Source organism: Pongo pygmaeus, chromosome 14 (genome assembly GCF_028885625.2).
Source record: "Pongo pygmaeus isolate AG05252 chromosome 14, NHGRI_mPonPyg2-v2.0_pri, whole genome shotgun sequence".
NCBI lineage: Eukaryota > Metazoa > Chordata > Mammalia > Primates > Hominidae > Pongo > Pongo pygmaeus.
Window position 1 is genome coordinate 18,581,788 of NC_072387.2, and position 72,089 is coordinate 18,653,876.

Below are 72,089 nucleotides of genomic sequence, written 5' to 3' on the forward strand. Positions count from 1 at the left end.
ATATCGTGGCATCTACAAAATATTTCCTTCTTTCCTTCCTTTTCCTTCCTCTTTCCTTCCTTCCTTCTCTCTCTCTTTCTTTCCTTCCCTCTTTCTCTTTCCTTCATTCCTTTCTTTCCCCTCTCCCTTCTCTTCCTTACCCTTCCTTTCCTTCCCTCTCTTTCTTTCCTTTCTCTTTATTTTTCCTTCCTCTCCTTTCTTTCTTTCTTTTTCTTTCTTTTTTTGTCTTTCTCTCTTTCTTTTCTTTCTTCCTTTCTTTCCCTTCTCCCTTCTCTTCCCTACCCTTCCTTTCCTTCCCTCTTTGTTTTTTCTTTCTTTCCTTTGTTTCTCTTTCTTTCTCTCTTTTTCCTTCCTCTCCTTCCCTCCTTTTCTTTTTCTTTCTTTCTTTCATTCTTTCTTTCTTTCCTTTTTGTCTTTTTTTCTTCCTTCCTTCCTTTCTTTCTTTTCTTTCCTCACTCTTTCACCCAGGCTGGAGTGCAGTGGCACAATCTCAGCTCACTGCAGCCTCCGGCTCCTGGATTCAAGTAATTCTCCTGCCCCAGCTTCCCAAGTAGCTGAGATTACAGGCCCAGCTAATTTCTGTATTTTTAGTAGAGACGGGGTTTTACCATATTGGCCAGGCTGGTTTCAAACCCTTGACCTCAGATAATGCACCCGCCTCACCCTCCCAAAGTGCTGGGATTACAGGCTTGAGCCACCATGCCCAGCCTTACATTTTTATGTTTTATACATAAAACATAATTGCCAACTAAAGAATCCCTAAAGCCCACCTATGACTCATAGGAACCCGCTTTGAGATGTTTCATTTTTAGGGCCAAAACAAGGTATACCTTCTATGTATTGATTTATGATTTTACCTACAATTCCTGTCTCCCTGAAATATATACAATAGAACTGTAGGTCGGGTGCAGTGGCTCACACCTGTAATCCCAGCACTTTGGGAGGCCGAGGCTGGCAAATCAACTGAGTTCAGTTCAAGACCAGCCTGACCGTTTCTAGTAAATATAAAAATGCCCAGATGTGGTGGCGGGGGCCTGTAATCCCATCTACTCAGTAGGCTGTGGCAGGGGAATCGCTTGAACCCTGGAGGCAGACGTTGCAGTGAGCCGAGATCATGCCATTGCACTCCAGCCTGGATGACAGAGTGAGACTCCATCTCAATTAAAAAATAAGTAAATAAATAAATAAAAATGGAACTGTAACAAGACCTCCTCAACATACCTTCTCAGGATCTCTTGAGACCATGTAACCCTGGAGAACAGGTGCTCATATAGGTTCAGAATAAGCCTCTTTAAATATCTTGGCATAATTTGTTTTATTCTGTCATCAGTAGCAAATGCTGACGATTACATACACTCACTTTTTCTAGCTAAGACTCCTGGTGTTGGAAACAGCTACGTTGTCTGTGGTATAAAACCTGGAGTTCATTGTCTTATACTGAGAAAGAATTGAGGACAGGGACAGATGACAGATGTGGATGGGTTAAAGAGTGAAAAGTTTAATGGACAGAAGAAAGGAGAGAGGAGAGCAGCTCCTTGTGAGAGAGACAGAGACAGACAGATAGAGAGAGACAGAGACAGAGAGAGACCGTCAGACAGACAGAGATAGAGAGACAGACAACACACACACAGAAGTCCGAACAGGAGAAAAGAGAGGACAGCAGCTCCTTGTGAGGGAAAGAGAGAGAGAGGGAGACAGAGACAGACAGAGACAGAGAGACAGACACACACACACACAGAAATACAGAGAGAGACACAGAGAGAGAAACAGAGAGACAGACACACACAGGGACAGAGAGAGAGACACACACACACACACACAGACACACACACAGAGGTCCGAACAGATGAAAGGAGAGAGAACAGCAGCTCCTTGAGAGAGAGAGAGAGAGGAAGACACACATACACATAGACACACACAAGCAGAGAGGTCCAAACAAAAGAAGAGAGGAGAGAAGCTCCTTGTGATAGAAAAAGAGAGAGACAGAGAGAGAGACAGATGGACAGAGAGAGACAGAGAGACAGACAGAAACACACACACAGGTCTGAACAGAAAAAAGGAGAGAGGAGAGCAGCTCCTTGCGAGAGAGAGAGAGAGAGACAGAGACAGAGAGAGAGAGAGAGAGAGAGACAGAAAGGGAGACAGACCGAGAGATATACAGAGAGACAGAGGGACAGAGAGACACAGAGAGACAGACAGACAGACACACACACACACACACGTCCAAACAGAAGAAAGGAGAGAGGAGACCAGCTCTTTGTGACAGAGAGAGACAGAGAGAGAGAAACAGACAGAGAGAGAGACAGACAGAGAGGGAGAGAGAGACAGACCGAGAGACACAGAGAGACACAGAGAGAGAGACAGAGAGACAGAGAGAGAGACAGAGGGACAGAGAGAGACAGAAAGACAGTCAGACACACAAGTCCCAACAGAAGAAAGGAGGAGAGCAGCTCCTTGCAAGAGAGAGAGACAGAGAGACAGACAGAGAGAGACAGAGACAGAGAGAGAAAGGGGGAGGGGGAGAGGAAGGGAGGGAGAGGAAGGGAGGGAGAGGAAGGGAGGGAAGGAGGAAGGGAGGGAGAGGAAGGGAGGGAGAGGAAGGGAGGGAAGGAGGAAGGGAGGGAGAGGGAGGGAAGGAAGGAGGGAAGGGGAGGGAAAGAGAGAGAGAGACAGAGAGAGAAAGAGAGCCAAAAAGGGGGGAGGCACCTGACCTTTGCAGACTTTATAGGCAGGCTGGTGAAGGCCGTGTTTAATTTACGTAGAGCTCAAAGATTGGTTCCATCAGGTATGACATCCACAGAGTGCGTGGGGAAAGCCGGTCGCCCCACCCTCATCTTAATCAAATGGCATTTCCAGTTGATCAGTGCCATCTTGTCGGCTTTTCTTACTGTACATGTGGTTGACAAAGAGGAAGGAAGATGGAGCCGCCATCTTGAACGTGTCTAGACACTAGTTCCTGCTGGGAAGATGAAGCCACCATCTTGAAGGTGTCTAGCCCCTTGTTCCTGCTGGGAAGATGGAGCCGCCATCTTGAAGGTGTGTAGTCCCTAGTTCCTGCCGGGAAGATGGAGCCGCCGTCTTGAAGGTGTCTAGTCCGTAGTTCCTGCCGGGAAGATGGGGCCGCCATCTTGAACGTGTCTAGTCCCTAGGTTTTGCCGGCATTCACCCGTACAAGCTCCCAGCTGGCTTGTCTATGTCAGCAGCTCGAATGCAGCTCAATTTTACAGACTGCTCTTTGTTAGAAAATGATTTGGGGCTGCTTTTCATTAAAGAGAAAAGCCTTACTAAGGACTTCCATATCCTTACCATCTGCCTAAGTGATTTCTTCTTAACTCCTATATAAATGTCTTTATTTCAATTCTCATAATGCCAAAAAAAAAGATGAGGCTGTGTTCTTGCTGTAAAATGCATGCAAAATAATTTGAACTCTGTCAACTTCAAGTTCAATAAAATTTATACATCCTCAGCAACGGCTATACAAGCTGAGTCCTACTTAGTGGATTTAGCCACAGTGAATTAATTAATTTACTCACTATCTTTGCCTACATTTTCAATAAACCTGTTTTCTGAGTGATATCTCCTACATATTATATTATAATATACTATATTATATTATTTATATTATTTTAACAAAATATGTATACTAGCCTGGTATGGTGGCACATGCCTATAATCCCAGCATTTTGGGAGGCCAAGGCAGGAGGACCACTTGAGACTAGGAATTTGAGACCAGCCTGGGAAACATAAAGAGACTTCATCTCTACAAAAGAAAAAGACATATATGTATACTATTTTTAAACGTAGCTTAAATCTGCTAATATGCAAATATAGAAATATGCAACTAAGGAAGATAAACAAGATCAGAATCCAAATATAAACTGGTTTTTTTTAAAACTCTATAGTTGATTAAAGACTATAATTACTGCAATTTTATAAATCCCACCCAATGAGTTATAAATTAATAATTTGATATATTTATTTGCGTGCTGTCTGTGGAATGGAATGGAATGGAACGTGGAATGGAACGTGGAATGGAAGGTGGAATGCAATGGAATACAACATGGAATGTAATGTGGAAGGAATGTAGAATGGAATGAAATGGAATGTTGGAAGGAGTGTAATCGGATGTGGAATGGAATGTGGAATGGAATGGACTGGAATGTGGAATGGAATGTGGAATGGAATGTAGAATGGAATGAAAATGAATCAGGAAATCAGTGGAATGGAATGTGCAATGAAATCTAAAAGAATTGAATATGCAATGCAATGTAGAAAGGAATGGAATGGAATGGAATGGAATGGAATTGAATGTGGAATGGAATGGAATGGAATGTGGAATGGAATGTGGAATGGAATGGAATGTGGAATGGAACGGAATGGAATGTGGAAAGGAATAGAGTGGAATTTGGAAAGGAATGGAAAAGAATGTGGAATGGAATGTGGAATTGAATGGACTGGAATGTGGAATGGAATGCAAAGGAATGTTATGGAATGTGGAAAGGAATGGAATGGAATCTGTAATGGAATATGGAATGGAAAGTAGAATGGAAAGTGGAAAGGAACATGGAATGGAACGTGGAGGGGAAAGTGGAATGGAATGGAAAGCGATGAGGAATGGAATGTGGAATGCAGTGGAATGGAATGTGGAAAGGAAAGTAATGGAATGTGGAAAGGAATGGAATGCTATGAAATGCTGAATTTAATGGAATGGAATGAAATGGAATGTGGAATGGAATGGAATGGAATTTGGAATGGAATGGAATGAAATGTGGAATGGAATGAAATTCAATATGGACTAGAATGGAATGGAATGGAATGTGGAATGAAATGGAATGGAATGGAATGGAAAGCGGAATTGAATGGAATGAAATGTGGAATGCACTGGAATGGAATGGAACGTGGAATGGAATGGAATGGAATATGGAATAGAATGGAATGGAATGTGGATTGGAATGGGTAATGCAAAGGAATGGAATATGGAATGGAAAGTGGAATGCAATGGAATGGAGTGGAATGGAATGTGGAATGGAATGTGGAATGGAATGAAATGTGGATTTGAATGTGGAATGCAAAGGAATGGAATGTGAAATGTAATGTGGAATGCAATGGAATGGAATGTGGAAAGGAATGTGTAATAGAATGTGGAATGGAATGGAATGGAATGTGGAGTGGAATGTGGAATACAATCTGGAATGGACCGGAATGTAAAGTGGAATGGAATGCGGAATGGAAAGTGTAATGGAATGGAATAGAATGTGGAATGGAATGTGTAATGGAATGGAAAGGAACGTGGAATGGAACCTGGAGTGGAAATTGGAACGGAAAGTGGAATGGAAAGGAACGGAATGGAATGGAATGTACAAAGGAAGGGAAAGGAATGTGGAATGGAATGTGGAATGGAATGCAATGGAATGTGAAATGAAATGGAGTGGAAAGTGGAATGGAAAGAATGGAATGCAGAATGGAATGGATTGGTGTGGAATGGGGAATGGAATGGAATGGAATGGAATGGAATGTGGAATGGAATGGAAAGGAATGGAATGGAAAGGAACGGAAAGTGAAATGGAATGTGGAATGAAAGGTGAAATGGAATGTGGAAAGGAATGTGAAACAGAATGAAAAGGAACGTGGAAAGGAATGGAATAGAATGAAATGTGGAATGGAATGGAATGGAATGTGGAATGGAATGTGGAATGTAATGTAATAGAATAGGGACCGGAATGAGGAATGGAATGTGGAATGGAATGTGGAATGGAAAGTGGAATGGAATGTGGAATGGAATGGAATGGATTGCGGAATGCAAGGGAATACAATGTGGAATGGAATGTGGAATGGAATGGAATGGAATGTGGAATGGAATGGAATGGAATGTGGAATGGAATGGAATGGAATGTGGAATGGAAGGGAATAGAATGTGGAATTGAATGTGGAATGGAATAGAATACGCAATGGAATGGAACGGAACGTGAAATGGAAGTGAATGCAATGTTGAATGAAATGCAATTGAATGTTTCATGGAACGGTATGCAATATGGAATGGAATGGAATGTTATGGAATATGGAATGAAAAGGAATGGAGTGCAAGGCAATGTGGAATGGAACAGAATGGAATCTGGAATGGAATGGAATGAAAAGTGGAATGGAATTGAATAGAATGAAATGCGGAATGGTATGGAATGGAATTTGGAATGGAATGTAATTGAATGGAATGGAATGTGGAATTTAATGGAACAGGATGTGTAATGGAAGACAATGGAAAGTGAAATGGAATGGAATGGAATGTGGAATGGAATGTGGAATGTAATGAAAGGAATGGGGACGGGAATGTGGAATGGAATATGGAATGGAATGTGGAATGTAACGGAATGGAATGTGGAGTGGAATGTGGAATGGAATGTGGAATGGAATGGAAAATGGAATGGAATGTGGATTGGAATGGAATAGAACGTGGAAGCAATGGAATGGAATGTGAAATGGAATGCGGAATGGAATATGAAATGGAATGAAATTGAACGTGGGATGGAATGAAATGGAACGTGGAATAGAATAGAATGGAACATTGATAGGAATGTACTGTGAAGTGGAAAGGTGCGTGGAAAGTAACGTGGAATGGAATAGAATGGAATGTGGAATGGCATGGAATGCAATGTGGACCGGAATGGAATCGAATGGAATGCAATGCAATTTTTAATGGAAGGTGGAATGGAACGTGGAATGGAATGGAATAGAACGTGGAATGGAATGTGGAATGGAAGGTGGAATGGAACGTGGAATGGAAGGTGGAATGGAACGTGGAATGGAATGGAATGGAATGTGGAATGGAACGTGGAATGGAACGTGGAATGGAACATTGAATGCAACGTGGAATGGAATGGAACAGAACTTGGAATGCAATGTGGAAGGAATGTGGAATGGAACGCAATGGAATTTGGAAAGGAGTGTAATCGAATGTGGAATGGAAAGTGGAATGGAAAGGAATGGAATGTGGAATGGAACGTGGAATGGAATGGAATGGAATGTGGAATCAATGTGGAAAGGAATGGAATGGAATGTGGAATGGAATGTGGAATGCAATGGATTGGAATGTGGAAAGGAATCCGGAATGGAATGGAATGGAATGTGGAAGGGAATGTGGAATATAATGTGGAATGGAATGGGATGCAATGTGGAATGGAATCTAGAATGGATTGGAAAGGAAAGTGTACTGGAATGTGGAATGGAATGTGCAATGGAATGTGGAGTGGCATGAGGAATTGAACAGAATGCAATGTGGAATGCAATGTGGAATGGAATGTGGAATGGAACTTGCTATGGAACGGAATGGAAGGTGTAATGGAACGTGGAATGGAATGTGGAATGGATCATGGGATGGAGTGGAATGGAATGTGGAATGCAACGTGGAATGGAATGTGGAATGGATCGTGAAATGGAGTGGAATGGAATGTGGAAAGGAACGTAGAATGGAATGGAATGGATTGTGGAATGGAAAGTGGAATGGAATGTGGAATGGCTCATGGAATGGAACGGAATATAATGTGTAATGGAAAGTGGAATGGAATGGAAGGGAACGTAGAATGGAACGTGGAATGGAACCTGGAATGGAAAGTGGAATGGAATGTGCAATGGAATATGAAATGGAACGTGGAATGGATTGGAATGGAAAGCAGGGTGGATCATGGAATGGAACGGAAAGCAAAGTGGAATGGAATCTGGAAAGAAATGTGGAATGAAACTTGGAATGGAATGGAAAGGAACGTGGCTGGAACGTGGAATGGAACGTGGAATGGACTGGAATGGAATGTGGAATGGAATATGGAATGGAATAAGGAATGGAATGTGGAAAGGAAAGGAATGGAATGGAATCTATAATGGAATGTGGAAAGGAATGTGGAATGGAATGTGCAATACAACGGAATGGAAAGTGGAATGGAATGTGGAATGGAAAATAGAATGGAATGTCATGGAATGTGGAATGAAATGTGACATGGAATATGGAAAGGAATGTGGAATGGAACGTAATTGAATGTGGAATGGAATGTGGAAAGGACTGTGGAATTGAATGGAATTGAATGTCTAATGGAATGTGAAATGGAATGAAATGGATTGTGAAATGCAATGTGGAATAGAATGTGGAATTGAATGGAATGGAATTTTGAATGGAATGTGGAATGGAATGGAATGGAATGTGAAATGGAAAGTGGAATTCAAGGTGGAATGGAATGGAATGGAAAGTGGAATGGAATGTTGAATGTAATGGAATGTAATGCGGACTGGAATGTGGAACAGACTGTGTAATGGAATGTGGAGTGCCATGTGGAATAGAATGGAATGAAACGTTGAATGGAATGGGGAATGGTTCATGGAATGGGATGGAATGGAATGTGGAATGGAACGTGGAATGGAAAGGAATGGAAACTGGAAAGGAACATACAATGGAACGTGGAATGAAATGTGGAATGCAACGTGGAATGGAATGTGCAATGGTATGTGGAATGGATCGTTGAATGGAATGGAACGGAAAGTGGAATGGAACATGGAATGGGATGTAAAGGAACGTGGAATAGAATGTGGAATGGAATGTGGAAAGGAACATGGAATGGAATGGAAAGGAACTTGGAATGGAATGTGGAATGAAACGAAGAATGGAATGGAATGGATTATGGAATGGAATGTGGAATGGAATTTGGAATGGAATGTGGAATGGAATGTGGAACTGAATGGAGTGGAAAGGAATGTGTAATAAAATGTTTAAAGGAATGTGGAATGGAATGGAAGGGAAAGTGGAATGGAAAGTGGAATTGAAATGAATGGAATGTGCAATGGAATGAAATGGAATGTGAAACGGAATGGAATGGAATGTGGAATGGAATGTGGAACTGAATGGAGTGGAAAGGAATGTGTAATAAAATGTGGAAAGGAATGTGGAATGGAATGGAAGGGAAAGTGGAATGGAAAGTGGAATTGAAATGAATGGAATCTGCAATGGAATGAAATGGAATGTGAAACGGAATGGAATGGAATGTGGAATTGAAAGTGGAATGGAATGGAATGGAATCTGGAATAGAATACGGAATGGAATGGAATGGAATGCAGAATGTAATGGAATGGAATGGTATGGAATGTGGAATGGAATGGAATTCAATGTGGAATGGAATGGAATGGAATGTGGAATGTAATGCAATGGAAAGTGGAATGGAACATGGAATGGAATGTGTAAAGGAAAGGAATGGCATGTGGAATGGAATGCGGAATGGACAGGAATGGAATGGAAAGGAATGTAATGGAATGTGTGATGGAATGGAATAGAAAGCAGAATGGAATGCAAAATGGAATGTGGAATGAAATGCGGAATGGTATGCAATGCAATGTGAAATGGAATGTGGAATGGAATGGATTGGAAAGTGGAAAGCAGTGTGGATTGGAATGTGGAAAGCAGTGTTGAATGGAATATGGAATGCCTTGGAATGGAATGCGGAATGGAATGTGGAATGAAATGGAATGGAATGTGGAAAGGAACGTGGAATGTAATGGATTGGAAAGTGGAATGGAATGTGAAATGGAAAGTGGAAAGGAACGCGATGAAATGTGGAATGGAATGCAGAATGGAATGTGGAATGAAACGTGGAATGCATCGTGGAATTGAATTGAATAGAAATTTTAATAGAATGTGGAATGTAATGGAAGGGAATGGGGAATAGAATGTTGAGTGGAATGGAATGGAATGTGGAACGGAATAGAATGTAATGAGGAATGGGAAGTGGAATGGAACAGAATGAAATGCATAATGGAATGTGGAATGGAATGTGGTATGGACAGTTGAATGGAATGGAATGGAAAGTGGAATGGAAAGGAAAGGAATGTGGAATGAAATGTGGAATGGAATGTTTAACGGAACATGGAATGGAAAGGAAAGGAACATGGAATTAAATGTGGAATGGAATGTGGAATGGAACGTGGAATGGAATGGAATGGAATGTGGAATGGAATGTGGAATGGAAGATGGAATAGAAAGGAATGGAATGTGGAATGGAAAATAGAATAGAATGGAATGGAATGTAGAATGGAATGTGAAATGGAATGTGGAATAGAATGTGTAATGGAACGTAATGCACTGTAGAAGGGAATGTGAAGTGGAATGTGGAATGGAAAGTGTAATGGAATGGAATGGAATGTGTAATGGAACGTGGAAAGGAATGGAAAGGAACGAGGAATATAACATGGAATGGAATGGAATGGAACGTGGAATGGATTGCCTAACGGATGGTGGAATGCAAAGTGGAATGGAATGGAATGGTACATGGGTTTGAATGTGGAATGGAATGTGGAATAGAAAGTGGAATGGAAAGTGGAAAGGAATGTTGAATGGAAAGGAGTGGAATGTGGAATGGAATGGAATGGAATGTGGACTGGAATGGTATTGAATGCAATGGAATGTGGAATGGAAGTTGGAATGGTATGGAAAGGAAAGTCGAATGGAAAGTGGAATGGAACCTGGAATGGAAGGTGGAATGAAACGTGGAATGGAATGGAACAGAAGGTGAAATGGAATGTGGAAAGGAAAGTCTAATGGAATGGAAAGGAATCTGGAAAGGAATGTAATCAAATGTGCAATGGAAAGTGGAATGGAATGGATTGGGATGTGGAATGGAATGTGGAAAGGAATGGAATGGAAAGGAATGTGGGAGGGAATGTGGAATGGAATGTGGAAGGCAAAGTGGAATGGATTGGAATGGAACGTGGAATGGAATTTGGAATGGAAAGGAATGCAATGTCTAACGGAATGTGGAATGGAATGGAATGCATTGTGGAATGCAAAGTGGAATAGAATGGGGAATTCAAAGGAATGGAATTTTGAATGGAATGTGGAATGGAATGGAATGGAATGTGGAAGAGAATGTGGAATAGAATGTGGAATGGAATGTGGAAAGGAATGAGGAATTCAATGTGGAATGGAATAGAATGGAATGTGGAATGGAATGTGGAATTGAATAGAATGGAATGTAGACTGGAATGTGGAATAGAATGTGGAATTGAATGTGCAATGGAAAGTAGAGTGGCATGTGGAATAAAACGGAATGGAATGGGGAATGGAATGTGGAATGGAATGTGGAATGGAACGTGTTATGGAACAGAATGGAATGTGGAATGGAATGTGGAATGGAAATGAATGGGATGTGCACTGGAATGGCATGGAATGTGGAATGGAATGGAATGAAATGTGGAATGGAATGGAATAGAATGCGGAATGGAATGGAATGCAGTGGTACGGAATATGGAATGGAATGGAATGGAACACGGAATGGAACGTGGAATGGAATGCGGAATGCAATGTGGAATGGAAGGTGGAATGGAATGGAATGGAAAGTGGAGTTGAACGTGGAATGGAATATGGAATGGAACGTGGAATCGAATATGGAATGGACTGTGGAATGGAAATGAATGGAATATGCAACGGAATGGAATGGAATGTGGAAGGAATGGAATGGAATGTGGAATGGAATGGAATGCAATGTGGAATTGAATGTGAAATGGAATGGAATGGAATGAGGAATAGAATGTGGAATGCAATGGAATGGAAGGCAGAATGGAATGGAATGGAAAGGAATGTGGAATGGAATGGAAAGGAATGTGGAATGGAATGGAATGGAATGTGGATTTGAAAGTGCAATGGAATGGAATTGAATCTGGAATGGAATATGTAATGGAATGGAATGGAATGCGGAATGGAATGGACTGGAATGTGGAATGGAATGGAATGCAATGTGGAGTGGAATGGAATGGAACGTGGAATGGAACGTGGAATGGTATGTGGAATGGAAAGGAAACGAAGGTGGAATGGAATGTGGAATGGAATGTGGAATGGACAGGAATGGAATGGAATGGAATGGAATGTGGAATGAAATGTGGAATGGAATGGAATGGAATGTGTATTGGAATGAGGAATGGAATGGATTGGAATGTGGAATGCAGTGTGGAATGGAATGTGGAATGGAATGCAATGGTATGGAATGCAGAATGGAATGTGGAATGAAATGGAATGGCATGTGGAATGAAATGTGGAATGGAATGTGGAATGAAATGTGGAATGGAATGAAATGGAATTTGGAAAGGAATGTGGAGTGTAATGGATTGGGATGTAGAATAGAATATGGAATGGAGTGTAGAATGGAAAGCAATGGAATGTGGAATGCAGTGTATAATGGAATGTGGAATTGAGCGTGGAATGGAATGGAATTGAATGTGGAATGGAACGTGGAATGGAATGTGGAGTAGAATGTGGAATGTAATGGAATGTAATGCGTAAAGAAATCGAATGCAATGGTTAGGAATATAGAATGGAATGGAATGGAATGTGAAATAGAACGTGGAATGGAACGTGGAAAGGAAGCTGGAATGGAAAGTGGAATGGAAAGGAATGGAACGTGGAATGGAATGTGGAATGGAATGTGGAATGGAATGGAATAGAATGTGGAATGGAATGGAATGGAATGAGGAAAGGAATGTAATCGAATATGGAATGGAAAGTGGAATGCAATGGACTGAAATTTGGAATGGAATGTGGAATGGAATGGAATGGAATGTGGAATGGCATGGATGGAATGTGGAAAGGAATCTGGAATGGAATGGAATGGAATGTTTAAAGGAATGTGGAATAGAATGCGGAATGGAATGGGATGGAATGTGGAATGCAATGTGATGGAATATGGAATGGAATGTGGAACGGAACTTGAACTGCAATGTGGAACGGAATGTTGAATGGAATGGAGAGTGGCATGTGGAATTGAACGGAATGGATCGTGGAATACAATGTGGAAAGGAATGTGGAATTGAACGTGAAGTGGAGTGGAATGGAATGTGGAATGGAACGTGGAATTGTATGTCATGGAAAGTGGAATGGATCTTGGAAAGAATGGAATGGAACTTGGATTGGAATGTGGAATGGAATGTGGAATGGAACGTGGAATTTTATGGAATGGAAAGTGGAATGGATCTTGGAAAGGATGGAATGCAACTTGGATTTTAATGTGGAATGGAATGTGGAATGGAACGTGGAATGGAACGTCGAATGGAGTGGAATGGAATGTGGAAGGGAATGGAATGGAACTTGGAATGCAATGTGGAATGGAATGTGGAATGGAAGGTGGAATTGAAAGTGGAATGAAAGGGAATGGATTGTGCAATGGAACATGGAATGGAACGAAATGGAAATTGGAATGGAATGGAATGGAATGTGGAATGGAAAGGAATGGAACATGGAAAGGGACGTGAAATGGAACATGGTATGCAACGTGTAGTGGAATGTGGAATGGAATGAGGAATGCAAATGTATGGAATGTGGAACGGAATGGAATGGAATGTTGAAGGAAAAGGAATACAACGTGGAATGGGACGTGGAATGGTACATGGAACGGCATGGATTGGAACGTGGATGGGAATGTGGAATGGAATGGAACGTGGATTGGAATTTGGAATGGAATGGAATGGAACTCGGAATGCAATGTGGAATGGAATGTGGAAAGGAACTTGGAATGGAATGTTGAATGGAATGGAATGCAACGTTGAATGGAAAGGAATGGAGTGTGGAATGGAATGTGGAATGGAATGAAATGGATTGTGGAATGAACTGGAATAGAATGTGGAATGGAAAGGAGTGGAACGTGGAATGGGAGGTGGAATGAAATATGGAATGTGATGTGGAATGGAAAGTGGAATGGAATGTGGAATGGAATGGAATGGAATGTGGAATGGAATGGAAAGGGATGTGGATTGGAATGGAATGGAATGGAATGTGGAATGCAATGGAATGGAGTGGAATGTGGAATGGAATGGAATGGAATGGAATGGAATGCGGAATGGAATGTGACAGGGAAGGTGAAATGGAATGTGGAATGGAATGCAAAGGAAAGTTGAATGGAATGAGAAATTGAATGTGGAAGGGGACATGGAATAGAATGGAATGGAATGAAATAGAATGTGGAATGGAAGGGAATGGAAGGCGAAATGGAATGGAATGCAAAGGTATGGAGTGTGGAATGGAATTGAATGCAATGTGGAATGTAATGGAATGGAACGTGGAATGGAACGTGGAATGGAATGGGGAATGTGGAATTTAATGTGGAATGGAGAGGAATGAAATGGAATGGAAAGTGGAAAGGAATGTGGAATGGAATTTGGAATGGAATGGAATGGAATGTGGAATGGAATGGAAAGGAATGCAATGAGGAATGGAATGGAATGGAATGGAATATGGAATGGAATGTGGAATGGACTGTGGAATGGAATGTGGAATGAAATGTGGAAAGCAATTGAATGGAATGCGGAATGGACTGCGGAATGGAATGTGGAATGGAAAGTGAAATGAAATGTGGAATGGAATGGAATGGAATGTGGAATGGAATGTGGAATGGAATTGATAGGAATGTTGAATGGAATGTTTAATGGAATGTTTAATGGAACAGAATGGAAGGTGGAATGGTATGTTGAGTGGAATATGGAATAGAAAGTGGAATGGAATGGAATGGAATGTGAAATGCAACACGGAATGAAATAGAATGGAACGCGGAATGGAAAGTGGAATGGAATATGGAATGGAATGTGGAATGGAATGTGGAATGGAATGCAATGGAATGTGGAATTGAATGTGGAATGGAGTGTGGAATGGAATGGAATGGAATGTGCAATGGAATGTGGAATGGACTTTAATGGAATGTGGAAGTGAAAGTGGAATGGAATATGGAATGGATTATGGAGTGCAATGTGGAATGGAATGAAATGGAATGTGGAATGTAATGTGGAATGGAGTGTGGAATAGAATTTGGAAAGGAATGCAGTGGAATGTCGAATGGAACGTGGAATGGAAAGGAATGGTAGGTGGAATGGAATGTTGAATGGAATGGAATGGAAGGTGTAAAGGAATGTGCAACGGATTGTGGAATGAAAAGTAGAATGGAACGTGGAATGGAAAGTGGAATGGAAAGTGGAATGGAGTGTGGAATAGAATGTGGAATTGAATGTGGAATTGAACGTGGAATGGAATGGAATGGAAGGTGGAATGGAACGTGGAATGGAATGGAATGGAAGGTAGAAAGGAATGTGCAACGGATTGTTTAAAGAAAAGTAGAATGGAACGTGGAATGGAAAGTGGAATGGAATGTGGAATGGAAAGTGGAATGTAATGTGGAAAGTAATGTGGAATGGAAAGGAATGGAACGTGGAATAGAATGTGAAATGGAATGGAATGGAATCCGGAATGGATTGGAATGTGGAATGGAAACAAATGGAATGCGGAATGGAATGGAATTTTATGAAATATGCAATGGAATGGAATGGAATGGAACGTGGAATGGAAAAGAAAGGAAAGTGGAATTGAATGGAATGGAATGGATTGGAACGTGGAATGGTATGGAGCGGAAAGTGGAATGGAAGGTAATGGAATGGAACGGAATGTGGAATGGAAGGAGAAATCGAATGGAATGGAATGTGGAATGGAATGTGGAATGGAATGTGGAATGGAATGTGGAATGGAATGGAATGGAATGTGGAAAGGAATGTAATCGAATGTGGAATGGAATGTGGAATGGATTGGATTGTAATGTGTAATGGAATGGAATAGAATGTGGAAGGGAATGAGGAATGGAATGTGGAATGTAAGGTGGAATGGAATGGAATGGAATGTGTAATGGAATATGTAATGGAATGGAATGGAAAGTAGAATGGAATATGGAAGGGAATGTGGAAGGGAATTTGGAATGGAAAGGGGAATGGAATGTGGAATGGAATGTGGATTGGAATACAATGGAATGTGGAAAGGGATGTGGAATGGAACGGAATGGAATGTGGAAAGGAATGTGGAATGGAATCTGGAATGGAATGCAATGGAATGTGCAATGAAATGTGGAAAGGAATGGAAAGGAATGTGGAAAGGAATCTGGAAATGAATAGAATGGAATATGGAAAGGAATGTGGAATTGAATGTGGAATTGAATGGAATGGAATGTGGAATGGAATGTGGAATGGAATGGAATGGAATGTTGACTGAAATGTGGAATGGAATGTGGAGTGGCATGTGGAATTGAACATAATGGAAGGTGGAATTGAATGTGGAATGGAATGTGCAATGGAACATACTATGGAACGGAATGAAATGTGGAATGGAATGTGAAATTGAATGTGGAATTGATGTTGGAATGGAGTGGAATGGAATGTGGAATGGAACGTGGTATGGAATGTGGAATGGATCGCGGAATCGAATGAAATGGAATGTGGAACGGAATGTAGAATGCAATGGAATAGAATGTGGAAGGGAACGTGGAATGGAATGTGGAATGGATCGTGGAATGGAATGGAATCTGTAAGAGACCATGGAATTGAATAGAATGGAACGTGTAATGGAACGTGGAATGGAATGTGAAGTGGAAAGTGGAATGGAATGTGCAATGGAATGTGCAATGGAATGTGGAATGGAAAGTGGAATGGAATGGAATGGAAAGTGCGGTGGAACGTGGAATGCAACGAAAGGAATGTGGAATGGAATGTGGAATGGAATGTGTAACGGAACGTGGAATGGAAAGGAAAGGAACGTGGAATGGAACGTGGAATGGAATGTGGAATGGAACGTGGAATGGAATGTGGAATGGAACGTGGAATGGAATGGAATGGAATATGGAATGGAACGTGGAATGGAATGGAATGGAATGTCGAATGGAATGTGGAATTTAATGGAATGGAATGTGGAAGGGAATGTGGAATGGAATGTGGGATTGAATGTGGAGTGGAATGAAATGGAATTTGGAATGGAAAGTGGAATGGAATGGAAGGGAATGTGGAAAGGATTCTGGAACGGAATGGAATGGAAAGTGGAACGGAATGTGGAAGAGAATGTCGAATGGAATATAATAGAATGTGGAATGGAATGTGGAATGGAAAGGAATGGAATGTGGACTGGAATGTGGAATGGAATGTGGAATGGAATGTGGAGTGGCATGTGGAAGTGAACGGAATGGAAGGTGGAATGGAATGTGGAGAGGAACGTACTATGGAACAGAATGGAAGGTGGAATTAACGTGGAATGGAATGTGGAATGGAATGTTGATTACAACGGAATGGAAGGTGGAATGGAATGTGGAATGGATCATGGAATGGTTAGTGGAATGGAATGGAATGGAACATGGATTTGAATGTGGAACGGAATGTAGAATAGGAAATGGAATGGAATGTGGGATGGAAGGTTCAATGGAAAGGAATGGAATGTGGAAAGGAATGGAATGGAATGTGGAATGGAATGGAATGGAATGTGGACTGGAATTGTATGGAAAGTTATGGAATGTCGAAGGGATTGGAATGGAACATGGAATAGAATAGGGAATGGAATGGAATGGAATGCAAAATTTAATGCAAAGGAATGGTATGGAATTTGGCATGGAATGGTATGCAATGTGGCATGGAATGGAATGGAACGTGGAATGAGACGTGGAAACGAATGTGGAATGGAATGCGGACTGCAGAGGAATGGAATGGAATGGAATGTGGAATGGAACGTGGAATGGAATGGAATGGAAAGTGAAATGGTATGCGCAATGAAATGTGGAATGAAATGTGGAATAAAATTGAATGGAATGTGGAATGGAATGTTGAATGGAATCTGGAATGGAAAGTGGAATGGAATGGCACAGAATGTGGAATGGAATGAAATGGAATGTGGAATGGAATGTGGATTGGAATGGCACGGAATTTGGAAAGGAATGGAATGGAATGTGGAATGGAATGCGGATTGGAATTGAATGGAATGTGGTGTGGAATATGGAATGGAATGGGATGGAATGGAATGTGGAATGGAATGAAATGGAACGTGGAATGGAATGGAATCTAATAGAATGTGGAATGGAATGGAATGGAATTTGGAATTCAATGAACGGAGTGGAATGTGGAATGCAATGGAATGGAATTTGGAATGGAATGCAATGGAATAGAATGTGGAATGGTATGGAATGGAATGTGGAATGGAATGGAATGGAATGTGGAATTCAATGTGTAATTGAATGTGGAATGAAATGGAATGCAATGTCGAATGGAATGTGGTATGGAAAGGAAAGAAGTGTGGAATGGAATGTGGAATGGAATGGGCTGGAATATGGAATGGAATGTGGAATGGAAAGGAACGGAAAGTAGAATGGAATGGAACGGAATGTGGAATGCAAAGGAATATAATGCGGAATGGAATGGAATGTAACTTGGAATGGAAAGGAAAGGAATGTGGAATGAAATTGAATGGAATGAAATGGAACATAGAATGAAATGTGGAACGGAAAGTGGATTGGAAAGAGGAATGGAAAGTGGAATGGAATGTAACGGATTCTGGAATGGAATGGGGAATGAAATTGAATGGATCATGGCATAGAAAGTGGCATGGAGTTAAATTGAATGGCTTATGGAATGGAAAGTGGAATGGAATGGAATGGAATGTGCAATGGAATGTGGAAGAGAATGTGGAATAGATTGTAGAATGGAATGGAATGGAATGTGGCATGGAATATGGAATTGAATGTGGAAAAGGATGAGGAATGGAATGGAATGGAATGTGGCATGGAAAGTGGATTGAAATGTGGAATAGAATCTGGAAAGGAATGGAATGGAATGTGGAATGGAATGGAATGTAATGTGGAATGGAATGGAATGGAATGGAATGTGCAATGGAATGTGGAATGGAAAGGAATGGAATGTGGCATGGACTTTGGAATCGAATGAGGAATGGGATGGATGGTGAAATGGAATGGAATTGAATGTGGAATGGAATGGAATGGAATGGAATGTGGAAAGGAATGGAATGGAAAGTGGAATGGAATGTGGAATGCAAAGTTGAGTGGAATGGAATGGAATGTGGAATGCAGTGTAATGGAATGGAAAGTGGAATGGAATGGAATGGAATGTGGAATGGAATTGGATGGAATAGGAATTCAATGAGGAATGGAATGGAATGGAATGGAATAGAATGTGGAATAGAATTGAATGGAATGTGGAATGAAATGGAATGGAATGCAATGTGGAACAGAATATAGTGGAATGCAAAGGAATGTGAAATGGAATGGAATGGAACATGGAATGGAATGGAATGGAATATGGAATGGAATGGAAAGGGATGTTGGGTGGAATTGAATGTAATGGAATGGAATGTGGAATGGAATGGAAAGGAATTGAATGTAAAATTGAATGGAAAGAGGAATGGAATGTATAACGGAATGGAATGGAATGAAATGTGGAATGGAATGGAATGGAATGTGGAATGGAATGGAATGGAATGTGGAATGGAATGGAACGGAATGTGGAATGGAATGGAATGGAATATGAAGCGGAATGGAATGCCCAATGGAATGGAATGGAATGGAATGTGGAATGGAATGGAATGGAATGTGGAATGGAATGGAATGTGGAATGGAATGGAATGTGGAATGGAATGTGGAATGGATGCAATGTAACGGTATGTGGAATGGAATGGACTGTGGAATAGAATGGAATGGAATGTGGAACGGAATGGATGGAAATGTGGAATGGAATGTAATGGAAAGTGGAATGGAATGGAATGTGGAATGGAATGGAATGGAATGTGGAAAGCAAAGGAATGGAAAGTGGCCTGGAATGCAATTGTATTTGGATTTTAATAGAGTGGAACGAGGCTTGGAATGGAATGGAGTGTGGAATTGAATGCAATGGAATGTGGAATGGAAGGGAATGGAATGAGGAATGGAATGTGGAATGCAACGAAATGGAATGGAATTTGGTGTGGAATGTCACAGAATGTGGAATGGAATGGAATGGAATGTGGCATGGAATGGAACGGAATGTGGAATGGAATGGAAAGGAACGTGGAGTGGAACAGTATGGAAAGTGAAATGGAGTGGGATGGAACCTGGAATGCAATGTGGAAAGGAATGGAAGGAATTGAATGTAAAGTGGAATGTAATGTAATTTTGGAGTGGAATGGAAATGACTGGGGAATGGAATGTGGAATATAATGGAATGGAAACAGGAAAGGAATGTGGAATGGAATGGAATTTGAAATGGAAATGGAATGGAATGTGGAATGGAATGGTATTTAATGTGGAATGGAATGGAATGGAATGTGGAATGGAATGGTATGGAATGTGGAATGGAACGTGGAATGGAATGGAATGGAATGTGGAATGGAATGTGGAATGGAATATGGAATGGAATGGAATGGAATGCGGAGTGGAATGGAAAGTTGAATGGAATGGACTGGAATGGAATGTGGAATGCAATGGAATGGAATGTGGAATCGAGTGTAATGGAATGCAACAGAATAAGCAATGGAATGTGGAAAGGAATGGAATGCAATGTGAAATGGAACGTGGAATGGAATGGAATGGAACGTGGAGTGGAATGTGATGTAATGTGTTACGGAATGAGGAATGGAATGGAATAGAACGGAAAGGAATTTGGAATGTAATGGAGTGGAATGTGGAACGGGAAGTGAAATGGAAAGGAATGGAATGTGGAATGGAATGTGCAATGGAATGGAATGGAACATTGAACGGAAAGTGGAATGAAATGTGGAATGGAATGAAATGGAATGTGTAATGGAATAAGGATTGGAACGTGGAATGGAGTGGAATGGAAGGTGTAATGAAATGTGGAATGGAATGGAATGGAATACGGAATGGAAAGTGGAATAGAATGGAAAGGAATGGGAATGGTATGGAATGGAATGTGGAATGGAATGTGGAATGGAAACTCGAATGGAACGGAATGGAACGTAGAATGGATTGAGGAATGGAACGTGGAATGGAATGCAATGGAACGTGGAAAGACACATTGCATGGAATGTGGAATGGAACATAGAATGGAATGTGGAGTGGAATGAGTTATGGAATCTGGAATGGCATGGAGTGGAACGTGGAATGGAATGAGGAAAGGAACGTGGAATGGAATGGAATGGAACATGGAATGGAACGTGGAATGCAATGTGGAATGGAACGTGGAATGGAACGTGGAATGGAATGGAATGGAAAGTGGAATGAAATGAAGAATGGAATGTGGAATGCAATGGAGTGGAATGTGGAATGGAATGAGGAAAGAAACATGGAATGTAATGGAAAGGAAAGTATAATGGAATGTCTAATGGAATGGAATGGAACAGAATGGAAAGTGGAATGGAATCTGGAATATAATGTTGAATGGAATAAAATGGAATTAAATGTGGAATGGAAAGTGGAATGGAAAGGAATGGAATGTGTTATGGAATGGGAAGGAATGTGGAATGGAGAGGAATGGAATGGAATGTGGAATGGAAGGGAATGGAATGTGGAATGGAATGAAATGGAATGTGAAATGGAATGGAATGGAATGCGGAATGGAATGGAACAGAATGGAATGTGAAATGGAATGGAATGGAAGGTGGAATGGAATATGGAATGGATTGGAATGGAATGGATGGTGGAATGGAATGGAAAGAAAGTGGAACCGCATGGAATGGAACGAAATGTGCAATACAATGGAATGGATTGTGGAATGGAAGGGAATGGAATGGAGTGAAATGTGGAATGGAATGGAATGGAATGTGGAATGGAAGGGAATGGAATGGGGAATGGAATGTGGAATGGAATGGAACGGAATGGAATGGAATGTGGAGTGGAATGGAATGGAATGTGGCATGGAATGGAATGGAATGTGGCATGGAATGGAATGGAATATGGAACGGAATGGAATGAAATGTGGAACGGAATGGAATTTAACGTGGAATGGAATGGAATGGAAATTGGAATGCAATAGAATGGAATGTGGAATGGAATATTGAATGGATTGGAATGCCATTGAAAGTGGAATGGAATGGAAAGGAATGTGGAATGGAATGCAACCGAATGAAATTTGGAATAGAATGGAAAGGAATGTGGAATGGAAGGGAATGGAATGGAATGCAATGTGGAATGGAATGGAATGGAAACTGGAATGGAATGTGGATTGGAACTTGGATTGGAAAGGAATAGAACGGAATGCAATGTGTAATGGTAAGTGGAATGGAATGGGTAGGAACGGAATGGAATGTGGAATGGAAAGTGGAATGGAATGGAATGGAATGGAATGTAGAATGCAATGTGGAATTGAACGTGGAATGGAATGGAATTGAACGTGGAATGGAAAGTTTAATGTATTGGAATGGAATTATTTGGAATGGAATAGAATGGAAAGTGAAACGGAATGTGGAATGCAACGGAATGGAATGAGGAATGGAATGTGGAATGGAATGGAATGTGACATGAAATCGAATGGAATGTGGAATGGAATGGAATGGAATGGAATGGAATGTGGAATGCAATGGAACGGAATGGAATATAATGTGGAATGGAACTTTGAATGGAATGGAATGTGGAATGGAATGCGGAATGGAATGGAATGGAAAGTGAAATGGAATGAAACGGAATGTGGAATGGAATGTAATGGAATGGAATGTGAAATGCAATGGAATGGAATGGAATGGAATGGAATGTAGAATGTAATGGAATGGAATGGGGAATGGAATGGGGAATGCAAAGTGGAATGCAACGGAAATTGCCAAGGAATGTGGAATGGAAAGTGGAATTGAATGGAATCGAATGTGGAATGCAATGTGGAATGGATGGGAATGGCATGTGGAATCAAATGGAATGGAATATTGAATCCAATGCAATGGAATGGAATAGAATGTGGAATGGAATGCAATGGAATGTGGAATAGAATTCAACGGAAAGTGAAATGGAAATAGAATTTAATGTGGAATGTGTGGAATTTAATGTGGAATGGAATGGAATTGAATGTGGAATGGAAAGTGGAATGAAATGTATTGGAATGTGAAATAGAATGTGGAATAGAATGGAATGTGGAATGGAATGGAATGGAATGTAGAATGGAATGGAATGGAATGGAATGGAATGTAGAATGGAATGGAATGGAATGGGGAATGGAATGGGGAATGCAAAGTGGAATGCATCGGAACGTGCCATGAAATGTGGAATGGAAAGTGGAATTGAATGGAATCGAATGTGGAATACAATGTGGAATGGATGGGAACAGCATGTGGAATGTGATGGAATGGAATATTAAATTCAATGCAATGGAATGGAATGGAATGTGGAAAGGAATGAAATGGAATGTGGAATGGAATTCAACGGAAAGTGAAATGGAAATAGAATTTAATGTGGAATGTATGGAATTTAATGTGGAATGGAATGGAATTCAATGTGGAATGGAAAGTGGAATGAATTGTATCGGAATGTGAAAGAGAATGTGGAATAGAATGGAATGTGGAATCTAATGGAATGGAATGTGGAATGGAATGGAATGGAACGCAATGTGGAATACAATGTAATGCAGTGGAACGGAATGTGGAAAGGAATGGAATGTCGAATGGAATTTGGAATGGAACATGGAATGGAATGTGGAATGAAATGGGATGGAATGTGGAATGGAATGTGGAATGGAAAGTGGAATGGAATGGAAAGGAATGGATTGGAATGGAATGTGGAATGCAATTGAATGGAATGCAATGTGGAGTGGAATTTGGAATGGAACGTGGAATGGAATGGATTGGAATGTGGAATGTAATGGAATGGAATGTGGAAAGGATTGGTATGGAATGGAATGTGGGATGGAAATGAATGGAATGGAAAGGAACGTAGAAGGGAATGGAAAGTGGAATGGAATGGAATGGAATGTGGATTGCAATGGAAAGAAAGGAATGTGAAATGGAATGGAACGGAAAGTGGAAGGGAATGGAAACTGGAATGGAATGGAATGGAAAGTGGAATGCAATGGATAGGAATGGAATGTGAAATGGAATGGAATGGACTAAGGAATGGAATGGAAAGGAATGGAATATGAAATGGAATGGAAAGGAATATGGAAAGGCATTTTATGGAATGGAATGTGGAATGGAAACAAATGGAATGGAATTTGAAAGTGGAATGGAATTGAATGCAGAATGGAATGGAATGGAATGTGGAATAGAATGGAATAAAATGTGGAATTGAATGGAATGGAATGTGGAATGGAATGGAATGGAAAGCACATGGAATGTAATGTGGAATGAAATGGAGTGGAATGTGGAATGAAATGGATTGGAATGTGGAATGCAATGGAATGGAATGTGGAATGCAATGGAACGGAATGGAATGGAATGTGGAATGGAATATGGAATGGAATGGAGTGTGGAATGGAATGGAATGGAATGTGGAAAGGAATGGAATGGAAGGTGGAATGGAATGGAATGTAGCAGAGTGGAATGTGGAATGCGATGGAATGGAATGGAATCGAATGGAATATAGAATGGAATTGAATGTGGAGTGGAAGGGAATGGAAAGTGGAATGTAATGGAACCTGGAATGGAGTGGAATTAAACGTGGAATGGAATATGGAATGGAATGGAATGGAATGCAGAATGGAATGATTAATGGAACATTTAATGGAATGGAAAGGAAGATGGAATAGAATGTGGAATGGAACGTGGAATGTATAGTGGAATGGAATGGAATGCAACGTGGAATGGAATGGAGCATGGAATATAATGGAATGTAATATGGAGTGGAATGGAATGGAACATGAAGTGGAATAGTATGGAAACTGGAATGGAGGTGGATGGAACATGGAATGGAATGTGGAATGGAATGGAAGGAATGGAACGTAAAGTGGAAGGGAATGGAAAGTGGAAAGGAAAGAAATTGAATGTGGAATGGAATGTGGAATGGAATGTGGAATGGAATGGAATAGAATGTGGAAGAGAATGTGGAATGGAATGGAATTTAAAATGGAAATAGAACAGAATGTGAAATGGAAATAGAATGGAATGTGGAATGGAATGGAATGGAACGTGGAATGGAATGCTATGGATTGTGAAATGGTATGTGGAATGGAATGGAATGTCATGTGGAATGGAATGTGGAATGGAATTTGGAATGCAATGGAATGGAATGGAATCTGGAATGGAATGGAAAGCAATTTGGAATGGAATGGAATGGAATGTGGAATGGAATATTGAACGGATTTTAATGGCTTGGAAGGTGGAGCGGAATGGAAAGGAATGTGGAATGGAATGCAATGGAATGAAATGTGGAATAGAATGGATTGGAATGTGGAATGAAATGGATTGGAATGTGGAATGTAATGGAATGGAATGTGGAATGCAATGGAACGGAATGGAATGGAATGTGGATTGGAATATGGAATGGAATGGAATGTGGAATGGAATGTAATGGAATGTGGAAAGGAATGGAATGGAAGGTGGAATGGAATGGAATGTAGTAGAGTGGAATGTCGAATGCAATGGAATGGAATGGAATGGAATGGAATATAGAATGGAATGGAAAGTGGAGTGGAAGGGAATGGAAAGTGGAATGTAATGGAACGTGGAATGAAGTGGAATTGAACGTGGAATGGAATATGGAATGGAATGGAATTGGATGCAGAATGGAATTATTAATGGAACATTTAATGGAATGGAAAGGAAGATGAAATAGAACGTGGAATGGAACGTGGAATGTATAGTGGAATGAAATGGAATGGAACGTGGAATGGAATGGAGCATGGAATATAATGGAATGCAATATGGAGTGGAATGGAATGGAACATGGAGTGGAACAGTATGGAAAGTGGAATGGAGGTGGATGGAACATGGAATGGAAAGTGGAATGGAATGGAAGGAATGGAACGTAAAGTGGAAGGGAATGGAAAGTGGAAAGGAAAGAAATTGAATGTGGAATGGAAGGCGGAATGTAATGGAATGGAATGTGGAAGGGAATGTGGAATGGAATGGAATTTAAAATGGAAGTACAACAGAATGTGAAATGGAAATAGAATGGAATGTGGAATGGAATGGAATGGAATGTGGAATGGAATGCTATGGAATGTGGAATGGTACGTGGAATGGAATGGAATGTCATGTGTAATGGAATGTGGAATGGAATTTGGAATGCAATGGAATGGAATGGAATCTGGAATGGAATGGAATGCAATTTGGAATGGAATGGAATGGAATGTGGAATGGAATATTGAATGGATTTTAATGGAATGGAAGATGGAGTGGAATGGAAAGGAATGTGGAATGGAATGCAATGGAATGAAATGTGGAAAAGAATGGATTGGAATGTGGAATGGAAGGGAACGGAAAGGAATGCAATGTGGAATGGAATGGAATGGAAAGTGAAACGGAATGTGGAATAGAACTTGTAATGGAATGGAATGCAACGGAATGGAATGTGGAATGGAATGTTCAATGGTACATGGAATGGAATAGGTTGGAACGGAATGGAATGTTGAACGAAATGTGGAATGGAATGGAATGGAAAGTAGAATGGAATGGAATGGAATTGAATATGGAATGGAATGGTATGGAATGTGGAATGGAATGGAATAGAATTGTATTTGGAACGGAATTGAAAGGAATGTGGAATCAAATGGAATGGAATATGGAATGGAAAGGAATGGAATGTTGAATGGAATTGAATGGAATGGAATGTGGACTGTAAGGGAATGAAATGTAACAGAATGTGGATTGGAAAGGAATGGAATGCGGAATGGAAACTGGAATGGCTTGGAATGGAATGTGGAATGGAATGGTATGAAATGTGGAATGGAAAGTAATGCAATGTGGAATGGAACATGGAATGGAAAGTGGAATGGAATGGAATAGAACGTGGAAAGGAACGTGGAATGGAATCGAATGGAACGTGGAATGGAATGTAGAATGGAATGTGGAAACGATTGAAATGTGGACCGGAATGTAACAGAATGTGGAATGGAATGAAATCAAATGTGTAATGGAATGGAATTGAACGTGGAATGGAATGGAAAGCAATGTGTAGTGGAATGTAGACTGAAATGCGAAATGGAAGGTGGAATGAAATGTGGAATGGAACAGAATGAATGGAACATGGAAAGGAATGGAATGGAACGTGGAATAGAACGTGGAGTGGAACATGGAATGGAATGTCGTATGGAATGGAATGGAATCTGGAATGGAATGGAATGGAATGTGGAATGAAACGTGGAATAGAAGGTGGAATGGAATGTGAAATGGATTGTACAATGGAGTGGAATGGAATGTGGAATGGAAAGTGGAATGGAATGCAGTGGAATGGGGAATGGAATGTGGAATGGAATGTGGCGTCGAAAGTGGAATGCAATGGATTAGAATGAGGAACGGAATGTGAATGGAATGGAATTTGATGTGGAATGGAAAGTTTAATGGAACATGGAATAGAACGTGGAATGGAATGTAAAGGAACTGATTGTGGAATGGAAAGGAATGGAATGTGTAATGGAATGTGAAATGGAATGTGGAATATAATGTTGAATGGAATGGAAAGGAATGGGCAATGGATTGTGGAATAGAATGTGGAAGGGAACATGGAATGGAATGGAATGGAATGTGGAATAGAATGTGGAATAGAATGTAGAATGTAATGTGGAATGGAATGAAACGGAATGTGGAATGGAATGTTGAAAGAAAGTGGAATGGAATGGAATGTAATGAGAAATGGAATGTGGAATTTAATTGAATGGACCATGGAATGGAAGGTAGATTGGAACGTTGAATGGAATGTGTAATGAAATGGAATTGAATGTGGAATGGCATGGAATGGAATGTTGAATGGAATGGAATGGAATGTGTAATATAATGTGGAAGAGAATGTGGAATGGAATGAGGTATGGATGTAATTGACTGTGGAATGGAATGGATTTGAATGTGGAAGGGAATACAATCTGATGTGGAATGGAACGGAATGAAATGTGGAATAAACTGTGGAATGGAATGTGAAAAGGAATGGAACAGAACGTGGAATGGAATGTGGAAAGCAGTGTGGAATTGAATGTGGAATGGAACGGAATGGAATGTGGAATGGAACGTGGAATGGAATGTGGAGTGCAATGTGGAATGGAAAATGGAATGGATTGGAATGGAAAGTTAAATGGAAAAGAAAGGAATGTCGGATGGAATGTGGAATGGAATGGAATGGAACATGGAATGGAACGTGGAATGGAACGTGGAATGGAATGGAATGGAACGTAGAATGGAATGTGGAATGGAATGTCGAAAGGATTGGAAAGTGGAAAGGAATGGAATGGAATGTGGAATGGAAGGGAATGGAAGGTGAAATGGAATTTGGATTGGAATGTCAAACGGAATGGAATGGAACGTGGAATGGAATGGAATGGAAAGTGGAATGAAATGTAGAATGGAACGTGGAATGGAATGTCGGATGGAAAGGAATGCAATGTTGAATGCAATGGAATGGAATGTCTAACGGAATTTGGAATGGAATGGAATGGAATGGAAAGGAATGTGGAATGGAATGTAAAATGGAATGCGGAAAGTAATGTGGAATGGAATGGAATGCAATGTGGAATGGAATGTGGAATGGAATGGAAAGGAATGTGGAATGGAATGCGAAAGGGATTGTGGAATGGAATGCAGAAGGGGATATGGAATGGTGTGGAATGGATTATGGAACTGATTGGAATGCAAGGTGGAATGGAATGTGGAACGGAATGGAATGGAATGTCGAATGGAATGGAATGGATTGTGGAATTGAATGGTAAGTAATGTGGAATCGATTGGGGAATGAAATGTGGAATGGAAAGTGGAACACAATGGAATGGAAGGTGGAATGGAACGTGGAATGCTATGGAATGGAACACAGAAAGGAACGTTGAAAGGAACGTGGAAAGGAAAGTGGAATGTAATGTGGAATGGAAGATACAGTGGAAGGTGCAATGGAATGTGGAATAGAACGTGGAAAGGAAAGCGAAATTGAATGGATGGAACTTGGAGTGGAACGTGGAATGGAATGTGGAAAGAAATGTGGAAAGGAACGTGGAATGGAAAGGAATGGAAAGTGGAATGGAATGGAATGGAATGTGGAATGGAATGGAATGGAATGTGGAATGGAATGTGGAAGGGAAAGTGGAATTGAATGGAATGTAATGTGGAATTCAACGTGGAATGGAATTGATTGGACCTTCAAATGGAAAGTAGAATGGAACGTGGAATTGAATGGAATTTAATGGGGAATGGAATGGAATGGAATGGAATGTGGAAAGGAACGTGGAATAGAATGTGGAATGGAATGGAATGGAATGGGGAATGGAATGGAGTGGAATGTGAAATGGAATGCGGAACGGAAGGTGAAATGGAATGTGGAACGGAAGGTGAAATGGAATGTGGAAAGGAAGGTGAAATGGAATGTGGTATGGAATGTTGAACGGAATGTGGAATGGAATGTGGAATGGAATGTGGAAAGGAATGTGGAATGGAACGGAATGGAATGTCTAATGGAATGTGTAATGGAATGGAATGGAATGTGGAACGGAAAGTTGAACGGAAATTTTAATTGAATGTGAAATGGAATGTGGAAAGGAATCTGGAATTTAACGGAATGGAATGTGAAATGGAATGGAATGGAATATTTAACGGTATGCGGAATGAAATGGAAAGGAATGCGGAATGGAATGTGGAAAGGAATGTGGAATGGATCGGAATGAAATGTGAAATGGGATGTGGAATGGACTGTGGAATGTAATGTGGAATGGAATGCGGAATGGAACGTGGAAAGGAATGCGGAATGGAAGGGAATGGAATGTGGAATAGAATGGAAAGGAGTTTGCAATGGACTCTGGAATGGAGCATGGAATGGAATGTGGAATGGAACGGAACGGAATGTCAAATGGAATGTGGAATGGAGTGTGGAATGGAACGGAAAGGAATGTGGAATGGAATGTGGAATGGAATGTGTAATGGAGTGTGGAATGTATTGTGGAATGCAACGGAAAGCAACGTGGAATGGATTGTAGAAAGGAATGTGGAATGGAATGTGGAATGGAATGTGTAAAGGAACGGAATAGAATGTGAAATGGAATTCGGAATGGAATGTGGAATGAAATGTCAAATGTAATGCAATGGAAAGTTGAATTGAAAGTGGTATAGAATGGAATGGATTGTGAAATGGAATGTTGCATGAAATGGAACAGAATGTGGAAAGGATTGTGGAATGGAATTTGGAATGGAATATGGAATGGAAGGTGAAATGGAATGTGGAATGAAACGTGGAATGGAATGGAATGGACCGTGGAATGGAATGGAATGGAATGTGGAATAGAATGTGGAATGAAATATGGAATGTAATGTGGAATAGAATGTGGAGTGGAATGCAATGTAATGTGGAATGGATTGGAATGGAATGTGGAATGGAATGTGGAGTGGAATGTGGAATGAAACGGAACGTAATGTGCAATGGAATGGGGAATGGAATATTGAAAGGAAATGGAATGGAATGGAATGGAATGCAGAATGGAAAGTGAAATGATATTGAATGGAACACGGAATAGAACATTAAATGGAACGTGGAATGTAATGTGGAATGGAAAGGAATGGAATGTGGAATGGAATTTAATGGAATGTGGAATGGAATGTGGAATCGAATGTGGTATGGAATGAGGAATGGAATGAGGAATGGAATATGGAATGGAACAGAATGGAATGTGGAAAGGAATGTGGAATTTAGTGTGGAATGGAATGTGTAATGGAACGCAATGGAAGGTGAATGGGAATGTGGAATGGATTGTGGAATACAATGTCAAAAGTAATAGAATAGAATTTGGAATTGAAAGTGGAATGGAATGGAATGCAACGTGGAATGGAATGTGAGATGAAATGTAATGGAATGTGGAATGGATTGTGGAATGGAACGTGGAATGTAAAGTGGAATGGAATGTAGTGGAATGTGGAAAGGAATGTGAAATAGAATTTGGATTGGAATGTGGAATGGAACGTGGAATTGAATGGAATTGAACGTCTTATGAAATGTGGAGTGGACTAGAATGGAATGTGGAATGGAATGAAATGGAGTGTGGAATAGAATATGGAAAGGAAAGTGGAAAGGAATGGAATGTAAAGAGGAATGGAACGTGGAATTTAATTGAATGGACCTTCAAACGGATGGTAGTTTGGAACGTTGAATGGAATGTGGAATGAAATGGAATTGAATATGGAATGGAATGGAATGGAATGTGGAATGGAATGGAATGGAATGTGGAATGGAATGGAATGGAATGGAATGTGGAATGGAATGGAATGGAATGTGGAATGGTATGGAATTGAAAGTGGAATGGAAATTGGAATGGAATGGAATGGAATGGGAAAATGAATGGAATGGAATATGAAATGGAAGGTGGAATGGAATGCGAAAAGGAATGTGGAGTGGAATGGGAAGCATTGTGGAATGGAATGGAATGGAATGTGCAATGCAACGCGGAACGAAATGTGGAATTGAATGTGGAATAGAACAAAGAATAGAATGGATTGGAAACTGGAATGGAAAGTGGATTGGAATGGAAAAGAATGTAGAATGGAATGGGATGGAATGTGGAATGGAATGTGGAGTGGAATGTGGAATGGCATGGAATATAATGTGGAATGCTATATGGAATGGAATGGACAGGAATGTGGAATGCAATGTGGAATGGAAAGTGGAATGGAATGTAATGGAACGTGGAATGGAACGTGGAATGAAACGTTGAATGGAATTGAATGGAATGTGGAATGGAATGTGAAATGTAGGGTGGAATGGAATGTTTAATGGAATGGAAAGGAATGTGGAATGAAATGTGGAATGCAATGTGGAATGGAATGTGGAGGGGAATATGGAATAGAATGGAATGGAATGTGCAATGGGATGTGGAATAGAATGTGGAATGGAATGTGGAATGGAATGGAATGGAATGTGGAATGGAATGGGGAATGGAAAGGCATGGAATGTGGAACGGAATGGATTGGAATGTTTAAAGGAATGTGGCATGGAATGCAATGGAATGTTCAATGGAACAGAATGGAATGTGGAATGAAATTTGGAATGGAATGTGGAATGGAAAGGAATGGAATTTGGAATGGAATGTGGAGTGGAGAGTGGAATTGAATGTGGAATGGAATGTGGAGTGGAGAGTGGAATCGAATGTGGAATGGGACAGAAAGGAAAGTGGCACGGAATTTGTAATGGAATTGTTGAATGGAACGTGAAATGGAATGGAATGGAATTTGGAGAAGAACGTGGAATGGAATGGAAAGGAACATGAAATGGAAAGTGGAATGTAACGTGGAATGGAAAGGAATGGAACGTGGAATGGAATGTGGAATGGAATGTAGAAAGGATTGTAACGTGGAGTGGAAAGGAATGGAAAGTGGAATGGAATGCAATGGAATGTGGAATGGAATGGAATTGTACGTGGAATGGAAAGGAAAGGAATGTGTAATGCAATGTCGAATTGAGTGCGAAATGAAAGGTGGAATGAAATGTGGAATGGTACAGAATCAATGGAACATGGAATGGAATGGAATGGAACGTTGAATAGATCGTGGAATTGAAAGTGGAATGGAATGTCGAATGGAACGGAATGGAATGTGGAATGGAATGTGGAATGGAAGGTCGAATGGAATGAGAAATGGATTGTGAAATGGAGTGGAATGGAAAGTGGAATGGAAAGAGGAATGTAATGCAGTGGAATGGGGAATGGAATGTGGAAAGGAATGTGGCATGGATAGTGGAATGCAATGGATTGGAATGTGGAACACAATCTGGAATGGATTGGAATGGAAAGTGGAATGGCAAGTTCAATGTAAAGTGGAATGGAAATTGGAATGCAACGTAGAATGGAACATGGAATGGAATATGCAATGGAATAAGGAATGGAACTAGGAATGGAATGGAATGTAACGTGGAATAGAACGTGGAATTGAATGTGGAAAGGAATCTCGAATGGAAAGCGGAATGAAATGTGCAATGGAATGTGGAGTGGAACATAGAATGGAATGTAATAGAACGTGGAATGGAAAGTGGTATTGAATGGAATGAAACGTGGAATGGAACATGGAATGGAATTTAGAAGGAAACGTGGAATGGAATGTGGAATGCAATGGAAAAGAAATTTGAATGAAACATGGAATCGAATGGAATGGGACGTGGAATGGAATGTGGAAGGGAATGTGGAATGGAAAGAGGAATGCAACGTGGAATGGAACATAATGGAACGAGGAATGGAATGGAATGGAACTTCAAGTGGAATCTGGAATGGAATGTGGTATGGAATGTGGAATGGAACATTTAATGGAATGTGGAATCAAATGTGGAATGGAAAGTAATGGAATGTGGAATAGAATGGAATGGAATGTGGAATGGAATGGAATGTACTGTAGTATAGAACGGAATGGAATTTGGAATAGAACGTAGAATAGAAGGTAATGGAATGGTATGGAACGTGGAAAGGAAAGGAATGGAATGTGCAAAACAATGTGGAATGGAATGTAGAATGGAAAATGGAATGGAATGGAATGCAATGTGGAATGGAAAGTCGAATGCAATGGAATGAAACGTGCAATGGAAGGTCGAATGGAACGCGGAATGGAAAGTGGAATGGAATGTGGTAGGGAATGGAATGGAATGTGGAATGGAATGGAATGGGAAGAGGAATTGAATGTGGAATTGAATGGAATGGAATACGGAGTGGAATGGAATGTGGAATGGAAAGGAAAGGAATGGGTAATGGAATGTGGAATGGATTGTGGAAAGGGATGTGGAATCGAATGGAATGGAATGTGGAATGCAATGTAGAATGGAACGTGGAATGGAATGGAATGGATTGTGGAATGGATTGTGGAATGGAATGTGGAATGGAATGGAATGGAATGGAATGTGGAATGGAATGTGGAAAGGAATAGGGAGTGGAATGTGGAATAGAATGGAATGGAATGTGGAATGGATTGGGGAATGGAATGTTGAATGTAATGGAATGGAATGTGGAAAGGAATGTGGAAAGGAATGGGCAATGGAATGTAGAATTAAAAGGAAAGGAATGGGTAATGTAATGTGGAATTGAATAGAATGCAATGTTTAAAGGAATTTTGAATGCAACGTGAAATGGAATGGAATGGAATGTACAATGGAATGTGAAATGGAATGGAATGTGGATAGGAATGGAATGGAATGAGGAAGGAAATGTGGAATGGAATGGAATGTGGAATGGATCGGAATGGAATGTGGAATGGAATGCAATGCAATGAGGAATGGAATGTGGAATGGAAGGGAATGTGGAATGAAATTTAATGGAATGGAAATTTGGAATGGAATGCGGAATGGAATTGAATGGAATGTGGAATTTAGTGTGGAATAGATAGGAATGGAATGTGAATGGAAAGTGGAATGGAATGGAGTGGAATGTGTAATGGAATGTGAAATGGAATGGAATGGATTATGTAATGGAAAGTGGAATGGAATGTAGACTAGAAAGTGGAATGGAATATGGAAAGGAATGTGGAATGGAACTTGGAATGGAATGGAATGGAACGTGTAATGGAATGGAATGGAATGTGGTAAGGAATGGACTGGAAAGAGGAAGGGAATGTGGAATGGAATGGAATTTAATGGAATGTGGAATGGAACGGAATGTGGATTGGAATGGAATGTAGAATGGAAGGTGGAATTGAATGGAATGGAACGTGTAATGGAATGGAACGTGGAATGGAATGGAAAGTGGTATGGAATGGAATATGGAACGGAAAGGAATCTGGAATGGAATGGAATGTAAAGGAACGTTCAATGAAATGGAATGGAATGGAATGTGGAATGGATTGGAATGGAATGGAATTGAACGTGGAACGGAATGGAAAGGAACGTGGAATGGAATGGAATGGAACGTGGAAAGGAATGGAATGTATCATGGAATGCAATGGGTTAGAATGGAATGTCGAATGGAATGGAACGTGGAATAGAATGGAATGGAACGTGCAATGGAATGGAATGGAAATTGGAATGGAATGGAATTGAACATGGAATGGAATGGAATGGAATGGAATGGAATGGAATGTGGAATGGAACGTGGAATGCAACGTGGAAAGGAATGGAATGGAAAGGAATGGAATGTGGAAAGGAATGTGGAATGGAATAGAATGGAATGGAATGGAATGGAATGTTGAATGGAACAGAATGTAATATGGAATGTAACCAAATGCAATGGAATGGAATGTGGAATGGAATGCAATTGAATGTGGAATGCAATGGAATTGAAATTGTAATGGAATTGAATTGAATGTGGAATAGAATGGAATGGAATGCATTGTGGAATGGAATGGAATGGAATGTGGAATAAACTAAATGGAATGAGGAATGTAATGGAATGGAAGGGAATGTGGAATGGAATAGAATTGAATGTGGAATCGAAAGGAATGGAATGTGAAATGGAAATTAATGGAATGTGGACTGGAATGGAATGGAATGTGGAATGGATCTGAATGGAATTTTGAATGGAATTAGGATTTGAATGTAAAGGAATGGAAGAGAATGTGGAATAGAATGTAATGTGGAAAGGAATTGAATGTGGAATGAAATGCAATGGAATGTGGAATGGAATAGAAGGGAATGTTGAATTGAATGGAATGGAATGTAGAATGGAATGGAATGGAATGTGTAAAAGAATGGAATGGAATGTGGAATGGAATGTGGATTGGAATGGAATGGAAAGTGGAATAGAATGCAATGGAATTGTATGTAATGTGGAAAGGAATGGAATGGAATATGTAATGGAATGTGGAATGGAACATAGCAAGGAACGTGGAATGGATCGTGGAATGCAATGCGGAATGCAATGTGGAATGGAATGGAAAGTGATGTGGAAAGGAATGTGGAATGCAATGGAATGGAATGCAGAATGGAATGGCATGGAATGCAGAAAGGAAATTAATGGAATGTGGAATGGAATGCAATGCTATGGAATGTGTAAAGGATTGGAATGTAATGGAATGTGAAATGGAATGGAATGGAATGGAATGGAATGCGGAATGGAATGGAATGAAATGTGGAATGCGATAGAATAGAATGGAACGTGGAATGGAATGGAATGCAATGTTGAATGGAATGGAATGGAATTTGGAATGGAATGAGAAATGCAATAGAATGGAATGTGGAAATGAATGTGGAATGCAATCGAATGGAATGTGGAATGGAATATGGAATGGAATGTGGAATGGAATGGTATGGAATGTGGAATGGAATGTGAAATGCAATGTGGAATGGAATGTGGAACGGAATGGAATGGAACGTGGAAAGGAAGATTGAATGGAAAGTGGAATGGAATGGAATCAAATGTGGAATGAAAAGTGAAATGGAATGGAGGGAAGTATGCAATGGAAAGTCGAATGGAACGCAGAATGGAAGGTGGAATGAAATGTGGATTGGAATGAAAAGCTATGTGGAATGGAATGTGGAATGGAATGGATCGTGGAATGGAATTTGGAATGGAATGGGATGGAATTTGGAATGGAATCTGGAATGGAATGGATTGGAATGTGCAATGGAATGTGGAATGGAATGGAATGGAATGTGGAATGGAATGTGGAATGGAATGGGAAGGAATGATGAATGGAATGTTGAATAGAATGGAAATGAAGGTGGAAAGGAATGAGGAATGGAATGGAATGGAAAGCAATGTGCAATGGAATGGAATGAAATATGAAATGGAATGGAATGGAATGGCATGGGGAATTGAGTGGAATGAGATGCAATGTGGAATGGAATGGAATGGAATGCAAACTGGAATGGAATAGAATGGAATATGTAATGTAATCCAATGGATTGTGTAATGGAATGGAATGGAATGGAATGGAATGGAAAGGAATGGTATGGAATGGCATGTGGAAATAAATGGAATGGAATATGTAATGGAATGGAATGCAATGGAATGGAATGTGAAACGGAATGGAATTGAATGTGGAATGGAATGGAATTGAATGTGGAATGGAATGGAATTGAAAGTGAAATGGAATTGAATTCAATGGGGAGTACAATGGAATGGAATGCAATGTGGAATATAATATAATGGAATGTGGAATAAATGAAATAGAATGTGGAATGTAATGGAATGGAATGGAATGTGGAATGGAACAGAATTGACTGTGGAATCGAAACGAATGGAATGTGGAATGGAAAGGAATGGAATGTGGAATGGAATGGAATGTGGAAGGAAATTCAATGGAATTTTGAATGGAATTGGGATTTGAATGTAAACGAATGGAAGGGCATGTGGAATAGAATGGATTGTGGAATCGAATGGAAAGTGGAATTGAATGGAAAAGAATATGGAATGGAATGGAATGAAATGTGAAATAGAATTGAATGGAATGTGGAATTGAATGTGAATTGGAATGGAATGGAAATTGGAATAGAAGGCAATGGAATTGTATGCAATGAGGAAAGGAATGGAATGGAATATGTAATGGAATGTGGAATGGAACGTAGAATGGAACGTGGAATGTAACGTGGAATGGAATGCGGAATGAAATGTGGAATGGAATGGAAAGTTATGTGAACTGGAATGTGGAATTCAATAGAATGGAATGTGGAATGGAATGGAAAGTTATCTGAACTGGAATGTGGAATTCAATAGAATGGAATGTGGAATGGAATGGAATGGAATGCAGAAAGGAAAATAATGGAATATGGAATGGAATGCAATGCTATGGAATGTGGAAAGGAATGGAATGGAATGGAATGTGGAATGGAATGAAATGGAATGTATATTGGATTGGAATGGAATGTGGAATGCAATGCAATGGAATGGAATGGAATGCGGAATGGAATGGAATGAAATTTGGAATGCAACAGAATGGAATAGAACGTGGAATGGAATGGAATGGAATGGAATGGAATGGAATGGAATGTGGAATGGAATGAGGAATGCAATGGAATGGAAAGTGGAATTGAATGTGGAATGCAATCGAATGGAATTTGAAATGGAATATGGACTGGAATGTTGAATGGAATGTGGAATGGAATGGAATGGAATGGAATGGAATGGTATGGAATGTGGAATGGAATTGAAAGGAATGTGGAATGCAACCTGAAATGGAATGCAATTGAACGTGGAATTAAATGAGGAAGGAAATGGAATGGGACGTGGACTGCAACGTGGAATGTAACGTGGAATGGAATGGAATGTGGAATGGAAAGTGGAATGCAATGTGGAAAGAAATGGAATGCAATGTGGAATGAAATGTGGAATTGAAAGGAATGGAATGGGAAATGGAATGGAATGGGATATGGAATGGAACGTGCAATGAAACGTTGAATGGAATGGAATGGAACGTATAACGGAAAGTGGAATGGAAAGGAATGGAATGTAATGTGTAAAGGAAGGCAATGGAATGTGAATGGAATGGAATGGAATTTGGAATGAAATGGAATGGAATGCAATGTGGAGTAGAATGGAATGGAATGTGGAATAGAATATAATAGAATGTGGAAAGGAATGGAATGGAATGTGGAATGGAATGGAATGAAATGGAATTGAATATGGAATGGAATGAAATGAAATATGGAATGGAATCGAATGGAATGGAATGTGGAATGGAAAGGAATGTGGAATGGAATGGAATTTAATTGTATGGAATATAGAATGGAATGGAACGGAAAGTGGAATGGAATGGAAAGGATTATGGAATGGAATGTTGAGTGCAATGGAATGGAATCTCGAATAGAAAGCAATGGAACGTGGAAAGGAAAGGAAGAGGATTCAATGTGGAATGGAATGGAATGGAATGTGGAATGGAATGGAATGGAATGTGGAATGGAATGTGGAATGCAATGTGGAATGGAATGGAATGGAATTTGGAATGGAATGGAATTCAATGTGGAATGGAATGGAATTCAAGGTGGAATGGAATGTGGAATGGAATGGAATGCAATGTGGAATGGAAAGGAGTGGAATGTGGAATGGAATGGAATGGAATGTGGAATGCATTGGAATGCAATGTGGAATGGAAAGGAAAGAAATGTTGAATGCAATGTGGAATGGAATGGAATGGAATGGAATGGAATGGAATGGAATGGAATGGAATGTGGAATGGAAAGGAATGGAATAGTATGGAATGTTGAACGCAATGTGGAATGGAATAGAATGGGATGCTGAATGTAATGTGGAATGGAATGGAATAGAATGTGGAATGGAATGTGGAATGGAATGGAGTAGAATGTGGAATGGAATTGAATGGAATGTGAAATGAAATGCGGAATAGAAGGTGGAATGGAATGTGGAATGGAATGGAATGGAACGAGAATGGAATATGGAATGCAATGGAATAAGAATTTTGGAATGGAGTGTACAATGGAAAAGAATGGAATGTGCTATGGAATGGAATTGAATCTGGAAAGGAATGCGGAATGCAATGGAATAGAATGGAAAGTGAAATGTAATGTAATGGAAAGGAATGGTGTTTGGAAGGGAATGGAATGGAATGTAGAATGTAATGGAATGGAATGTGGAATGGAAATGAATGGAATGTGGAAGGGAATGTGGAATAGAATTGAATGGAAAGTGGAATGGAATAGAATGAAATAAAATGGCATGTGAAATGTAATGTGGAATGGAATGTGAATTGGAATGTGTAGTGGAATGTGAAATGGAATGAAGTGGAAAGTGGAATGGTATGGAATGGAACGTGGAAGTGAATGGAAAGGAATGTGGAATAGAAAGTAGAATGGAATGTGGAAACGAAGGGAATAAAATGTGGAATGGAATGGAATGTAATCTGGAATGGAAAGTGGAATGGAATGCAAAGGAATGTGGAATGGAAAGTTGAATATAATGGAAAGGAATGTGGAAAGGAATGGAATGGAATGTGGAATGCAACGTGTGAAGGAATGGAAAGGAACGTGGAATGGAAAGTGGAATGCAATGGAATGTGGAATGGAAAGTGGAATGCAATGTGGCATGGAATGGCTTGGAATGTGGAATGGAATGTGGAATGGAGTGTAGATTGGAATGTGGAGTGGAGTGTGGAATGCAATGTGGAATGGAATGGATTGGAATGTGGAATTGAATTTGGAATGGAATGTAATGGAATGTGGAAGGCAATGGAATTGATTTGTATGGAATGTGGAATGGAATGGAATTTAATGTGGAATGGAATGGAATGGAACGTGAAATGGAACGTGAAATGGAACGTGGAATGGAAAGTGGAATGTAATGGAAGGGAATGTGGTTTGGAAAGGAATGGAACGCGGAATGGAATGTGTAATGGAATGGAATGGATATGGAATGGAATGGAATGGAATCTGGAATGGAATTGAATGGAATGTAGTATGGAATGGAATGGAATGTGGAATGGAATTGAATGTAGTGGAATGTGGAATGGAATGGGAAGGAAGGGAATGGAATGTGGAATGGAATGTGGAATGGAACGTGGAATGAAAAGTGGAATGGTATGGAATGGAAAGTCGAATGGACTGTGGAATGGAACGTTGAATGGAAAGCCGAATGGAATGGAATGGAACGTCAAATGGAATGTGGAATGGAATGGAAAGGAATGTGGAACGGAATGTAGAATTGAGTGTGCAATGGAATGTGAAATGGAACGTGGAATGGAATGTGGAATGGAATGAGATGGAATGTGGAATGGAATGAGATGGAAAGTGGAATGGAAAGTTTAATGGACTGCGGAATCAAAAGGATTGGAATGTGGAATGGAATGTGGAATGGAATGGAATGGAATGTGGAATGGAATGTTGAATGGAATGTGGAATGCAATGGAATGGAATGGAATGTGGAATGGAACGTGGAATGATATGTGGAATGGAACGTGGTATGGAATGAGGAGTATAATCGAAAGGAATGTGGAATGGAATATGAAATGCAATGTGGAGTGGAATGGAATGGAATGAGGAACGGAACGTCAATTGAATGGAACGGAACTTGGAATTGGACGTGGAATGGAATGGAATGAAACGTGGAATGGATTGTGGAATGGAACGTGGAATGGAAAGTGGAATGGAATGGAATGGAATGTGGAATGGATGTGGAAAGGAATGTGAAATGTAATGGAAAGGAATGTGGAAGAGAATGTGGAAAGCAATGTGGAATGGAACGGAATAGAATATGGAATGGAATGTAGTGAGTAGTGGAATGCAATGTGGAATGGAATGGAATGGAAAGTAGATTGGAATGTGGAATGGAATGTGGAAAGGAATGTGGAATGGAACAGAATTGAATATGCAATGGAAGGTGGAATGGAAGGAGGAATGCACCGGGGAATTTAATGTGGAATGGAATGTGGAATGGACAGTTATGGAAAGTGGAATGGTATGGAATGGAATGTGTAATGGAATTTTATGGAATGCTGAACGAATTGTGGAATGGAATGGAATGGAATGTGGAATGGAATGGGGAATGGAACGGAATGTGGAATGGAATGGAATTTAATAGTATGGAATATGGAATGGAAGGGAATGAAATGTGCAGTGGAATCTGAAATGGAATGGAAGGGAACGCGGAATGGAAGGTGGAATTGAAAGTGGAAGGGAACGCGGAACAGAACAGGGAATGGAACGTCAAACGAAATGTGGAATGGAATGTAATGGAATGTGGAATGGAGGGAAGGTAATGTGTAATGGAATGTGGAATGGAATGGGATGAAATAGAATGGAATGTGGAATGGAATGGAATGGAATGTGTAATGGAAAGGAATGGAATGTGGAAAGGAATGGAATGATAAGGAATGTGAAATGGAATTGAATGGAATGGAATGGAATGTGGAACGGAATGGAATGGATTGTGGAAGAGAATGGAATGAAACGTGGAATGCAATGTGAAAGGAACGTGGAATGGAATGTGGAATGGAAAGGAATGGAATGTGGAATGGAATATGCAAGGGAATGGAAAAGAATGTGCAAAGGAATATGGAATGGAATGGGAAAGCGAATGCCATGGTATGTCAAATGGAATGTGGAATGGAATGTGAAATGAAATATGGAAAGGAATGCTGAATGGAATGGAATGGAACGTGGAAAATAATTGAAAGTAACGAGGAATGGAACGTGGAATGGAACATGGAAAGGAGTGTGGAATGGAATGGAATGGAATGTGGAATGGAATGTTGAATAGAATTTGGAATGGAATGAAATGGAATGAAATGTGGAATGGATTGTGATATGGAACCCGGAATGGAACGTGCAATAGAATGGAATGAACCGTGGAATGGAACGTGGAATGGAACGTGGAATGGAATGAGGAATGGAATCGAAAGGAATGTGGAAAGGAATGTGGAGTGGAACGTGAAATGCAATGTGGAATGGAATGGAATGTAAGTGGAACGGAACGTGGAATGGAACATGGAATGGAATGGAATGAAACGTGGAATCGAACGTGGAATGGAAAGCGGAAAGGAATGGAATGGAATGTTGAATGGAATGTGGAATGGAATGAGGACAGGAATGTGAAATGTAATGGAAAGGTAAGTGGAATGGAATGTGGAAAGGAATGGGGAAAGCAATGGAATGGAATGTGGAATGGAATTTAGTGGGTTGTGGAATGCAATGTGGAATTGAATGGAATGGCTAGTGGAATTTATTGTGGAATGGAATGTGGAAAGGAATATGGAATGGAACGGAATGGAATGTGCAACGGAATGTGGAATATAGTGCGGAAAGGAATGTGGCATTGAACGGAGTGCAATGTGGAATGGAATGTGGAATGGAGTGTGGAATGGAATGTGGAATGGACGGAATGGAAGGTGAAATGGAACATGGAATGGAATGTAGCAAGGAAAGTGAAATGGAGTGGAATTGACTGTGGAATTGAACGTGGAATGAAAAGGACTGGGACGTGGAATGGAACGTGGAATGGAAAGGAATGGAACGTTAAATGGAAGGCAGAATGGAATGTGGAAAGGAATGGAATGGAATGTGGAATGCAACGTGGAATGACACGGAATGGAATGCAATGTGCAGCGTAATGGAATGGAATATGGAATGGAATGGAATGAAATCTGGAATGGAATGTGGAATGGAATGTGGAATTGAACGTGGAATGAATGTGGAATGGAACGGAATGGAATGTGAAATGGAATGTGGAATGGAATGGAAAGGATTGTGAAATGGAATGGAATGGAATGGGGAATTGAAGGGAATGGAATGTGAATGGAATGTGAATGGAATGGTATGGAATGGAATGTGAAATCGAAAGTGGAAAGGAATGGAATGGAATGGGGAATTGAAGGGAATGGAATGTGAAATGGAATGTGGAATGGAATACGAAATGGAATGTGGAGTGGAATGGAATGCAGTGTGGAATGGAATGGAATGGAATGTGGAATGCAATGCGGAACGGAATGTGGAATGGAATGTCGAATGTAATGTGGAATGGAACAGAATGGAATGTGAAACGGAATGTGAAATGGAATGGAATGGAATGTGGAATGGAAGGTGGAACGCAATGTGGAATGGAATGTGGAAAGGAATGTGGAAATGAATCTGGAATGAAATGGAATGGAATGTGAAATTGAATGGAATGGAATGTGGAATGGAATGTGGAATGGAATGCAATGGAATGGGGAATGGAATGTGCAAAGGAACAGAATGGAATGTGGAATGGAATGTATAATGGAATACAATGGAATGTGGAATGGAATGGTAACGAATCTGGATTGGAATGGAATGGAAAGTGGAATGGAATGGAATGTGGAATAGAATGTGGAATGGAATGCAATGGAATGAGGAGTGGAATGGAAAGGAATGGTATGGAATCTGGAATGGAATGGAATGGGATGTGGAATGGGATGTGGAATGGAATGGAATGGAACGTGGAATGGAACCTAAAATGGAATGTGCAATGGAAAGCGGATTGGAACGTGGAATGGAATGACTAGTAGAATGGATTGGAATTTGGAATGGAATGGAATTAAATGGAATGTGTAATGGAATGTGTAATGGAATGGAAGTAATGTGGAAAGGTATGTGTAATGGAATGTGGAAACGAATGTGCAACGGAATTTAATGCAACATGGAATGGAACGTGGAATGGAATGGAATGGAACATGGAATGGAAAGTGGAATGCAACGTGGAATAGAATGTATAATGCAATCGAATGGAATGAGGAATGGAATGGAATGGAAAGGAATGTGGAATGGAAAAGCATGGAATGAACTGCGGAATGGAATGGATTGGAATGTGGAATGGAATGGAATGTAGAATGGAATGTGGAATGCAATGTGGAATTGGAAGTGGAATGTAACGTAGAATGTTTCGTGGAATAGAATGTAGAAAGGAACAGAATGGAATGTGGAAAGGAATGGAAAGGAATGGCGAATGGAATAGAATGGAAAGTAGAATGGAATGGAATGGAAAGGAATGTGGAATGCAAAGTAAAGGAATGGAAAGTGGAATGGAACGTCATGGAATGTAATGTGGAAATGAAGTTGGAATGGAATGGAATGGAATGTGGAGAGAAATGAAGAATGGAATGTAGAATGGATTGTGGCATGGAATGGAAAGGAAAGTCAAAGGGAAGGAGGAATTGAATGGAATGGAAAGTGCAATGGAATGTGGAGTGGAAAGGAATGGAATGTGGAATTGAATGGAATGGTATGTGGAATGGAATAGAATGGAATGTGGAATGGAACTTGAAATGGAATGGAATGGAATGGAATGTGGAATTGAATTTGGAATGGAATGGAATTTGGAATGGAATGGATAGGAATGTGGAAAGGATTGTGGATTGGAATGGAACGGAATGTGGAATGGAATGGAATGAAACGTGGAATGGAACGTGGAATGGAACGAGGAATGGAAGTTGAAATGAAAAGTGGAATGGAAGGTGGAATGGAATGGAATGGAACGTGGAAAGGAAAGGAATGGAATGTGTATTGGAAAGGTATGGCATGTGGAATGCAATGGAATGATATGGAATGTGGAATGGAATGGAATAGAATGGAAAGGAATGTGGAATGGAATGCAAAGGAATAGAATGGAATGGAATGGAATGTGAAATGGAAGGTGCAATGAAATGTGGAATGGAACAGAATGAATGGATCATGGAATGGAAAGGAATGGAACGTGGAATGGAACGTGGAATGGAAAGTGGAATGTAATGTCAAATGGAATGGAATGGAATGTGGAATTGAATGTGGAATGGAAAGTAGAATGGAATGTGAAATGGATTCTGAAATGGAGTGGAATGGAACGTGAAATGGAAAGAGGATGGAAAGCAGTGGAATGGGGAATGGAATGTGGAATGGAATGTGGAAAGGAATGGAATGGAATGTGTAATGTAATGTGGCATGGAAAGTGGAATGCAATGGATTGGAATGTGGAACGGTATGTGGAATGGAATTGAATGGAACGTGGAATGGAAAGTTTAATGGAAAGTGGAATGGAATGTGGAATGGAATGCAATGTAATTGAATGTGGAATGGAATGAAATGTAATGTGTAATGGAATGTGAAATGGAATGTAGAATCGAATGTTGAATGGAATGGAATGGAATGTGGAATGGAATGGGGAATGGAATGTGCAAGAGAACATGGATTGGAATGGAATGGAATGTGGAATACAATGTGGAACAGAATGTAGAATGGCATGTGGAATTTAATGGAATGTGGAACGGAATGTGGAATGGAAAGTGGAATGGATTGGAATGCAACGTTAAATGGAACGGAATGGAATGTGGAATGGATCGTGGAACGAAATGGAATGGAACATGGAATGGAAATTGGAATGGAACGTGGAACGGAATTGAATGGAACGTGGAATGGAATGTGGAATGGAATGCCGAAAAGATTGGAATGTGGAAAGTTATGGAATGGAATGTGGAATGTAAGGGAATGGAAGGTGAAATGGAATGTTGATTGGAATGTGGAACGGAATGGAATGGAAAGTGTAATGGAGTGGAATGGAACGTGGAATGAAATGTGGAATGGAACGTGGAATGGAATGTCGGATGGAATGGAATGCAATGTTGAATGCAATGAAATGGAATGTGGAATGGAAAGTGGAATGGAATGCGGAAAGGAATGTGGAATGGAATGGAATGGAATGTGGAATGGAATGTGGAATGGAATATAAAGGAATGTGGAATGCAATGTGAAATAAGTTGTGGAATGGAATGTGGAATGGAACCTGGAATGGCGTGGAATGCAATATGGAATTGGATGGAATTGAAGGTGGAATGGAATGTGGAATTGAATGGAATTGAAAGTCGAATGGAATGGAATGGATTGTGGAATGGAATGGAAAGGAATGTGGAATCGAATGGGGAATGGAATGTGGAATGGAACATGGAACGGAATGGAATGTAAGGTGGAATGGAACGTGGAACGGAATGGAATGTGAGGTGGAATGGAACGTGGAATGGAACGTGGAATGGTACGTAGAATGGAATGCGGAATGGAATGGAATGCAACGTGGAATGGAAAGTGGAATGGAATATGCAAAGGATTGTAATGTAGAATGGAATGGAATGGAATGTGGAATGGAATGGAATGAAATGGAATGTGGAATGGAATGGAATTGAAAGTAGAATGGAATGGAAAGGAGTGTGTAATGGAATGTCGAATGGAATGTGAAATGGAAGGTGCAATGAAATGTGGAGTGGAACAGAATGAATGGATCATGGAATGGAAAGGAATGGAACGTGCAATGGAACGTGGAATGGAAAGTGGAATGTAATGTCGAATGGAATGGAATGGAATGTGGAATGGAAAGTAGAATGGAATGTGAAATGGATTCTGAAATGGAGTGGAATGGAACGTGGAATGGAAAGAGGAATGGAAAGCAGTGGAATGGGGAATGGAATGTGGAATGGAATGTGGAAAGGAATGGAATGCAATGTGTAATGTAATGTGGCATGGAAAGTGGAATGCAATGGATTGGAATGTGGAACGGTATGTGGAATGGAATGGAATGGAATGTGGAATGGAAAGTTTAATGGAACGTGGAATGGAATGTGGAATGGAATGCAATGTAATTGAATGTGGAATGGAATGAAATGTAATGTGTAATGGAATGTGAAATGGAATGTAGAATCGACTGTTGAATGGAATGGAATGGAATGTGGAATGGAATGTGGAATGGAATGTGCAAGGGAACACGGATTGGAATGGAATGGAATGTGGAATAGAATGTGGAATAGAATGTAGAATGGAATGTGGAATTTAATGGAATGTGGAACAGAATGTGGAATGGAAAGTGGAATCGATTGGAATGCAACGTTAAATGTAACGGAATGGAATGTGGAATGGATCGTGGAACGGAATGGAATGGAACATGGAATGGAAATTGGAATGGAACGTTGAATGGAATTGAATGGAACGTGGAATGGAATGTGGAATGGAATGTCGAACAGATTGGAATGTGGAAAGTTATGGAATGGAAGGTGGAATGGAAGGGAATGGAAGGTGAAATGGAATGTTGATTGGAATGTGGAACGGAATGGAATGGAAAGTGTAATGGAATGGAATGGAACGTGGAATGAAATGTGGAATGGCACGTGGAATGGAATGTCGGATGGAATGGAATGCAATGTTGAATGCAATGGAATAGAATGTGGAATGGAAAGTGGAATGGAATGGATTGGAATGTGGAATGGAATGTGAAATGGAATGCGGAAAGGAATGTGGAATGGAATGGAATGGGATGTGGAATGGAATGTGGAATGGAATATAACGGAATGTGGAATGCAATGTGAAATAAATTGTGCAATGGAATGTGGAATGGAACATGGAATGGTGTGGAATGCAATATGGAAATGGATGGAATTGAAGGTGGAATGGAATGTGGAATTGAATGGAATTGAATGTCGAATGGAATGGAATGGATTGTGGAATGGAATGGAAAGGAATGTGGAATCGAATGGGGAATGGAATGTGGAATGGAACATGGAATGGAATGGAATATATGGTGGAATGGAACGTGGAACGGAATGGAATGTGAGGTGGAATGGAACGTTGAATGGTATGGAATGGAACGTGGAATGGAACGTTGAATGGAACGTGGAAAGGCACGTGGAATTTAATGTGGAATGGAAGATAAAATGGAATGTGCAATGGAATATGGATTGGGACGTGGAACGAAAAGAAATGGAATCTGGAATGCAACATGGAGCGGAACGGAATGCAACATGGAATGGAATGTGGAATGCAATGTGGAATAGAACCTGGAATGGAATTTGGAATGGAATGTAATGGAATGTGTAATGGAATGTCGAATGTAATTGAATGGAATGTGGAATGGAATTGAATGGAATATGGAATGGAATGTGGAATGGAATGGAATGAAATGTGGAATGGAATGTGGACTGTTATTGAATGGAATGTGGAATGTAATGTAATGGAATGGAATGGAATGTGGACTGGAATGCATTGGAATGTGCAATGGATTGTCCAATGGAATGGAATGTGGAATGGAATATGGAATGGTATGTGGACAGGAATGCAATGGAATGTGGAATAGGATGCCGAATGGAGTAGAATGGAATGTGGAACGGAATGTGGAATGGAATGGAATGGAATGTGGAATCGAAAGTGGAATGGAATGGAATGGAAAGTGGAATGGAATTTGAATGCCGTGGAATGGATTGTGTAATGGAGTGGAACGGAATGTGGAATGGAAAGTGGAATGGAATGTGCAATGGAATGTGGAATGGAACCTGGAATGTAACAGAATACAACATGGAATGGAAAATGGAATTGAATGGATGGAACGTGGATTGGAACGTGGAATCGAATGTGGAATGGAATGAGGAAAGGAACCAGCAATGGAATGGAATGGAATGTGGACAGGTACGTGGAATGGAATTGAATGGAGTGTGGAATAGAAACTGGAATGCAGTGGAATAGAAACTGGAATGCAATGGAATGGAACATGGAATGGATCGTTTAATGGAAAGTTGAATGGAATGTGGAATAGAATGGAATGGAATGTGGAATGAAAGGGAATGGAATGTGGAATGGAAAGTGGAATGTAATGGAATGGAATGTGGAAAGGAATGGAATGGAATGTGGAATGGAAAGAATGGAATGTGGAATGGAATGGAATGGTATGGAATACAGAATGGAATGGAATGAAATGGAATGGAATATGGAATGGAATGGAATGGAATGTGTAATGGAAAGGAATGCAATGTGGAATGGAATGGAATGATATGTAACGTGGAATGGAATTGCACGGAATGGAAAGGTAGTTGGAATGGAATGCAATATAATTTGGAATAGAATGGAATGAAACGTGGAATGGAATATGAAATGGAATGTGGAATGGAACGTGGAATGGAAAGTGGAATGGAATGTGGAATTTAATGGAATGGAAAGGGTAATGGAATGTCGAATGGATTGGGGAATGCAATGTGAAATGTAATGGAATGGAATGTGGAATGGAATGTGGAAAGGAATGTGAAATGGAATAAAACGGAATTTGGAATGTAATGTAGTGGGTTGCGGAATGGAATGTGGAATGGAATGGAATGGAATGTGGAATGGAATGTGGAATGCAATGTGGAAAGGAATATGGAATGGAACGGAATGGAATGCACAATGGAATGTGGAATGGAGTGTGGAATGGAATGTGGAATGGAATGGAACGGAATGTGGAATGGATTGTGGAGTAGAATTTGGAATGGAATGTGGAATGGAATGGAATAGACTGTGTTATTGAACGTGGAATGAAACAGAATGGGATTTGGAATGGATTGTGGAACGCAACGTGGAATGGAAAGGAATGGAACGTTAAATGGAATGTGGAATGGAATGTGGAAAGGAATGGAACGTTAAATGGAATGTGGAATGGAATGTGGAAAGGAATGGAATGGAATGTGCAATGGAATTGAAAGGAATGGAATGGTTTGTGGAATAGAATGGAATGGAATGTGGAATGGAATACGGAATTGAATGTGGAATTGTATGTGGAATGGAATGGAATGGAATGTGGAATGGATTGGAACGGAATGTGGAATGGAATAGAATGGAATAGAATGTGGACTAGAATTGAATGGAATAGAAGAGAATGTGGATTGGAATGTAATTGAATGTGGAATGGAATGTGTGATGAAATGGAAAGGAATGTGGAATGGAATTGAATGGAATGTGCAAAGCAACGTGAAATGGAAAGGAATTGAACGTGGAATTCAACGTGGAATGGAACGGAATGGGAAGTGGAATGGAACTTGGAAAGGAATGGAATGGAATGTGGAATGGAATGTGAAATGCAATGTGGAAAGGAATGGAATGCAATGAGGAATGGAATGTGGAATGGAATGGAATGGTATATGGAATGGAACGGAATGGAATGTGGAATGGGGTGTGGAATGGGGTGTGGAACGGAATGTGGAATGGAATGTGGAATGGGATACGGAATGGAATGTGTAAAGGAATGTGGAATGGAACGGCAAGGAATGTGGAATATACTGTGGAATGTAGTCTGGCATGGAATGTGGAATGAAAGGTAATGGAATGTGGAATGGAATGTGGAATGGATTGTGGAATGTATTGTGGAATGGAACGGAATGGAACATGGAATGGAATATGGAATGGAATATAGAATGGAGTGTTGAATGGAATGTGTAATGCAATGGAACGGAAAGTGAAATGGAATTTGGAATGGAATGTGGAATGGAATGACTAGTGCAATGGAATGTAATGTGTAATTGAATGTGGTATGGAAAGGAATGGAAAGTGGAATAGATACTGGAATGGAGTGTGAAATGGAATGTGTAATGGAATGGAATGAAATGTGAATTGGAAGGTCAAATGTAATGGAATGGAATGCGGAATTGAACGTGTTATGGAATGGAATGGAAAGTGGAATGGAATGTGGCATGGAATGGAACGGAATGTGGAATGGATTGTGGAGTAGAATTTGGAATGGAATGTGGAATGGAATGAGGATTGGAATGTGGAATGCAACGCGGAATGGAACGTGGAATGAAATGTGGAATGGAAGGTGGAATGAAATGTGGAATGGAATGGAATGGAATGTGGAAAGGAATGTGGAATGGAATGAAACGGGATGTGGAATGGAACGAAACGGAATGTGGAATGGAATGGAAAGAAATGTCGAACGGAATGCAGAATGGAATGTGGAATGGAACGGAAAGAAATGTGGAATGGAATGGATAATGGAATGTTGAAAGGAAGTGGAATGGAATGGATAATGGAATGTTGAAAGGAGTGGAATGTTGAAAGGAAGTTGAACGGAATGGATAGTCGAATGTTGAAAGGAAGTGGAATGGAATGGAATGGAATGCATAATGAAACGTGGCATGATATTGAATGGAACTTGGAATAGAACGTTGAATGGAACGTGGAATGGAATGTGGAATGGAATGTGGAATGGAATTTAATGGAATGTGGAAGAGAATATGGAATTGAGCGGAATGGATTATGGAATGGAATGCAATTGAATGTGGAATGGAAAGGAATGGAATATGGAATGAAACGTGCAATGCAATGTAACAGAATGTTGAATGGAATGTGTAAAGGAATGTGGAATGGAACGTAATGGAATGTGAAATGGAATGGAATGGAATGTGGAACGGAATGTGGAATGCAATGGAATGCAATGAGGAATGGAATGTGAAAAAGAATGTGGAATGGAACGGAATGGAATGTGGAGTGGAATGTGGAATGGAGTGTTGATTGGAATCTGGAAAGGAATGCAATGGAAAGTGGAAAGGAATGTGCAATGGAATCTGGAATATAAAGGAATGGAATATGGAATGGAATGGAATGGAAAGTGGAGTAGAATGGATTGGAATGGATTGTGGAATGGAATGTGGAATGGAATGGAATGGATTGTGTAATGGAATGGAATGGAGTGTGGAATGGAAAGGAATGCTAAATGGAATGTGGAATGGAACATGCAATGTCATGATATGGAACGTGGAATGGAGTGGAATGAAACATGGAATGGAATGGAATGGAATGTGGTATGGAACATGGAATGGAACGTGGAATGGAATGTGGAATGGAATGGAATGGAATGTGGAATGGAATATGGAATGGAATGGAAAGGAATGTGCAAAGGAATATGGAATGGAATGTGGAACGGAATGTGGAATGGAACGAAATGGAATGTGGAATGGAATGCGGAATAGAACGTGGAATGGAAAGTGGAATGCAATGGAATGGAAATTGGAAGGGAATGTGGAATGGTTGTAGAATGGAAAGTGGAATGGAATGGAATGTAACGTGGAATGGAATGCGGAATTGAATGGAAAGGAATGTGGAAGGGAATGTAGAATGGAATGCGGAATATAATGGAATGGAATGGAATGTGAAATGGAATGTGGAGTGGAATGTGAAATGGAATGCGGAATGGAAAAAAATGGATCGTGGAATGGAAAGTTGAGTGGATTGTGGAATGGAACGGAATGGAATGTGGGATGGAATGTGCAATGGAATGGAGTGGAATGTGCAAAGGAATGTGGAATGGAATGTGGAAGCGAATGCAATGGTATGTGAAATGGAATGTGGAATGCAATGTGAAATGGAATGTCAAAAGGAATGAGGAATGGAATGGAATGGAACGTTGAATGGAATGGAATGGATAGTGGAATGGAACGTGGAATGTAACATGGAAAGGAACATGGAATTGAAAGTTATGGAATGTGGAATGGAAGGTGGAATGGAATGTGGAATGGAATGGAATGGAATGTGGAATGTAATGTGGAAAGGATCGTGGAATGCAATGTGTAATGGAATGAATTGGAACATGGAATGGAATATGGAATGTTAGGTGGGATGGAACGTGGAATGGAACGTGGAATGGAATGGAAAAGAATGTGGAATGGAATGTGGAAAGGAAAGTGAAATGCAATGTGGAATGGAATTTGAATTGCAAAGTGGAATATAATGTAATGTATCGTGGAAGGGAACGTGGAATTGATTGGATAGGATCATTGAATGGAAAGTGGAATGGAAAGGAAAGAAACGTTGAATGCAACATGGAATGGAATGTGGAATGGAATGTGGAATGGAATGAGGAATGTAATGGAAAGGCATGGAATGTGGAATAGAATGGAATGGGATGTGAAATTCAATGGAATGGAATGGAATGTGGAATGGAATGGAATGGAATGGAATGTGGAATGGAATGGAAAGATTGTGGAATGGAATCTGTAATGGAATGGGATGCATTGTGGAATGGAATGTGGAATGGAATGAGAAATTGAATGGAATGGAATGTGTAATAGAATGTGGAATGGAATGGAAGGGAATGTGGAATGGAAAGTGGAATGGAATGTGGAAAGGAATGTGGAATGGAACGGAATGAAATGTGCAGTGAAATGTGGATTGGAGTGTGGATTGGAATGTGGAATGGAATTTAAGGGAATATGGAATGGAATGGAATCATATGTGGAATGAAACGTGGTAAGAAATGGGGAATGGAATGTTGAATGAAGGTGGAATGGAAAGGAATGGAATGTGAAAAGTAATGTGGAATGGAATGGGGAATTGAATGTTGAAAGGAAAGTGGAATGGAATGGAATGCGGAATGCAACGTAGAATGATATTGAATGGAATTTGGAATAGAACGTTGAATGGAACGTGGAATGGAATGTTGAATGGAATGGAATGGAATGTGCAATGGAATTTAATGCAAAGTGGAATGGAATGTGGAATGTAATAGGGAATGTATCGTGGAAGGGAATATGGAATGGAACGGAATGGAAAGTGGAATAGAATGTGGAATGGAGTGTGGAATTGAATGTGTGTTGGAACGGAACGGAATGTGAAATGGAATGTGCAATGGAAGGTGGAATAATATGTCAAATAAAATGGAACGGAATGTGGAATTGAACGTGGAATGTAATGGAATGGAGCATAGAATGGAATGTGGGATGGAATGGAATGGAATGTGGAATGGATTGTGGAATGTAATGCGGAATGGAAAGTGAAATGGAATGGAGTGGAATGTGGAATGCAATGTGAAATGGAATGTAATGGAATGTGAAATGGAATTTGGATTGTAAAGTGGAATGGAATGTGGAATTGAACGTAGTATGGAACGTGGAAAGGAATGGAAAGGAACGTGTAATGGGATGTGGAATGGAAAGGAATGCAATGTGGAATGGAATGGAATGGAATGTGGAAAGGAATGTGGAAAGGAAAGTGGAATGGAATGCAATGTAATGGGGAATGGAACGTGGAAATTAGTTGAAAGGAACTTGGAATGGAACGTAGAAAGCAAGGTGGAATGGAATGTGAAATGGAATGAGGAATGGAATGGAATGCAATGTGGAATGGCATGTGGAATGCAATGTGGAAAGGAATGTGTAATGGAATGTGGAAAGGAATCTGGAATGGAAAGGAATGGAATGTGAAATTGAATTGAATGGAATGTGGATGGAATGTGGAATGGAAAGGAATGGAAAGTGGAATGGAATGTGGAAAGGAATGTGGAATGGAACGGAATGGAATGTGGAATGGTATCTTTAATGGAGTGTGGAATGGAATGTGGAATAGAATGCTGAATGGAATGTGGAAAGGAATGTGGAATGGAAAGGAATGGAATGTTGAATGGAATGTGGAATAGAGTGTCGAAGGGAAAGGAGTGCAATGTGGAATGGAATGCGAAATGGAATGGAATGAAATATGAAATGGAATGTGCAATTGAATGTGGAAAGGAATGTGAAATGTAATGGAATTGAACGTGGAATGGAACATGGAAAGGAATGGAATGGAACGTGGAATGGAATGTGGCATGGAATAGAATGCAATGTGGAATGGAATGGAATGGAATGTGGAAAGGAAAGTGGAATGGAATGCAATGTAATGGGGAATGGAACGTGGAAATTAGTTGAAAGGAACTTGGAATGGAACGTAGAAAGCAAGGTGGAATGGAATGTGAAATGGAATGTGGATTGGAATGTGGAATGCAACGTGGAATGGGAAGTGGAATGGAATGTGTAATGGAATGGAAAGGAACGTGTAATGGAATGTGGCATGGAATGGAATGGAATGGAATGTGGAATAAAATGTGGAATGCAATGGACTGGAATGTGGAATTTAATGTGGAATGGAATGGAAAGGAATGTGAAATGGAACGTGGAGTGGAATGGAAAGGAATGTGGAAAGGAAGGTGGAATGGAATGGAAAGGAATATGGAATGAAACGTGGAATGGAATTTAATGGAACGTAAAATGGAACTGAATAGAAGGTGGAAGGGAAGGGAATGGAGTGTGGAATGCAAGGGACTGGAATGCAGAATGGAATGTGCAATGGAATACGGAATGGAATGTGGAATGGAATGTAAAGGAACATGGAATGCTATTGAATGGAATGTGGAATGGAATGGAATGTAAAGTGGAATGGAATGGAGTGTCATGGAATTTGGAATGGTATAGAATGCATCATGGAATAGAATGTGGAATGGAATGTGGGATGTAACATGAAATGGAATGTGGAATGGATTGTGGAATGGAATGAAATGGAAAGTGGAATGGAATGTAATAGGACATGGAATGGAATGGAACGGAACGTGGAATGGAAATTGGAATGAAATGGAATGGATTGTGGAATGGAATGGAATGGAATGTGGAATGGAAAGGAATGGAACGTGGAATGGAATGGAAAGGAATGTGGAATGGAATGGAATAGAATATGGAATGGAAAGTAGAATGGAAATTAAAGGAAAGTGGAATGGAATTGAACAGAACGTGGAAGGTAATGGAAAGGACTGTGGAATGCAAGGGAGGGGAATACGTAAAGGAATGTGGAATGGAATACGGAATGGATTGTGGAATGGAATGGAAATGAAGGTGGAATGCAATGGAATGGAAGGTTGAATATAATGGAATGGAATGTGGAATGGAATGGAATGGAAAGGAATGTGGAAAGGAATGGAATGGACCGCAGAAGAGAATGTGGAATGGAAGGTGGAATGGAATGTATAATGGAATGAGGAATGGAATGTTAAATGGAATGTGGAATGGATTGTGGAATGGAATGAAATGGAACGTGGATTGGAATGGAATGGAACTTGGAATGGAATGGAACGTGGAATGGAATATGGATTGCAATGGAATGGAATGTGGAATGCAATGGAATGGAACGTGGAATAGAATGGAATGGATCGTGGAATGGAATGGAATGGAATGTGGAATGGAAGGGAAAGGAATGCGGAAAGGAAAGTGGAATGGAATGTGGAATGGAAAGAGGAATGGAATGGAACGGAATGTGCAATTGAATAGAATGGAAAGTGGAATGCAATGGAATGGAAAGAGGAATGGAATGGAAGGGAATGGAATGAGAAATGGAATGTGGAATGGAATATGGAATGGAATGTTGAACAGAATGCAGTGGAACGTGGAATTGAATGGAAAGGAAAGTGGAATGGAATGGAATGGAATGTGGAATGGCATGGAATTGAATGTGGAATGGATTGGAATGGATTGAGGAAAGAAATGTGGAACGGAATGTGCAATGGAATGTGAAATTGAATGTGGAATGCAATGGAATGGAATGTGCAGAGGAATGGAATGTAATGGAAAGTGGAATAGAATGTGGAATGTAATGGAATGTGGTATGCAATGGAATGGAATGTGAATGGAATGGAATGGAATGTGGAATGGAATGTTAAATGGAAATTTATGTGAAATGGAAGGTGGAATGGAATGTTGAATGGAGTGAAATGGAACGTGTAATGGAAAGGAAAGGATTGTGGAATGGAATGGAAAGTTAAGTGGAAGGGAATGCGAAATGGAATGTGGAATGGAATGTGAAATGGAATGTGGAATGGAATGGAATGGAATGTGGAATTGAATGTAATGCAATGTGGAATTGAAAAGAACGGAAAGTGGAATGGAAAGTGGAATGGAATGTGGAATGGAATGTTGAATGGAATGCAATGGAATGTAGAATGGAATATGCAATTGAATGGAATGGAATGTGCAAATGAATGTGGAATGCAATGTGGAAAGCAAAGTGGAATGGAATGGAATGGAAAGTGGAATGGAATGTGGATTGGAATGGAATGAAATGTGGAATGGAAAGGAATGGAATTTGGTATTGAAAGTGGGATTGAACCTGGAATGCAAAGGATAGAAATGTAGAATGGAACGTGGAATGGAATAGAATGCAATGGGGAATGGAACGTGGAAGGTAATGGAATTTAAAGTTGAATGGAATGTGGAATGGAATGCGGAATGGAACTGTGAATGGAAAATGGAATTGTTTGGAATGAAAAGAGGAACAGAATGTGGAATGGAATGTGGAATGGAATGTGGAATGGAATGGAATGCAATGTGGAATGAAACGGAATGGATTGTGTAGTTGAATCTGTAATGGAACGTGGAATGCAAAGGAAGGGAATGTAGTATGGAATGTGGAATGGAAGGTGGATTGGAATGGAAAGGAATGTGGAATGGAATGCAATGGAATGAAATGTCAAATAGAATGGAAAGGAATGTGGAATGGAAGGGAATGGAATGGAATGGAAAGTGGAATGGAATGTGGATTGGATTGGAATGTGGATTGGAATGGAATGTGGAATGGAATGTGCAATGGGATGTGGAATGGTAAGTGGAATGGAATTGGTATGAACGGAGTGGAATGTGGAATGGAATGTGGAATGCAAAGTGGAATGGAATGGAATGGAATGTGGAATGGAATGGTACAAAATGGGAATGGAATTTGGAAAGGAAAGGGATGGAATGTGGACTGGAATCTGGAATGCAATGAAATGGAACGGAATGTGGAATGGAATGGAATGGAGTGGAATGGAATGTTGAAAGGAATGGAATGGAATGTGGAACGTAATGCAATAGAATGTGGAATGGAATGGAATGTGGAATGGAATGGAATGTGGAAAATAGTGTTTAATGGAATGGGATGGAATGTGGAATGGAATGTGGAATGGAATAGAATGGAATGGAATGTGGAATGGAATGGAAAGCAATGGAATATGGAACGGAATGGAATAGAATGTGGAACACAATGGAATGGAATGTGGAATGGAATGTAGAAGGTATAGGAATGGAATGTGAAATGGAATGGAATGTGAAATGGAATGGAATGGAATGTGGAATGTGAAATGTAATGTGGAATGGAATATGAAATGGAATGTGGGATGGAATGCGGAATGGAATGTGAAATGGAATGTGGAATGGAATGTGAAATGGAATGTGGAACGGAATGTGGAATGGAATGAAATGGAAAGTGGTTTGGAAAGGAACGTGTAATTTAATGGAATGAAATGTGGAATGGAACGTGGAATGCAATAGAATGGAATGTGGAATGGAATGGAATGGAATGGTATGGAATATGGAATGGAATGGAATGGAATATGGAATGGAATGTCTAATGGAATGGAATGGAAAATGGAATGGAACATGGAATGAAAAGAGTAATTGAACGTGCAATTGAACGTGGAATGGAAAGTGGAATGGAATAAGTAATGGAATCGAATGGTATGTGTAACGGAAGGGAAAGGAATGCGGAATGCAATGTGGAATAGAAAGTGTAAAGGAATGTGGAATGGAATGTGGAATGGAATGGATTGGAATGTGGAATGGAATCGAATGGAACATAGAATGGAATGGAATGGAATTGAAAGTGTAATGGAATAGGAAGGAATGTGGAACTGAATGGAATGGAATTTTTAATGGAAGGGAATGGAATTTGGAAGTGAATGGATTTGAATGTGGAATGGAATGGAAAGTGAAATGGAATGGAATGGAATAGAATGTGGACAGAAATGGAATGGAATGGAATGGAAAGGGGAATGGAATGGAATGGAATAGAATGTGGACAGGAATGGAATGGAATGGAATGGAATGTGGAATGGAATGGAATGGAATTGAATGTGTATTGGAATGAAATGGAATGTAACAGAATGTGGATTGGAAAGTAATGAAAAGTGGAATGGAATCTGGAATGGAATGGAATGGAATGGAATGTGGAATGGAATGGAATGGAAAGTAGAATGCAATGCAATGGAAAGGATTGGAATGTGGAATGGAATGTGGAATGGAATGGCACGGAATGTGGAATGAAATAGAATGGAATGTGGAATGGGAAGTTGAATGCAATGGAATGGAAAGTGGAATGGATTGTGGAATGGAATGTGGAGAGGAATGTGGAATGGAATGGAATGGAATGTGAAATGGGATGTGAAATTGAATGGAATGGAATGTGGTGTAGAATTTGGAATGAAATGGGATACAATGGAATGTGGAATGGAATGTGGAATGGAATGTTGAATGGAATGTGGAATGGAAAGTGGAATTGATCTTAATGCAATGTGGAATAGAAAGTGGAATGGAATGGCACGAAATGTGGAATGGAATGAAATGGAATGTGGAATGGAATGTGGAATGGAATGGCAAGGAATGTGGAAAGGAATGGAATGGAATGTGGAATGGAATGTGGAATGGTATGGAATGGAATGGAATGTGGAATAGAATGAAATGGAATGTGGAATGGAATGGAATCCAATGGAATGTGGAATGGAATGGCATTGAATTTGGAATTCAAAGAACGGAGTGGAATGTGGAATGCAATGGAATGGAATGTGGAATTGAAAGTAATGGAATGTAATGTGGAATGGAATGGAATGGAATGGAATTTGGAACGAAATTGAATGTAATGTGGTATTCTATAGAATGGAATGCAAAAAGAAATGCAATGCAATGGAATGTGGAATAGAATATTGAATGGAATGGGATGCAGTGTGGAATGGATTGTCGAATAGAATGGAATGGAATGTGGAATGGAATGTGAAATGGAATGGAACATGGAATGGAATGGATTGGAATCTGGAATGGAATGGAATACAAGCGAATCTGGAATCGAATAGAATGGTATGGAATGGAATGGGGAATGGAATGGAATGGAATGGAATGGAATGTGGAATGGAATAGAATGTAATGTGGAAAGTAATGTGGAATGGAATGGGAAGGAATGTGGAACGGAATGGAATGGAATAGAATGTGCAATGGAATGGAATGATATGGAATGGAGAATGCAATGAATGGAATGTGGAATGAAATTTTGAATGCAATGAAATGGAATGTGGAATGAAATGTGGACTGGAATAGAATGGAATGTGGAATGGACTGTGGAATGGATTTTATTGGAATGTGGAGTGGAATGTTTAATGGAATGGAATGTGGAATGGAGTGGAATGGAATGTGTAATGGAATGTGGAATGAAATGGGATGGAATGTGGAATGGAATGTGGCATGGAATGGAAAGAAGTGTGGAATGGAATGTGGAATGGAATGGGCTGGAATGTGGAATGGATTGTGGAATGGAAAGGAATGGAATGTAGATTGGAATGGAATGGAATATGGAATGCAAAGGAATGGAATGTGCAATGGAATGGAATGTAACATAGAATGGAAAGGAAAGAAATGTGGAATGAAATTGAACGGAATGGAATGCAACATGGAATGAAATGTGGAAAGGAAAGTGGATTGGAAAGCGGAATGGAAAGTGGAATGGAATGTAACGGAATGTGGAATGGAAAGGGGAATGAAATTGAATGGATTATGGAATGGAAAGAGGAATGGAATGGACCTGAATGGCTTATGGAATGGAAAGTGTAATGGAATGTAATGGAATGTGGAATGGAATGTGGAATAGAATGTGGAATAGATTGTGGAATGGAATGCAATGGATTGTGGCATGGAATGTGGAATTGAAAGTGGAATATAATGTGGAATGGAATGGAATGGAATGTGGCATGGAATGTGGATTGAAATGTGGAATAGAATGTGGAATGGAATGGAATGGAAAGTGGAATGGAATGGAACGGAATGTGGAATGGAATGGAATGTGCAATGGAATGTGGAATGGAAAGGAATGGAATGTGGCAGGGAATTTGGAATCGAATGTGGAATAGAATGGAATTGATGGTGAAATGGAATGGAATGGAATGTGGAATGGAATGGAATGGAATGGAATGTGGAAAGGAATGGAATGGAAAGTGGAATGGAATGTGGAAAGGAAAGTTGAGTGGTATGAAATGGAATGTGGAATGCAATGTAATGGAATGGAAAGTGGAATGGAATGGAATGGAATTGAATGGAATATGGAATTAAATGTGGAATGGAATGGAATGGAATGTGGAATAGGATTGAATGGAATGTGGAAAGAAATGGAATGGAATGCAATGTGAAATGGAATGCAATGGAATGTGGTATGGAATGGAATGGAATGTGAAACGGAATGGAATGCCCAATGGAATGGAGTGAAATGGAATGTGGAATGAAATGGAATGTGGAATGGAATGGAATGTAGAATGGAATGTGGAATGGAATGGATGGAAATGTGGAATGGAATGTAATGGAAAGTGGAACGCAATGGAATGTGCAAGGAATAGAATGGAATGTGGAAAGGAAAGGAATGGAAAGTGGCCTGGAATGCAATGGATTGTGGATTTGAATAGAGTGGAACGAGGTTTGGAATGGAATGGGTTGTGGAATTTAATGCAATGGAATGTTTAATGGAAGGGAATGGAATGGGGATTGCAATGTGGAATGGAATGGAATGGAGTGGAAAGTGGAGTGCAATGGAATTGAATGTGGAATGGAATGGAATGAAATGAGGCATGGAATGGAATGGAATTTGGCATGGAATGGAATGGAATGTGGAGTGGAATGGAATGGAATGTAACGTGGAGTGGAATGGTATGGATAGTGAAATGGAGTGGGAAGGAACCTGGAATGGAATGTGGAATGGAATGGAAAGAATGGAATGTAAAATGGAACGGAATGGAATGTGGATGGGAATGGAATTGAATGTGCAATGGAATGTGGAATATAATGGAATGGAAAGTGGAATGGAAAGTGGAATGGAATGGAATTTGAAATGGAAATAGAATGGATTGTGAAATGCAAATAGAATGGAAAGTGGAATGGAATGGAATGAGGTATAGAATGGAATGGAATGTGGAATGGAATGTTATGGAATGTGGAATGGACCGTGGAATGGAATGGAAGGCAATGTGGTATGGATTGTGGAATGCAATGTGGAATGGAATGTGAAATGGAATGGAATGGAAAGTGGAATGGAATGGAATGGAATGGAATGTGGAATCGAGTGGAATGGAATGGAACAGAATATGCAATGGAATGTGGAAAGGAATGGAATGCTATGTCAAATGGAACGTGGAATGGAGTGGAACGGAACGTGGAATGGAATGGAATGGAATGTGTTGTGGAATAAGGAAATGAATGGAATAGAATGCAAAGGAATTTGGAATGTTATGGAGTGGAATGCGGAACGGGAAGTGAAATGGAATGGAATGGAATGTGGAAAGAAATGTGGAGCAGAATGTAATGGAATGTGGAATGGAATGGAATGGAACATGGAACGGAATGTGGAATGGAATGTGAAATGGAATGGAATGGAATGTGTAATGGAATAAGGATTGGAAGGTGGAATGGAGTGGAATGGAACGTGTAATTAAATGTGGAATGGAATATGGGAAAGAAAGTGGAATAGAATGGAATGAAATGTGGAATGGAATGGAATGGAAGGTGGAATGGAATGTGGAATGGAATGTGGAATGGAATGGAATGGAACGTAGAATGGATGGAGGAATGGAACGTGGAATGGAATGCAATGGAACGTGGAAGGAAACATTGAATGGAATGTGGAATGGAAAAAGGAATGGAACGTGGAGTGAAATGAGTTATGGAATGTGGAATGGAATGGAGTGGAACATGGAATGGAATGAGGAAAGCAACGTGGAATGGAATGCAAAGGAACATGGAATGGAACGTGGAATGGAACGTGGAATGGAATGTGGAATGGAACGTGGAATGGCATGGAATGGAACGTGGAATTGAATGAGGAATGGAATGTGGAATGCAATGGAGTGGAAGATGGAATGGAATGAGGAAAGAAACGTGGAATGTAATGGAAAGGAATGTGGAATGGAATGTGGAATGGAATGGAATGGAACAGAATGGAAAGTGGAATGGAATCTGGAATGTAACGTTGAATGGAATGGGACGGAATGGAATGTGGAATGGAAAGTGGAATGGAAAGGAATGGAACGTGGAATGGAATGGAAAGGAATGTGGAATGGAAAGGAATGGAATGGAATGTGGAATGGAAGGGAATGGATTCAGGAATGGAATGGAATGGAATGTGAAATTAAACGGAATGGAATGTGGAATGGAATGGAATGTGGAATGGAATATGTAATGGATTGGAAAGGAATGGAAGGTGGAATGGAATGGAAAGGAATTGGAATGGCATGGAATGGAATGAAATGTGCAATAGAATGGAATGGATTGTGGAATGGAAGGGAATGGAGTGTAATGGAACGTGGAATGGAATGGAATGGAATGTGGAATGGAAGGGAATGGAATGGGGAATGGAATGGGGAACGGAATGGGGAATGGAATTTGGAATGGAATGGAATGGAATGGAATGTAGAGTGGAATGCAATGGAATGTGGAATTGAATGGAATGGAATTTGGCGTGGAATGGAATGGAAAGTTGAATGGAATGGAATGAAATGTGGAATGGAATGGAATTTAACGTGGAATGGAATGGAATGGAAATTGGAATGCAATTGAATGGAATGTGGAATGGAATATTGAATGGATTGGAATGGAATGGAAGGTAGATTGGAATGGAAAGGAATGTGGAATGTAATACAATGCAATGAAATGTGGAATAGAATGCAAGGTAATGTGGAATGGAAGGGAATGGAATGGAATGGAAAGTGGACTGGAATGTGGATTGGAACTTGGAATGGAATGGAATGGAATGGAATGGAATGTGGAATGGGATTTGGAATGTTAAGTGGAATGGAATTGGTAGGAACGGAATGGAATGTTAAATGGAATGTGGAATGCAAAGTGGAATGGAATGGAATGTTGAACGCAATGTTGAATTGAACATGGAATGGAAAGGAATTGAACGTGGAATGGAAAGTTTAATGGATTGGAATGGAATTTGGAATGGAATAGAATGGAAAGTGAAATTGAATGTGGAATGCAATGGAATGGAAGGAGGAATGGAATGTGGAATGGAATGGAATGGAATGTGGCAAGAAATGGAATGGAATGTGGAATCGAATGGAGTGGAATGGAATGGAATGTGGAATGCAATGGAATGGAATGGAAAGGCATGTGGAATGGAACTTTGAATGGAATGGAATGTGGAATGGAATGTGGAATGGAATGGAATGGAAAGTGGAATGGAATGAAACGGAAGGTGGAATGGAATGCAATGGAATGGAATGTGAAATGCAATGGAATGGAATGGAATGGAATGGAATGTAGAATGCAATGGAATGGAATGGGGAATGGAATGTGGAATGCAAAGAGGAATGCAACAGAACAGGCCATGGAATGTGTAATGGAAAGTGCAATTGAATGGAATCGAATATGGAATGAAATGTGGAATTGATGGGAATGGAATGTGGAATCAAAAGGAATGGAATATTGAATGCAATGCAATGGAGTGGAATGGAAGGCAATGGAATGTGGAATGGAATTCAACGGAAAGTGAAATGGAAATAGATTTTAATGTGGAATGGAATGGAATTGAATGTGGAATGGAACGTGGAATGGAATGTATTGGAATGTGAAATTGAATGTGGAATGGAATGGAATGTGGAATGGAATGGAATGCAATGCAATGTGGAATACAATGGAAAGGAGTGGAATAGAATGTGGAATGGAATGGTATGTGGAATGGAATGTGGAATGGAACGTGGAATGGAATGTGGAATGGAATGGAATGGAATGTAGAATGGAATGTGGAATGGAACGTGGAATGGAATGGAAAGGAATGGAATGGAATGGAATGCGGAATGCAATGGAATGTGGAATGGAATGGAATGGAATGCAATGTGGAGTGGAATTTGGAATGGAACGTGGAATGGAATGGAATGGATTGGAATGTGAAATCGAATGGAATGTAATGTGGAAAGGAATGGTATGGAATGGAATGTGGGATGAAAATGAATGGAATGGAATGGAAAGTGGAAGGGAATGGAAAGTGGAATGGAGTGGAATGGACAGTGGAACGCAATGGAAAGGAATGGAATGTGAATTGGAATGGAATGGACTAAGGAATGGATTGGAAAGGAATGGAATATGAAATGGAATGGAAAGGATTGTGGAAAGGAATTGTATGGAAAGGAATGTGGAATGGAAACGAATGGAATGGAATTTGAAAGTGGAATGGTATTGAATGCGGAATGGAATTGAATGGAATGTGGAGTGCAATGGAATGGAATGTGGAATGGAATGGAATGGAAAGCGAATGGAACGGAATGTGGAATGGAATGGAGTGGAATGTGGAATGTAATGGAATGGAAGGTGGAATGCAATGGAATGGATTGGAATGGAATGTTGAACGGAATATGGAATGGAATGGAATGGAATATGGAATGGAATGGATTGGAATGTGGAATGGAATGGAATGGAATGTGGAATGGAATGGAATGTAGTAGAATGGAATGAGGAAAGGAATGGAATGGAATGGAATATAAAATCGAATGGAAATTGGAATGGAAGGGAATGGAAAGTGGAATGTAATGGAACGTGGAATGGAGTGGATTTGAACGTGGAATGGAATATGGAATGGAATGGGATGGAATGAAGAATGGAATGAGGAATGGAACATTTAATGGAATGGAAAGGAAGATGGAATAGATCGTGGAATGGAATGTGGAAAGTTTCATGGAATGGAATGCAATGGAATGTGGAATGGAATGGAACGTGGAAAATAATGGAATGTAATGTGGAATGGAATGGAATGGAACATGCAGTGGAATAGTATGGAAAGTGGAATGGACTGGGATGGAACGTGGAATGGAATGTGGAATGGAATGTAAGGAGTGGAACGTAAAGTGGAATGGAATGGAATGTGGAATGGAATGCAATGGAATGTGCAATTGAATGGAATTTAAGGTGGAATGGAATGGAATGGAATGTGGAATGGAATGGAATGGAATGGAATGTGGAATGGAATATGGAATGAATTAGAAGCGAATGGAAGTTGAATTGTAATGGAAAGGAATGTGGGATGGAATGGAATGTAATGAAATGTGGAAGAGAATGGAAAGGAATGTAGAATGGGAGGGAATGGAATGGAATGGAATGTGGAATGGAATGGAAAGGAATATGGAATCTAACGTGGAAAGCAATGGAGTGGTATGTGGAATGGAACGTGGAGTGGAATGGAATGGAAAGTGGAATAGAATGCAATGCAACATGTAATTGAATGAGGAATGGAACGGTATAGAATGGAATGGAATGTGGAATGGAACGTGTAATGGAATGGATAGGAATGGAATGGAATGTGGAGTGGATTGTGGAATGGAACGTGGAATGCAATGGAATGGAATGTGGAATAGAATGTGGAATAGAATGGAATGGAATCGAGTGGAATGGAATGTGGAATTCAATGGAATGCAATGTGGAATAGAATGGAATGTGGAACGGAATGTAATGGAGTGCGGAAGGGAATGTGGAATGGAATGTGGAATGGAATGTGGAATGGAATGGAATGGAATCTGGAATGGAATAAGAAATGGAAAGTGGAATGGTATGGAATGGAACGGAACGTGGAATGGAATGGAACGAAAAGTGCAATGTAATGGAATGTGGAATGGTGATCAATGGAAATTGGAATTGAATGTGGAATGGAATGGAATGTATTGTGGAATGGAATGAGTAATGGAACGTTTAATGGAATGGAATGCAACATGGAATAGAACGTGGAATGGAACGTGGAATGGAACGTGGAATGGATCGTGGAATTGAATGGAATGGAACGTGCAATGGAATGGAATGTGGAATGGAACGGAACGTGGAATGGAATGGACTAGAAAGTGGATTGGAATAGTATAGAAAGTGGAATGGAGTATGATGGAACGTGGAATGGAATGTGGATTGGAATGGAACGGATTGGAATGCAAAGTGGAATGGAATGGTACCTGGAAAGGAATGGAATGGAATGTGGAATGGAATGTGGAATGTAATGGAATGGAATGTGGAAAGGAATGTGGAATGGAATGGAATGTGAAATGGAAATAGAATGGAACGTGGAATTGAATGAAATGGAATGTGGAATGGAATGGAATGGAATGTGAAATAGAATGTGGAATGGAATGGAATGGATTGTGGAAAGGAATGTGGAATGCAATGGAATGTAATATGGAATGGAATTCCGTGGAATGTCAAGTGGAATGGACTGGAATGAAATGTGAAATGCAATGGAATGGAATGGAATGGAAAGTGGAATGGAATGGAAAGGAATATGGAATTGAATGTGGAAAGGAATGGCATGGTATGTGGAATGGAATGGAAAGGAATGTGGAAAGGAAAGCGGAACAGAATGGAATGGAATGTGGAATGGAATGGAATGGAATGAGGAACGGAATGTGGAATGGAATGTGGAATGGAATGGAATGGAATGTGTAATGGAATAAGGAATGGAACGTGGAATGGAGTGGAATGGAATGTGTAATGGAATGTGGAATGGAAAGGATTGGAATGTGGAATGGAAAGGAATGGAATGTGGAATGTAAAGTGGAATGGAATGGAGTGGAATGTGGAATGTAATGGAATGGAATGTGGAATGGAATTTGGAATGGAATGGAATGGAACGTGGAATGGAATGAGCAATGGAACGTGGAATGGAATGGAATGCAATGAGGAATGGAATGAAATGGATTGGAATATGGAATGGAATGGAAGGGAATTTACAGTGTTTTGGATTGGAAGTGAAAGGAAAGTAGAATGGAATGGAAGGTAATGTGGAATGGAACAGAATGGAATGGAATGGAAAGTGTAATGGAATGGAATGGAATGGAATGGAATTGAATGCGGAATGGAATGTGGAATGGAATGAGGAATGGAATGGAACGTGTAATGGAATTGATTGGAATGTGGAATGGAATATGGAATGCAATTGAATGGAATGTGGAATGGAAAGTGGAACATAATGTAATGTAGAATGGAAGGGAATGGAATGTGGAATGTGGAATTGAATGGAATGGAATATGGAATGGAATCTGGAATGGAATATGGAATGGAATGGAATGGAATGAGGAATGGAATCTGTAATGGAATGTGGAATGGAACGTGGAAAGGAATGGAACGTGTAAAGGAATGGAATGTGGAATGCAATGGAATGGAATGTAAAGGAATATGGAATTGAATGTGGAATGGAATGTGGTATGGAATGAAATGGAGTGTGGAATCGAATGTGGAATGGAAGGGAATGGAATGTGGAATGGAATGGAATGGAACGTGGAATGCAACCTGGAATGGAAGGTGGAATGGAATGGAATGTGGAATGGAATGGAATGGAATGGAATGTGGAATGGAATGTGGAGTGGAATGTAATGGAAAGTGGAATTGAATGATGAATGGGATGGACTGGATGTGTAATAGAATGTGGAATGCAACGGAATGGAGTGCGGAATGGAATGTGGAATGAAATGGAATGGAACGTGAAATTGAATGTGGATTGGAATATAATGGAATGTGGACAGGTGTATTGAATGGAATGAAGAATGGAATGGAATGGAAAGTGGAATGGAAAGGAATGGAATTTGGAATCGAATGTGGAACGAAATGGAATGAAATATGGAATGGAATGGAATGTGGGATGGAGTGGAATGGAATGTGGAAAGGAACATGGAATGGAATGTGGAGTGAAAAGTGGAATTGAAAGCGGAATGGAACGGAATGGAAAGAAGAATTGAATGTGGAATGGAATGTGGAATGTAACGTAGAATGGAACGTGGAATTGAATGGAATATAATGGGGAATGGAATGGAACGGAATGTGGAAAGGAATGCAGTGGAATATGAAATGGAATGTGGAACAGAAGGTGAAATGGAATGTGGAATGGAATGTTGAACGGAATGTGAAAAGGAATGTGGAATGGAATATGGAATGGATTGGAATACAATGTGGAATGCAATGTGGAATGGAATTTAAAGGAATGTGGAATGAAACGTGGAATGGAATGTGGATTGGTAAGTGGAATGGAATGGAATGTGGAATGTAATGTGGATTGGTAAGTGGAATGGAATGGAATGTGGAATGGAATGTGGAATGGAATGTGGAACTGAATATAAAGTAACGTGGAATGGAAGATGTAACGGAATGTGTAATGGAAAGTGGAATGGAATGGAAAGGAAAGTGGAATGGAACGTGTAATGAAACATGGAATGGAATGGAATGTGGAATGTAATGTGAAATGTAGGGTGGAATGGAATGTTGAATGGAATGGAAAGGAATGTGGAATGGAATGTGGAATGCAATGTGGAATGGAATGTGGAAGGGAACAAGGAATAGAATGGAGTGGAATGTGGAATGGGATGTAGAATAGAATGTGGAATGTAATGTGGAATGGAATGGAATGGAATGGAATGTGGAATGGAATGTGGAAAGGAAAGGAATGGAATGTGGAATGGAATGGATTGGTATGTTTAAAGGAATGTGTCATGGAATGCAATGGAATGTTGAATGCAAAGGAATGGAATGTGGAATAAAATGTGGAATGAAATGTGGAATGGAAATGAATGGAATTTGGAAAGGAATGTGGAGTAGAGAGTGGAATCGAGTGTGGAATGGAACGGAATGGATAGTGGAATGGAATCTGGAATGGAATTGTGGAATGGAACTTGAAATGGAATGGAATGGAATTTGGAGTGGAACGTGGAATGCAATGGAATGGAACATGAAATGGAAAGTGGAAAGTAACGTGGAATGGAAAGGAATGGAACGTGGAATGGAATGTGGAAACAATTGTAATGTGGAACGGAATGGAAGGGAATATGGAATGGAATGCAATGGAATGTGGAATGGAATGGAATTGAAAATGGAATGGAATGGAAAGTAATGTGGAATGCAATGTCGAATGGAATGCGAAATAAAAGGTGGAATGAAATGTGGAATGGAACAGAATGAATGGAAAATGGAATGGAATGGAATGGAACGTGGAATACATCATGGAATGGAAAGTGGAATGGAATGTTGAATGGAATGGAATGGAATGTGGAATCGAATGTGGAATGGAAGGAGGAAAAGAATGAGAAATGGATTGTGAAATGGATTGGAACAGAAAGTGGAATGGAAAGAGGAATGGAATGCAGTGGAATGGGGAATGGAATGTGGAAAGGAATGGAATGGAATGTGGAATGGAATGTGGCATGGAAAGTGGAATGCAAGGGACTGGAATGTAGAACAGAATGTGGAATGGAATGGAATGGAACTTGGAATGGAAAATTTAATGGAAACTGGAAAGGAACGTGGAATGCAATATGGAATGGAATGGAATGGGATTGAATGTGGAATGGAATGGAATGGAATGTGTAATGGAATGTGAAATGGAATGTGGAATGCAATGTTGAATGGAATGGAATGGAATGTGGAATGGAATGTGGAATGGAATGTGGAAGGGAACGTGGGATGGAATGGAATGTAAAGTGGAATAGAATGTGGAATAGAATGTAGAAAAGAATGTGGAATGGAATGGAATATGGAATGGAATGTGGAATAGAATGTGGAATGGAATGTGGAATGGAATGAAATGTGGAATTGAAGGGAAGGGAATGTGGAATGGAATGGGTTTGAATGTGGAAAGGGATGTGGAAGGGAATACAATGCAATGTGCAATAGAACGGAATGGAATGTGGAATAGAATGTCGAATGGAATGTGGAAAGGAATGGAACGGATTGTGGAATGCAATGTGGAATGCAGTGTGAAATGGAATGTGGAATGCAACGGAATGGAAAGTGGAATGGAATGTGGAATGGAATGTGGAATGGAATGTGGAATGGAAAGTGGAATGGATTTGAATGGAACGTTAAATGGAATGGAATGGAATATGGAATGGAACGTGGAATGGAATGGAATGGAACATGGAATGGAACGTGAAATGGAACGTGGAATGGAATGGAATTGAACGTGGAATGGAATGTGGAATGGAATTTCAAAAGGACTGGAACGTGGAAACAACGGAGTGGAAAGTGGAAGGGAAGGGAATGGAAGGTGAAATGGAATGTGGATTGGAATGTATAACGGAACGGAATGGAAAGTGGAATGGAATGGAAGGGAACGTGGAATGAAATGTGGAATGGAACTTGGAAATGAATGTCGGATGGAATGTTATTCAATGTTGAATGCAATGGAATGGAATGTGGAATGGAATGTGGAATGGAACGGAACAGAATGTGGAATGGAATGTGAAATGGAATGCAGAAAGGAATGTGGAATGGAATGGAATGGAATGTGACATGGAATGTGGAATGGAATGGAATGTGTAATGGAATGTGAAATGGATTGTGGAATGGAATGTGGAATGGAATGTGGAATAGAATGGAATTGAATGTCAAATGTAATGGAATGGATTGTGTAATGGAATGGAAAGGAATGTGGAATCGAATGGGGAAAGGAATGTGGAATGGAACATGGAAAGGAATGGAATGGAAGGTGGAATGGAACGAGGAATGGTATGGAATGGAACGTGGAATGAAACATTGAATGAAACGCGTAATGGAACGTGGAATATAATGTTGAATGAAAGACAAAATGGAATGTGCAATGGAACGTGGAATGCAACATATAGCGGAATGGAATACAACGTGGAATGGAAAGTGGAATCGAATGTGGAATAGAACGTGGAATGGAATGTGGAATGGAACATAATGGATTGTGGAATGGAATGTGGAATGGAATTGAATGGAATATGTAATGGAATGTGGAATGCAATGGAATGAAATGTGGAATGGAATGTGGACTGGAATTGAATGGAATGTGGAATGGAATGGAATGTGGAATGGAATGTGGACTGGAATGCATTGTAATGTGGAATGTATTGTGGAATTGAATGGAATGGAATGAAATGTGGAATGGAATGTGGAATGTAAAGTGGACAGGAATACAATGGAAAGTGGAATGGAATGTGGAATGGGGTAGAATGGAATGTGGAATGGAATGTGGACAGGAATGCATTGGAATGTGGAACGGAATGTGAAATGGAATGGAATGGAATGGAATGTGGAAAGTAATGCGGAATGGAATGGGATGGAATGTGGAATGTAATGTGGAAAGGAAAGTGGAATGGAATGGAATGGAATTTGGAATGTAATGTTGTGGGTTGCGGAATGGAATGTGGAATGGAATGGAATGGAATGGAATGTGGAATGGAATGTGGAATGGAATGTGGAAAGGAATGTGGAATGGAACGGAATGGAATATGGAATGCAATGTGGAATGGAGTGTGGAATGGAATGTGGAATGGACGGAATGGAA